At 41.5% G+C, this 72,089-nt stretch overlaps 2 protein-coding genes across 9 annotated transcripts in view; both read right to left on the bottom strand.

Annotated features, from left to right (window-relative positions):
* Positions 1-21,577: 21,577 nt before the first annotated feature.
* vps33a (VPS33A core subunit of CORVET and HOPS complexes) lies at positions 21,578-52,388 on the bottom strand. Of its 2 annotated transcripts, XM_063034552.1 has the most exons (14): positions 52,265-52,336; positions 49,185-49,250; positions 44,612-44,700; positions 43,978-44,105; positions 40,690-40,879; positions 39,283-39,399; positions 38,216-38,390; positions 34,406-34,599; positions 30,557-30,683; positions 29,431-29,498; positions 27,973-28,110; positions 25,710-25,847; positions 23,235-23,403; positions 21,578-22,419 (listed from the first exon to the last, which is right to left on the bottom strand). In XM_063034552.1, exons 3-14 carry the CDS (start codon positions 44,651-44,653, stop codon positions 22,226-22,228), a joined length of 1,680 nt encoding a protein of 559 aa, XP_062890622.1. In that variant the 5' UTR covers positions 44,654-44,700; positions 49,185-49,250; positions 52,265-52,336; the 3' UTR covers positions 21,578-22,225. The 2 variants fall into 2 exon arrangements, with proteins under 2 accessions (XP_062890622.1, XP_062890621.1); XM_063034551.1 differs by lacking the exon at positions 44,612-44,700 and having other exon boundaries at positions 52,265-52,388.
* Positions 52,389-68,570: 16,182 nt separating this feature from the next.
* Positions 68,571-72,089, bottom strand: part of clip1a (CAP-GLY domain containing linker protein 1a) — a 153,988-nt gene continuing 150,469 nt past the window's right edge. For 5 of the 7 annotated variants that reach the window (XM_063034136.1, XM_063034133.1, XM_063034135.1 and 2 more), the window contains 2 exons: positions 69,966-70,093; positions 68,571-69,364 (listed from right to left, as the gene is read on the bottom strand). In XM_063034136.1, the coding sequence (XP_062890206.1) occupies positions 69,136-69,364; positions 69,966-70,093 (357 nt within the window). In that variant the 3' untranslated portion in view covers positions 68,571-69,135. The remainder of the gene's footprint in view (positions 69,365-69,965; positions 70,094-72,089) is intronic. The other 2 variants (XM_063034137.1, XM_063034139.1) reach the window with 1 other exon arrangement.

Here is a 72,089-nt window from a genome sequence, read left to right as displayed (position 1 = left end):
GCGTTTGAGCTGTGCTTGATCACACAGTCATGGGTACAGAGAGAGTAGAGTAGCAGGCTAAGCACGATTCCTCACGGTGTGCCTGTGTTGATTGTCAATGAGGAGATGTTCTTTACGATCCACACTGACTGTGGTCTCCCGATGAGGTAGTTGGGATCCGGTTACAGAGGAAGATACAGAGGCCTGGGCTTTGAAACTTGCTGATTAGTACTGAGGAGGTAACGGTGTGCAGCGGTGAATTGTAATCGATAAACTACAACCCGTAGTAGGTATGTTGTTGTCTGAGTGGCCCAAGGCCAAGTAGAGAGCCAGTGAGAATGCACCCTAATGTGGTAGACAAATTGCAGGGGGTGCTGGTCCCTGCTCAGGCAGGAGTTAATTCCAGCCATGACCAACCTCTCAAAGCTCTTCATCACAGTAGGCGTGAGTGCTATGAAGCGACAGTCATCGAGGAAGTTGGCTCTGTTCTTCTTCGGCAGGAATAGGTCTAATGCAAAAGGTTGTGGAAGTTGGATTTGTGCTGCACAGAGATTGGAAGATGAAAGGTGATCAGTCTGGTGATCTTGGGCTTCCAGAAAGTTTTTTGAAAAGGTGCCACAGAACAGACTTCTCAGCAAAATTGAGGCACCTGGCATAAATGAGGTTTCGATAGCATGGCAGAGAATTGGCAAAGGACCGCAAGGGACCACTACTATTAATTTAAGACCTTTGCTGTCTTCTGTTCCGTGTTGATGGCCCAGAGTAGGGAACGCAAGTCATCATTTTTAAAATGAAAACAGAAAACGGTAGAAACACTGGGGAGTTCTTTGTTAAACCAACAACGTACTAATGCAGGGTTTCGACCCGAAACGTTGACAACTCCTTTCCCCCCCCCCCCGCCCCCAAAGGCTGCTCAGCACATTGAATCAACAGGTTGTTTGTTTGTTGTTTCAGATTCCAGCTTCTGTCTCCTGTGTTGAACTGTTGTCTGTGTCGCCAGGCTAGTGTGCCAAGAACAGGAACCTCGTGCGCCACGATTGGAACAATCTCACAGAGCCTGAGCCAATGAATACATTGTTCAGCAGGGAGACTCTGACTCTATCATCTCCATAACGTAACTCCATACGTAACATAATGTCCCACGCCCTACCGACCGACAAATACAAACCTCCTCTTACCAGTCAGATCTCTGTACAATGGATGTTAACCTTCGCAGTGCTGCTTCCTAACACTAATCCAATTGCTTAAATAGGGACAGACATAGAGAAGGAATGAGGCTAAACACAACGTCAGGGTTGTAGACTTGATTGTGAAATTTGTGAACCGGAATCTGTATGCACTTGTTAAAGCTTTGACACTCTTGGTACATTAATTTAAACCTAACAAGTAGACAACTGCTCAAGCAAAAAACACTGGGAAATTATGCTTAAAATGTATGAAAGCAAAACAATTTTATAAGTAATTTCTGCAATGATTTGCCATTTGCTATTTAAAATATCCCTGATTAAATCATTAAAAATTAATTTTAAATATGATTTAGGATTTATTTCCATGGTAAGACACCATTGTTAATCAATGGATAAGCATTCAAAATGAGCTGGTGATGTTGGTGAATTGTACTTGATTACAAAATATCCTGTCATAATCCTGAACTCCCACATTATCTTTAACATTGTTATTTCTGCTGGGTCTGTAGGATATAAACAAGAAGCTATTGTTATATTTTTAGCATCAGAGACTGTGTTTTGATGAAGGATATGATAAGAACAATGTTCGGTTATTTGAATTGATACAATGAATAAATATATTGTTTTGTCTTGAAATTCATCTTGCCTTTAATCTCCTCCTGCACATACTCTCAGTTATAAATAAGCGTGGATAAATGTGAGATTCAGAGCTTTGGGGGCAGGCAGAGAGGGAGCAGACGATTTTGAATAAAGTTTTGCTTTGCGTTTTTAGATGTGAACAGCTACTTTTGTTTATGCAAGGTTCAGAATACTTCCTCAGGGCCCCGACAGAACTGTTGTCAGCGTCCGGTAACGAAGGGCGGCATTTACACTGACTGGGGCGGCGTGGCGGCGTGGCGGCGAATGAGCAGATGCAGCAGAGTGGACCAGGATCTTCTTGAGTTGGACAAAGAGGGCACGGCCACTTCCCGCCACTGGTCTTTTGTTTAAAATGACTGAGAGACAGTGATGGTTGAAAGTGGCTCCAACTCAGCAGTTCTGCTCCTTTCACAATTAAAACATCGCAGCACTGTATCCAGATTTAAAAACTGGAGGAGGGATGGGCATAGATACAGTATTTCAAAATGTAAGTTGAACAGTGTCCTCCATCAAGATTTGAATAAATGATCGGGCACGCTATTTATAATAAAGAAGCATTTAGAAATTTAAAGAAAGTCGGAAAATAAACACAAAAGTTAATTAATGTTGCTTTAATTAATGTTGTTTAGAAGCATGCTGCTCTTTATATTCTAACTTCCTCCCTTAACCAGTGGGGACTCTGACTGATTATGTGCTAAATGATACTAGTGTAATGTTCTCTGGAAACACCAGTGAGTAACCCGGACATTTCAAGAGAATGAATCCCTTGATGAACCAGACACGAACGGGCTTGTTCAAGTCTGTGCTTCACAACTAATAAGGCTGCGAATATTCAACACAATATTTTAATTAATAATTAACACAGAAGTCTTGTTAACAGAGACACAACACAAAATCACAGTGAGAGAACAGATGGAAATATAAGATTAGCATGATCAATGTGTAGAATTTAATGTACTTATCAGAAGTTGAGTAGTTGGCTGCACCAAATTTAGGGACATCAACTAAAAACAAACACGAGAAGATCTGTAGATGCAGGAAATCCAAAGCAATGCATTCAAAACGCTGGAGGAACTCAGCAGGCCAGGCAGCATCTATGGAAAAGAGTACAGTCGACGTTTCGGGCTCAGACCCTTCCTTGGGACTGGAAGGAAAGCTTTACCTAGGGTTTGGAGATGGTGTCCTGGAAATTCTGGCGTGTTTTCTGTGATATGGTTTCACTAAGCAGATCTGACATGTCTCCTCCCATGTCGTTCCTTCTCTGTGTCTGGCAATTTGGAGATAGGACTGGCAATGCCAGGTTCCCCTTGAACCCCCCGGCAGTCCTGCTCAGCCTGCTGACACAGAGACCTATAGTCACTTGATTTCTGAAAGATGACCATTGTCTTCTCCATCAGCTCAGCACAAATTTCCTTTCGATTTGTCCGTGGCTGTATGTCTGTGCAAGAAATAATCTATTTACTATTTACTACATTTATTTTTTGATCCAATGTAACAATGATTAACTTTAACGTTGCTGCAGCCTTTTTCCCCGCACTCTCACATTGTCTCTCCTATTTCCTCTTACTCCCACTGTGAACTTTCTAAAATCTGTCTGGCATGTCAAAGCATCTGTTTCCCTGCTCTGCTCTTTTATTCATCTACTTCAGTCATTCATGAAACTCCATTTTTAAATGTCCTACTTTTTCCTGTTCATGACATGCTGAAATATCTCCACCATCATTCAATTACAACACCTGATTCTGGTATACCTGGGTCAAATCTCTTCTCATCCCACTGCACCTGGTCCTCCTCCAAGTGATAAACTTTACTTCAGTGCACTCTACATTATTTCTCGTAACTTATCCTAAACTTTATGTTATTACAATTAATTCTTCTTAGATATTTCTCCTGGGCCTGGTTTATTTCCCAGAAACAGGCCCAGCATTATTATTGGACCGGGGAAGTACCAAGAACGCTGAACACAATTCAGAAAAGGAACTAGTGCTTTTACACTTCAGAATCTTTTGCTTGTCTATGTCCTTTATGCTATAGTTAGCCCAGTCAATATTTGGAAAGCTGAGGTCCCTCAAAATCCCCATTTTATACTTTGTACTTTATTGTTACCAAACAATTGATACTAGAACGTACAATTATCACAGCGATATTTGATTCTGCACTTCCTGCTCCCTGGAGTACCAATCAATAGTAAATATTAAAAATTTAAATTATAAGTCATAAATAGAAAATGGAAAGTAAGAGTGCAAAAAAAACCGAGAGGCAGGTCTGGATATTTGGAGGGTACGACCCAGATCCGGGTCAGGATCTGTTCAGCAGTCTTATCACAGTTGGGAAGAAGCTGTTTCCAAATCTGGCCCTACGAGTCTTCAAGTTCCTGAGCCTTCTTCCGGAGGGAAAAGGGACGAAAAGTGTGTTGGCTGGGTGGGTCGTGTCCTTGATTATCTTGGCAGCACTGCTCCGACAGCGCACTCATATTATATTTCATATTCTATGGTATTGGCTATTTCTCCCATTGAGCTTGAACCTGCTCACAGACAGTTCCATCAATCCCACTGACACCTCTATTGTCTCTCATACATCCATCCTGATGCTCCTACCTACAATTTATAGTAACCAATTAACATATCAATCTGCACCTCTTTGAGAAGTGGTGGGGAAAGGAGCACCCAGGGAAACACACACAGTTGTGCAAACTCTACCAACTTTTTTATTCCGTGGAGCCTTACCATTAACTGAGGGGTCAGTCAACCCCAGGCTGGGAACCCCTGCTTTACAAAGGCAGCACTGGAGGCCAAGAACAAACCCAGGTCACTGGAGCCATGAGCCATCAGCACTACCTGTCGAGCTATCATGAGCCCCTCTGCTCTACGTGCTTTTTACACCTCCCCACTGTCCCTGCAATTTTGTTTCTTCCCACTAGTTGCTGACTCATAGGATAGCCTCACCAGTGTAGTGACACTTCCGTTGATAATAGGGAAATCTGTTGTATGTTGAACATCAGTCAGAAATTTTGCTGTTTGCCTAAAAGAGCTGTGGAAACTTTCCACAGATAACTGATAAATTGGACAAGAAACCAGGCTGGTATTTCAATTTTAGCTGACTTCTATAACTGACTGTTTATAAATAATAATTTTTTAATTTCTGCTGCTCATCAGCCAGTGAGAAGGAAGTAAACAATGATGGATTTAGGTTTAGTTAGATGGAGGCTGTCAAAATTCTAATAATCTTAGTTTGAATTAACGTAACAAAAAGCAGAATAATAGAAATATGTGTAGTTCTGTTCGCCACCTAACAGGAAGGGCATGGTTAAGCTGGAGAGGGTGCAGGAAAGAGTCACCAGGATGCCGCCTGATTGAAGGGCTGGAGTTATAAGGAAAGACTGGATCAGCTGATCTGTTTTGTGTGGAGTAAAGAAAGCCAAGAGGGGACATGACGGAGGTATATTCGTAAAACACTGAAAGGCATCGATAGGGTAGACAGTCTCTGTTTCCCAAGGTGGGATGTCTAAAATAGAGGCTATAGGTTTTAGGTGCTGGGAAGGAGGTTTAAATAGGATCTAAGGGATTTTTTTCCCACATGGTTGGAGGTGTTGTGGATTGTGTGGAGGGCTGTCAGAGGTTACAGCGGGACATTGATAGGATGCAAAACTGGGCTGAGAAGTGGCAGATGGAGTTCAACCCAGATAAGTGTGAGGTGGTTCATTTTGGTAGGTCAAATATGATGGCAAAATATAGTATTAATGATAAGACTCTTGGCACTGTGGAGGATCAAAGGGATCTTGGGGTCGAAGTCCATAGGACACTCAAAGCTGCTACGCAGGTTGACTCTGTGGTTAAGAAAGCATACGTTGTGTTGGCCTTCGTCAATCATGGGATTGAGTTTAGGAGTCGAGAGGTAATGTTGCAGCTATATAGGACCCTGGTCAGACCCCACTTGGAGTACTGTGCTCAGTTCTGGTCGCCTCACTATAGGAAGGATGTGGAAACCATAGAAAGGATGCAGAGGAGGTTTACAAGGATGTTGTCTGGATTGGGGAGCATGCCTTATGAGAATAGGTTGAGTGAAATTGGCCTTTTCTCCTTAGACTTATGGAGGATGAGAGGTGACCTGATAGAGGTGTATAAGATGATGAGAGGCATTGATCATGTGGATAGTCAGAGGTTTTTTCCCAGGGTTGAAATGGCTAACATGAGAGGGCACAGTTTTAAGGTGCTTAGAAGTACTGTAGGTACAGAGGAGATGTCAGGGGTAAGATTTTTATGCAGAGAGTGATGAGTGCATGGAATGGGCTGCTGGTGATGGTGTTGTGGGGCAGATACAATGGGGTCTTTTAAGAGACTCCTGGATAGGTACATGGAGCTCAGAAAAATAGAGGGCTATGGGTAACCCTAGGTAATTTCTAAGGTAAGGACATGTTCGGCACAGCTTTGTGGACCGAAAGGCCTGTAATGTGCTGTAGGTTTTCTATGTTTCTATGGTGATTGGTATCTGAGATGAGCTACCAGAGAATATAGTGAGTCAGGAACAGTAGCAACTGTTAACAAGCTTCTGGACAGGTGGTTGAATGAGCAGGGCATAGAGGAATATGGAATGAAGGCGGGCAAGTCAGATTAGTAAAGATAGTGTGGAAGAAGGGTCTGCAAAAGAGGTGATGAACTCAGTAGCTAGCGTTTTTCTACTTGAACTTTTCTAACCCAATGTCCTAAGTTGAGACCCGCAGAGAATAGACAGTCTTTCACAATCAGGATGCAGCACAGAGTGCAGATAGCCGAAATGAGGAACACACACTTGTATAATTTAGTCACTTGTCAGTTCCATGATTAAAAGTATCTTGTGCTACAAATGTACTTACTTGTTCCTGGTTATGTACATCTGCTTGTGCAACAGATCCACTTGCATGCCAATAGTCACGTATATTTGCTTGTTCGTCAGTATAAGTATATGCCAAAACTGCTCAGTAAATTTCAGAGCTTTGCAAATTTCTGTCAGCTCCCTGTGATATCATGCTGAATAAAATTATCACTGCTTGAAGTCTGGTCTCTAGAGTCATTCTTCTTTGACAGGTAGGCATGATAGTCAGAATGGACACAGTGGGCCTGTGACTGTGTTGTATAGCTCTATGACTTTAAAAGAAGAGCTTTGCTAAGGAAAACTAAATGATAACCAACTAATATTACCTCAAAAATAGCCTTGTATTTACTGGAGAAGAAATAGTTTCACAAAAAGCATCATTTCCATTGGGAAAATTCCAAAGTACTTTTCAAGAAGGTTGGAACCATTAAGCAGCAGACAACCTAGGGAGGGTAAAAAAAAAGTGGAACTTGAAGAAATGAACTAAGGCCATCAGAATAGAAGAAATGAACTAAGGCCATCAGAATAAAAGTGAAATGCCTTGCCCCAGAATCCAAAGACTGAATTGGGTGCCACTGCAGGTGGGGCATAACACGCCAAAGTGTATGAGGAGTTACAGCAGGAGGAATGGAGGGAATGCAGAGGCAAAGAGTACGGCAATTCCTAGATAGGCACATGAATGAGAAAAAAATTGAGGGCTATGTGGGAGGAAAGGGTTAGGTTGATCTTAGAGTGGGTTAGAGGGTTGGCACAACATCATGGTCTGAAGGGCCTGTATTGTGCTGTACTGTTCTATGTTTGAATTTCAGTTTGGGGGTAGGTTCTTAAAACATAGTTGACTATCTTCAACTCAGTGTCACCAGGAATTATTGAGGTCAATGAACTGATTGATGATATTCATGTAGGGTAACCAACAAATCACAACGTTCTGGATACACTGGAGTTTAATGCAGACAGAACGTTGGAAAACAGTGGATTTTGATGTAACAAAGACATTTGATTATGTTTTTAGTTCTTCTCTGTGGTATTGGTATTTTCCCCTTAATCTTTCACTTGCATAATCAAAAAGCTTTCTACACAGAGCTATTTTTTTCAGTGTGTTCACAACTCCAAGGTGGGCCCAAAATATCAGAAGATTAATGGAAAGGAATAAGCAATTACCTCAGGTTTGTTAATAATTAGTAAGATTACTCTACATTTTCACATCAAATATGCAACGTAGTTTCAAGTTGTTACAGATATTTATTGTCGATTGTTCTTTAATTGAGCATTACAGCATTGAAGCCATTCGAAGGCTATCTGAATTATTCAGAACTTCCTGAACAAAGACAAACAGATATTGTTTTGTTCTGACTTTTAGGGTCAAACCATTAACAATCTTCTGCCAATACTTAAAAGGTTCTATAGATCTTTATGCTGAATTGCTGTTTTCTGTAAGAGGTTTAATATCTTTGTCAATTACCTTGCTCAATAGATGCTGATGTCAAACATTCAGTGCACATTAGCTGAGAATCACAAACCAGGTTTCGCTTTAATACCCCTCATTTCCAAAGGTGTTTAGCCAAAATCATGAGAGGACTTATAATCACTTGGTTCAAGTTCTCTCCCTTGTGGCCCAGATATTCTGCAATACCCAGAAGATCCAGGGTTTGCACTTGACATGTTCCTATATATCTTGGCCTTAAAACATAAGATATATCCACCTGTTAGGCAATTGCAACGTCTGCAGCATCTACAGAAGAAATTCCTTCCTACAGAAATTCTCCGAAGTGCTTGGAGAGGGGCTTTCCTCTGAGCCAGAGGAATTCATCAATAGGTTGCAACACAGTGAAACAGCCTGAAGAATGACATCAATGAGGCTAAAACTGAATTCTTTGAACTCTGACCTCGGTTTTCAGTCAGAATCACCGGCGTGTGATGTGAGATTTGTTAATTTAGCAGCAGCAGTTCAATGCAATACATAATCTAGCAGAGAGAGAGAGAAAAAAAAGTAAAATAAAACATAATAAATAAACAAGTAAATCAATTATGTATATTGAATAGATTATTTAAAAATGTGCAAAAACAGAAATACTGTATATTAAAAAAGTGAGGCAGTGTCCAAAACTTCAGTCCATTTAGGAATTGGATGGCAGAGGGGGAAAAGCCGTTCCTGAATCACTGAGTGTGTGCCTTCAGGCTTCTGTATCTCCTACCTGATGGTAAACTTGTTCCCGATGTTGGGGGATCCAGAACCAGAGGCCACAGTTTAAGAATAAGGGGTAGATGATTTAGAGCGGAGTTGAGGAAAAACTTTTTCACACAGAGGGTTGTGGTTCTGTGGAATGCTCTGCCTCAGAAGGCAGTGGAGGCCAATTCTCTGGATTCTTTCAAGAAAGAGTTAGATAGAGCTCTTAAAGATAGCGGAGTGAAGAGATATGGGGAGAAGGCAGGAAAAGGGTACTGATTGTGGATGATCAGCCATGATCACAGTGAATGGTGGTGCTGGCTCAAAGGGCTGAATGGCCTACTCCTGCACCTATTGCCTATTGTCTATTGTAACAGTGAGAAAAGTGCATGCCCAGCGTGCTGGAGGTCTTTAATAATGGACGCTACCTTTCTGAGACACCGCTTCCTAAGGATGATCTGGGTACTTTGTAGGCTAGCGCCCAAGATGGAGCTGACTAGATTCACAACCTTCTGCAGTTTCTTTCGGTCCTGTGCAGTAAAACCACCCCCCCCCCATACCAGACTGTGATGCAGCCTGTCAGAATGCTCTCCATGGTACAACTATAGAATTTTTTGAGCATATTTGTTGACATACCAAATCTCTTCAAACTCCTAATAAAGTATAGCTACTGTCTTGCCTTCTTTATAACTACATCAATATGTTGGGACCAGGTTAGATCCTCAGAGACCTTGACACCCAGGAACTTGAAACTGCTCACTCTCTCCACTTCTGATCCTTCTATGAGGATTGGTATGTGTTCCTTTGTCTTACCCTTCCTGAAGTCCACAATCAGCTCTTTTGTTTTACTGACGTTGAGTGCCAGCTTGTTGCTGTGGCACCACTTCACTAGTTGGCATATCTCACTCCATACCCCCTCTCGTCACCACCTGAGTTTCTACCAACAATGGTTGTATCGTCAGCAAATTTATAGATGGTATTTGAGTTATGTCTAGCCACACAGTCATGGGCATATAGAGAGTAGAGCTGAGGTGTACCAGTGTACCAGTGTTGATTGTCAGCGAGGAGGAGATGTTATCACTAATCCACACAGATTGTAGTCTTTCAGTTAGGAAGTCAAGGATCCAATTGCAGAGGGAGTTACAGAGGCCCAGGTTCCACAACTTCTCAATCAAGATTATGGGAATGATGGTATTAAATTCTGAGCTATGGCCAATGAACAGCATCCTGACGTAGGTGTTCATGTTGTCCAGGTGGTCTAAAGCCGTGTGGAGAGCCATTGAGATTGCATCTGCCATTGACCTATTGTGGCAATAGGCAAATGGCAAAGGGTCCAGGTCCTTGCTGAGCCCGGAGTTCAGTCTAGTCACGACCAACCTCTGAAAGCATTTAATCACTGTAGATGTGAATGCTACTGGGCGATAGTCATTAAGGCAGCTCACATTATTATATTATCAAGTGTCTGCATCTTTATCTTACATTACTTAAATGTCACTTGAAGCAGTGCAGAGAAGCTGTACACATTTTAAAACACAACCCCAGAGCAAGAGAAAGATAAGATGCATACAGGGAGTCTAACTAAGCAAAGATCTACTTGCAAACAATGGAGATACCTGAAAATAACAGTAGCTAAAGTGAATGTGAGCTTATCAAAAGCCACTAACCTTGAAATATGACCTTGTTTATTTTGATGTTTTTTTACAAAATAAAAGACAAATCTATCACATGCAAAGTAAAATGTCCCTAATTATTGCAAATAAAATATATTGCAGAATAAGGTACCAGGTTAAAAAGGTGGCTCATGTTTTCTTAAAAATGAACTATTGTGTAAAATCATTATACAGCTTCCAAAAATACACCCTGCATTTACTTTGTAAAAACTGTTTACCATTAAAAACATTTTCTTCTCTACATTATATGTTAGTGTCTGATTGCATTGCACAGTAGAGAGTTGATAAGCAGAAGTAGTGACAGAGGTGGGAATAAGCCCCAAGAGCAGTGTCAACATTGTTTTAGGATCATCAAAGGATGTGAAGAATTACGTTCAGCCTTGGGTAGTGGATAGTGAACGTGGGGGGAAAGAGACAAAAATGGGAACATTATTTCGGCGCTGTCTGTAAGCAGTTTGTAGCTTCTCCCGGTGACTGCGTGGGTGCTTCGGTTTCCTCCCACGTCCCGAAGACGTGCAGGTTCGGGAGGCACACAAAATGCTGGGGAAACTCAACAGTCGACGTTTCGGGCCGAGACACTTCATCAGGACTGGGATCTTGACCCGAAACGACCGTTTATTCATTTCCACAGACATGCCTGACCTGATGAGTTCCTTCAGAATTTTGTGCGCGTTGCTCTGGATTTTCCGCATCTGCAGAATCGGGTTAGGGGTAGTTAATTCGTCACATGGATTCCGTTAGGCCGGAAGGGCCTGTTACCGTGCTGTATCTCTAAATTAAGTAAATAAATAAATAGATGCTTCGCCTCTCATCCAGTGCTAGATCAGACAAGCAATCTGACAACTGAGTGAGAGCAGAAGCTTTAATAAGGACGGCGATGAGGTGCAAACGGCTGTCGTGAATGTGCAAGTGAAAGTTGACGCAATGTTTTCAGATCATGTGCACCACATTGATTAAAAAGAAAGCAGGATGGGATCCAAGACGGGTCGTACTTGTGGGAAGGGCACCAGCGTAATGGTGCAGGAGGGAGACATGTTGCTGGCGGGCAGTTCTCTGGCTGTGGTTAGGTAGACAAGAACTATGGATCCCCATAAAGCGAGAGAACGCCTGCTTCTCCCCTCATAATCGTTAGCGCGGGACCCTAACATTTGTACTTTCCTATTTTTCGTTAAAATTGCAGCCTACTGTACGATTCGCTGGATTTCATATCGAAAATCCACGATCAAGTTCCTGTCTTCTGCCACGAAAATATTACCGTTTAGGAGAAAATGGTAGTAATTAATCCCAGAATTCCGACGGCAGTGATTATAATTAATTGATCTTTAAAGTTTAATCAGGATATACGAATGTTGAGAGAATTGTTAAAATATAGCAAACGAATTTTCAATAATTATCGTGGAATTTGTTATTTTAAGTAATTAGACTCTTACAGTACAGCTGTCGCTTGTGCGTTAAACTTGTTTCCAGAATCCACTTTATTCATTAACTTTCCTTGATGTTTTGGGCTTTGGCCTATACTTGTTGTTTATACTTGAGAATTTAATGTTCATATTTCCCATGTTAAAATGTGTAGCTTGGACACTGAATCCAGCTGCCTTCTTTTTCTTAATGTGCACTTATCTTTACAAGTAAATGTCATCTCGGAAAGCCGTGTGTTTACTTTGGCGATTTTTTTTATTGTTACATATTTCACGTGAATATGGTTACAATACTGGATACAGTAGCAAAAATGAAGATCAACTTGAATAAATATGCCATGTGGATAATTACATACACGCACAATTTTATTCCTGGCTGTATTACGTGAGCCGGGGACACTGCAAACACATCTTCTATTTCATGGGCATTATACGAAGTTTATCATTTGTTACAAAGCTTTGCATACATCTCATTCCAAACACTGCTTCTCTCTTATGGACGACATGCAGGTTACTTAACCACAAGCAGGTAAGTTGTCCATCCAGCTACCACCAGCGCTCCCAGTAAAACCGTGTAACTGAAGAGGATGAAAGTGAGAAGCTCTTTCAGCACTCGCAGGTAGTGGACAGCGAACGGCTCTACCCGCCGCCTTCTGCCAGCCATGGCTGGACGTAGATCTCGAGATGTGGGTTACTGGAGGTAAAGAGGGTCCAGTATTCGTTTCTCCCACCTTCAGTCGGCCACCCCGCTGTACGGAAACAACCCAAAGCATAATGCGAGGTGAAATAACCTGTCCATTGCATATTATATGTTACGACAGAAGGAAACAGCAGCTGATCTCATTTAAAACAAAACCTCAAATCTCTAGGTTTTTTTAAAAAAGTAGAAAATCACATGGTACTTTAAGGAGATCGCCCCAGTCATTTTCAAACTGACTTTAGCTTAATGGCACTGAAACGGCATCCGATTCCTTCTTTCGCAGATGTATATTAAGATTGTTTCTAAATGGTGCGGGATGTTTTACCATAATCATTTGATACCGTGGAGGTTACCTTCACGTTAGCTTTCAACTCGGGTCCGTGTTTCAGTCTCGGGCTTTACAAATAAAGAGCAAAGCGGCCGAACCAGGGCTAGAAATTGAGGGGAGCAGCGGTCTAATTTAAATCGGCTTTGGTCAATGCATTTGGAAGATACACTGTAGTTTCTTGGATGGGACACGGAGACGATATCGATACACATTACCGTCTTGCAATTCACAAACGATCATGAGAAATTGAAATCGAGGTAAAATGAGAATTCTATTACCATTTAGAAAGACGGCTTTCAAATAAAACACCTTACTTTTTTTTTAAAAAAAGCATTCCCTGTGAGTGATTGTAACAATTGTAATTTTCTGGAGGAATAAAGGTTAACATCTGTTAGCTGTTTAACAGCGTATTTTTTACTAACTACCAGGTGTTGGTTTAAAAAAAGGGTTTGGTTAAGTTAAGTTTCCCGTCAATATCATGGCGCCAAACCACTCGATTTACTTCGTTTCAGCTGTAATTTGTCCCCGACGTTGCCGAGTTTTGATAAGGTTGAAATGGCTACGATAGTTTGGCCTATAGATAACTTTTCTCCCTCGCCTGCCACGTTACCCTTCTCCGGTGCGAACCAGACTCCCGGTTACTGAGTAATTTATTCAGGCCCTGGTTGTTGCCTATGAATTTTTTAATGAATTAAATGAAGTCCACGTGAATGCACGGATTTATCATTTTCTGCTACACCTTCTAAATCACTGCCAAGTAAATGAAGAACTTTATAAATCGTCGTGTAAACAAATGCTTGAAAGTCCTTACCTTTCTCAGCGCTTCCTGAGGAAGTTGTGTTACTTTACCCCCAAACGGAAAGGTCAAACTAAGCGCAGTATCGTCTGTTCAATGTAACAGATAAGTGTATCCGGCTCCGAAAACTAATAGTTGCCAGTCAAATGACGAGGCCTCGCACTCGCGGTCTTGTTGTGCAAAGCTGCGGGAATAGGTGTGGCCGAGGCTTCGAAGTAACTGCACGGAACAAAGATTGCATTCTGTCTGAAAACCACGAAATACAGCCAGAATAGGTCGCGTAAATCACCACTCTCGAATTATTCTCCAGTGCAGGTGTCGATTTATCAGAAAGATCCGCCCCCCCCCGCTCAAGTCAATTCAAAAAAAAGGGGAGGGGAAAATAAAACAGAAAACTCCCGCAACATCTCAGGTGAAATGGGAAATTGTGCCCAGAGACGAAGACAAAGTTGGAAGTGATTGTTGTTGTGGTGACAAAAGAGATTAGTGTTACATTGAACTAAATCATTTATTTGTAGCGTGCAAAGGGCGCAGAGCTCCCCACAGACACCCGCCCGTCCAGGACATGACACTGATTCCAAGTGCAAAGTGGACACCAGGATCAAACGAGTTTAGTTAGTAAAACCAAGCGATGGCACGTTTTGCTTTACAGCATGAACAGAATGTAGTAGTCTCTCAAATGATATTTTTCGCAATTGCTTACACTAAATTCCCAAATCGGCACACGTCGTTCTATTTTACTGTAGAACACATTACTGATTTACTCTCAAACAGCGATATCGTTTGAATACCGGATTCACTATTAACCAAGGCAATTAACGTCTTTTCATTGATGGCCAATTACCGGTCTACGTGGTACGGAAGCTCTCGGTTATGTGTGTACAAGAGAGAACTTGAGAGCAAAGAAAAAAAAATCAAGCCAACACAGTAGTCAGGCACGAATTGCGATTTCCTCAATCCTGGATCAAACTGCTCTGGCAACAGGCACATTATCCCCCACCAAGCAGGAGCAAATGGGCCTCTAATCCAATCAGGATTTCCTGCTAGCAAATCATTGCCTCGTCCTCTGCTGTCTTCAGAGCAAACAGGCCATTAACGAGCTGATCAGCAAAGCTATTAGCAGTAATTGCTACTCTGGAGACAAAGTCCACTCGAGGCTCACTGCTCTCTTGCTGTTTAGTAAAAACAAATCATTCTTTCTTTTATGGGATAAAAAGGCAGAAAGAAAGTGCGCTTTACGGAATTGTCCCAGGTAACGGAACAGATTAATTACCACTGAAATCACCCAAATTTTGCGCCGTTCCACCAGATTTCACCGAGGGCTTGCCATAGTTTAATGTCTTTCATCCCGCTTACTTCAGAATTGCAGCAGTTCTGAGTGAGATTACCTATTTGTATTACAGACACCGACCCCCATTGTTCCCCCGTCATCTTCAAAGTACATTTATTATCAAAATATGTATTCAGTATACAACCCTTAATATAGAAGAGTAAATCTGCTCTATTATTTATGTTTGTGTGGGGGTGGGGTGGTGAAATGGGCGACTTGTTCGCTTTGGCATCTTCCCAACATATGAGACAATTTCTCCGATATCTCATATCATTTAGCGTCTAAATGCAATTTGAACTCTTAGCAATGTTCATGTAAGATAATGAGTATATAATGGATAATATTTATGGTACAAAACATGGTCCTGTCACCAACAGTTCCCTTATTTCTCTGGCTCCATTACCCTTCCTTCCCCCTCCCTCCCTCTTTATAGTCTTTTGTCATATAATAATGGGGATGAAGGAACACATAAAATGAAACTCCGTTCCTTTTATAGTCTATTGTCGTTTCTGATCACATTCCATCTTCTTCAGACCTTTGCCTGCTGCACCTATCACCTTCCAGCTTCTCACATCATTCCCACTTCCCCATCTCACCTGGACTCACTCCTCACCCACCAGCTCATGCCCCTTTTACTCTGGCGTCTGCCCTCTTTGTTTCCAGTCCTGATAAAGGGTCTCAGCCAGAGATTTCCACTGTTCATTTCACGTCATAGGTGCTGCCTGACCTGCTGAGAACCTCCAGCATTTTGAACGTGTTGCTCCAAATTTCCAACATGTGCAACCTCTCTTGTGTCACCATTTCCTCAAATATTCAAAGTACATCTATTATCAAAGAATGTATAAATTATACAACCTTAAGATTCGTCTGCTTACAGGCAGCCGCAAAGCAAGAAACCCAAAGAACCCAATTAAAAAAAGAAAACCTATAACGACTGTGCTGAGAAAGAGTGAAAAAGAACTCACACACACACACACACACACACATTGTGCAAACAATAAAAGTAAACAACAACATTCCGAACCAGATTGAGTCCTTAGATCCGCTCCCTGGAGAAGCTGTAGTAGTCCCAAGCCTCGATCTCAGTTCATCATAATAGTGGGGCAAAACTCACAGAGGTGGGCAGGATTGAACATCATGGGAAAGCATGCGAAATCAGCTTGACCCTCACCTCCAGTCCCCACACTCGGGCTATTCAGTCTATCTGGACCAGCATTTAAATTGTCTCAGTAATGGATTCCAGCATTTTCTCCAACCATTGTGAATGAGCCATTTGACTTGTAGTTCTCTCTCTTTCCTTGAATTAGATCCACTGTGATTGTTCCCTTCTGCTTACATATCCTCTCCATCACCAACAATGCAACATTAACAACAACAGTCTCAACTCATATGCTGTTAAAATCTTCACCCAACTCAATTATTTTAAGTCTCCATTATTGCAGAGATCCTTGGGACTGCAGTCCATCTTACACCTACTAAGTGTGCACCCAACCAAAACTTCATTGCCCGTATCCAAATTTATTTATACAGTATCTATGTGTCGAATCTCTCTAGGCTGTCTGATCTCTGCACTCCTCCTGTACATCTCAAACCTTAATCCCCCCACCACTGGAAATTAATTTTTTACCCCAAGCTCCAAATTCTCTTCCCAGAAGTTTATCTCTTCCAAGACAATCCCTCTCTGTCCAAGCTTTTGGTTGTCTTTCTGATTTCCAGAAGTCAGTCATTGGTAGATTTTGTTTCATAATCATTCCTGTGGAATTTTTTTAAGGATATTTTATATTGTACATTTAAATGCAACTATTACAAGATGTAACTATTATAATTGTTGATACAAAGTCATGGAGCAATAGGGCATATATAGAGGCGTCTAGGGCCAATGGGACTATGCTAACCAGAGTGCCAACCTAGATAATTCCAGTTTCCTGTGTTTGACCCATGTCCTGCAAGCCCCATCCCTCCCTATACCTGTCCAGGTGCTTCTCAAATGAAACCACTGTACCTGATTCAAAATCTCCTTCTGGCAGCTCATTCCATATACTCGCCACCCTCTGTGTGAAGAAGTTGCCCCTTGGATCTTTTAGATCTTCCCCCTCTCACCTTAAATTTAGCTTTGGTCTCGTCTACCCTGAGGAAATGACTGTTACTATCCTCCTTATCTATGCCTATCAGTTTTGAATATTTCCATAAGATCACCTCTTCTGGATTCCACAACCTAACTTTCCAGCCTATCACGTGAGATTTTGTCAAAGGACTAGCTGCAAGTCCAAATAGACAACACCCTATCCTTGTCTACCCTTTTTTGGTTACCTCTTCAAAAAATAACTTAAACATACATAAGACCATGCAGACTTCTTATAATCAGACCTTGCCTATACAGATACTGGTAGATCCCTCAGAATTCCCTCCAGTAAATTCCCCACTACTGAAGTCAGCTGGCCAGCCTGCAATTCCCTGCCTTTACCTGTGTCCTTTTGTTAAAAACAGAACAATATTAGTCACCTCTCAGTCTTTGTGAACTTCACCAGTTGTGAGTGGTGAAGTAAATATCTCTGCAAGGGTCTCCTCAACTACCTCTCCAGCCTCCCACAAAGTGTAAGGAAGCCCTGAGGATTTATTAGTGTACTGTAAGACTGTAAACAGCTCCTCCTTGCAAACATGAATGTCCTCTTAAGCATCTCCACTAGCTTCCTTGTCTTTTTGAGCAAACATGATTTTCTCCTCAGTAAACACAGGAGAAATATTCATTAAAAATCCTACCCATCTCCTGTGGCTCAAGGTATAGGCAGCCCTGCTGATCTCAAAAGGGCACCTCCTCTCTCCTTAGCAACCCTTTTACTCCAGAGGTAGCCAAAGAACCTCCTGAGCTTTTCTTTGAATTTATCTGCCAGATCCAGCTCTTACTTTCCCTTTGCCTCCAATTTCCTTTCTAATAGTATTCTTAATCATCTCGTGGTCTCAATTACATACTTTGTGGTGCAATAAAATCCCCAAATGCAGCCAACTTTAGTGTTGCAGTGTTAAACAACAATTTTAAAGCAGGGGATAAAATAATCAGGGGCATCAGCAGAGATACTAACTAAGCATGATTTTTAAATGGTGTTGCATATTAGTTTATTATTTGAAGAAATGGTACAAGTTATCTAGGAAATTCTATGAAAAGGTAAACCATACCACAAATGAATATTATTATTCTTATTGCTGACAAGCCAGAACATCTCAAGAAAGTGGAGATTCTGGACTAGACTGGAATCAGTGGGGGATGCTTGACAGCTGTGGTAGGGTTTGAATGCCATAACCTCCTACAAAGCTAAACCTTGTGACATAGGGGACAGCAGAGTTTCACTTCCAGATGAGCTCAATGCCTTCTATGCTCACTCTGATCACCAGAACGGGGGTGCATGATGGTTCCTCCCTGTGTCTCCCGATGAACCTTTGGTCTCAGTATCTGAAGATGATGTGCGAGAGAGAGTGAAGGCAGGGAAAGCATCTCGTTGTGGAGGGAGTACTTGGCCAAGTACTGAAGACCTGTGCCGACCAACTGGCTGGTGTATTCACAGATATCTGCAACCTCTCACTTCGGCAGTGTGTGGAACCCATCTGCTTCAAGCAGGTTTCAATCGTACCGGTGCCCAAGAGAAGCATGGTAATCTGTCTAAATGACTATCACCCAGTGGCACTTACATCCACAGTGATGAAGTGTTTTGAGAGGCTGGTGTTGAAACTGTCTGACTAGTGACTTGGATCCACTTCAGTTTGCCTACCGAATCAACAGGTCTACAACAGATGCCATCTCGTTGGCTGCTCACACCACCCTGGAGCATCTGGACAGCAAAGATGCACACATCGGCATGCTCTTTATCAATTACAGTTCAGCATTCAATACCATCATCCTCTCAAAATTAATCCGTAAACTGCAAGACCTGGGTGGGCCTCAATACCCCTTTGTGCAATTGGATCCTGGATTTCCTCACTTGTAGACCCCAGTCAGTTCGGATTAGCAAAAATGTGAAAACATCTCCTCCACAATCTCCATCAGCACAGGAGCACTGCAGGGATGTGTGCTTAGCCCCCTGCTCTACTCGCTTTACACCTGTGACTGTGTGGCCAGGTACAGCTCTGACACCGTATACAAGTTTGCTGACGACACCACTGTTGTGGGCTGTATCAAAGGTGGTGATGAATCAGCATATAGGAGGGAGATTGAAAACTTGGCTGAGTGGTGTAATAACAACAACCTCTCACTCAATAAGACCAAGAAACTGCTTGTAGACTTCAGGAGACAGGAACCAAAGGTCCATGAGACAGTAATCATTGGAGGATCAGGGATGGAGAGAGTCAGTAACTTTAAATTCCTGGGTGTCACTGTCTCAGAGGACCTGTCCTGGACCCATCACATAAGTATTATTTCGAAGAAAGCACGACAGTGCCTCTACTTCCTCAGGGGTCTGCAGTGGTTCAGCACGTCACTGAAAACCTTGGCAAACTTCTGTGGACGTGTGGTGGAAAGTGTACTGACTGGCTGCATTACAGTCTGCTATGAGAACACTAATCCCTTTGAGCAGAAAATCCTACAAGGTAGTGGATTTGGTCCAGTACATCACAGGTAAAACCCCTCCCAACCATTGAAACGTTGCTGTAGAAAAGCAGCATCCATCATCAAAGATCCTCACCACCCAAGGCCATGCTCTTTTCTCGCTGCTGCCATCAGGTAGAAGGTACAGGAGCCTCAGGACTTGCACCACCAGGTTCAAGAACAGTTACTACCCCTCAACCATCAGGCTCTGGAACACTCATTTGAGGATTCTGACATTGTTACTTCCTGATCGTTATTTATTGCTATTTATTTGCAGCAGCATTTGCACAGTTAACAGTTCCTGATGTTTACAGATACTGTTCTATAGATTTGCTAAGTATGCCTGCAGAAGAAGAATCTCAGGGCTGTATAATCTCTGATAAGTTTTACTTTGAACATTGCAGGCTTGTCTGTTTTAATTCTGTTGTTGGTAAATCATCTCCTATTAAGCACTTACAATGTTTTTTAGGAATAGGTGATAGTTGACATAACCCTTCATGATTGTGGCTTGATTAGCTTGGATTAATCTACAACTGTTTCTTACTATAATGGAGCAAGTTAGGAGGTTAAATATTAAAATCCAACCATGACATTGCAAGACTGTGTTAATAAATATGGTTAGTTAAAATGAAAATTTTAACTGAAATGCCAGAGATGGGATTCTCCTGGGTAACTAAGGTTGGTCGATTGATAATGCATCATTCCAGACTGGTTACTATTTTCAGGAAGAGCACGAAGCTTTGAAATACGAGATACCCAGGGATTGAAGATCAGAGTTACAGGCTTAGGCTGGAGATTTACAAATATTAAAATGTAAAACATGGCAAAAACAGCAACCTAAGACGGTAATGGTCATGTTCACTATTGAGGGACACCAGGATGGTAGCATGTAGGATATTCTACTGAACTTCATTGATAATGCTGCATGTACAGTATGTGAACGTGTAACTGAATGGGATAGGATTAACCTATTCACTTCCACTGCAGTAATGACTAAAAAACATTTATTACTGCCCTAGGGCCTTGACCACGGGTGGCCAACCGTTTACATTCCATGCGTCAATTTTTTCAGGCATGAGTTCAGATGTGACTTTTTTCACACACACGAGTTCTATATTAACATATTTTTACAAGAATTGAATGGGGGTAAAAGAGTTGTATGGCACACCTGAACTCGAGTGAAAAAATTGACGCATGGAATGTAAAAGGTTGGCCACCCCTGGCCTAGACAGTGCTGGCAAGGCCAGTAGCTGCTGCCCACCACCTTTTGCCCTGGAGCACCTGTCTTCTTCAATGGCTGTAGGCCTTCTGCCAAAGGAACTTCCGGAGAGCTGGTTGGGCAGATTTTGACCCAGTTATGAAGGAGGATTGGTGACATTTTCAAATCAGGAAACATGAGAGGTCGTGTTCCACTGTGCTTACTGCTCTGGTCCTGCTTGCTGGTAGAGGGCAGAGTAATCCAGGCAGTGGGTTGTGCAGATGGTGCACACTGCAACTACTGGGTGCATTGGCTGCAGTTCCAGTGTTACCTTCTCATGTCCTAAAACACACTCATGAACTCTGATTTGAAACTGAGCACATGGTATTACAGGAAAGATACCAGCATGGATGAGAGATTGGCTGATCAGCAGAAGGCAAAGAATAGGAATAAAGGGGGCTGTTTCTGATTGGCTACCGGTGACTAGTGGTACTCTGCAGGGTTATTTTCACATTATATTCATGATCTGGGTGACAAAATTAATTTTGTCACCAGGGATATGGGTCAAACACAGGAAACTTGGATTATCTAGGTCGGCACTGTGATGAGCATGCAACTGGCCCAAGATACCTCTGTAGTATGTATTTTTAAATACTTAAGGAGTTTAACTACGGGGATAGGAAGCTTCTGAACTCTTGCTTGGAGGAAGCACAAAAGGAGGCAAGATTAAATCTCAACCAGAATAAAATGAAAACTTTAAAGCTTTTTACAAGAAAACACTGTCACAAATTCATATTGGGCATATGTGGGAACTATGCACATTTCCTCCACACCTTTGCAAATAGCACTTCTGTTACCAAGTACTCAGTGCAACAGCAGAAGAAAGTAGTTTTGTGACATTGTGGAGATTTATATGCAAGGACAAAATACAAATAGTTATTTAACATACTGTATATAGGATATTATGCAAAATTCCTTACAATGTTAAAATACAACACATTACCCAGGCTGAAGAGTTACAGAAGCAAATCATGAGTACATGTACATCTCTAATGATACCATGCATCGTATGAGCATTAGTGCTTCGAATTTCTACCGGCAGCAGGAACCTACACCAAGAAGTAGGTTAATGGCAATTTTTATACCATTTTCCAAGAGCCAGCTCCTTATGGTATATTGCAGTCAACACAAAATCCCACATCCAACTAGCTAAGCACTCACAAGAAGTGATGCAGACTATAAGAAACCTGCTGCACGACTGACTTTGCTCATTTCCGTCCTCTCGGTTGAAATAAATCACATTCCCAAATGCAACTGGGATCAATCACCATTTCATCGGGACCAAACAAGTTTATCCGGATTAAAAGTGTCCGTGGCATTGTCCTTTCAGAATAGAGATGCCTTCAATTTGTCCGTCATAGATGTAATCCAGGTGGTTCCATTTATCAACTTTGTGGTGGCGATAACGTATTCTGTCCCTCCTTCTTCCATCTGGGACAAGAATCTAAGTGCAGCAATTTCAGCGTACGTCACACCTCCTAGAAAGAACACCAAAGTGACTCTGTTCTCTCCCTGCTGGCCTACAGAGCAAGAGAGAAAAAGACAGATTTTAAGTTCCGAGCCAACTAAATGGCTTTTTGTCTACTTCTGCAATTTCAGATAATTTTCAATATCTCTTCCCACCATCCAAAAATGTACTTGAAACAGCATAGGATAATTTCAATGGGAATAAGTGGCATGTGGCAAAATATGTTAGTGAATTTCTTCCTTTTATTACATACTTTAAGACGACAGCAAACACTGCTGCAATGAATTTGTTTGGTTCCTACAACAATATTTGACACAGGAAGTGAAATGGAAGCACGAGAAATGACTCCGCTGTTCTAGAAGACTGCTTTCTGCACAAAAACAAATGAACAACTTTGGTGCAAGGAGATTTCTGTTCCTTTTGAAATTAGTTGTATTAATTTTTTTAAAACTTGTTAATTGCAGTGCAAGAAATTAAACTGCTAAATGGCCTGGTTTTTCTTTACCATTGATGCCATTTTTTGTTTTTAATTTAGAGATATAGCATGGTAATGGGCCCTGCCAGCCCAATGAACCCATGCTGTCCAGCTATAGCCATCTAAGCAATTAACCTACCAACCCACAGGTCTTTGGAACGTGGAGGAAACTGGAGCACCTGGAGGAAACCCATGCGGTCATGTGCCGGGGGGGGCGGGGGGAGTGTACAAACTGCAGGAATTGAACCCAGGTCACTGGCACTGTAAAGCAGTAGGCTAACCCTATGGTACCGTACGGTGTAGTCGAAAAGCAAAAAACATCCACACAAGATGGTTAACCACAGTTTTGTTAATCTAGTTCTATGATGAAGAAGCCTTTCTCAAATGCTTACGTTTTTTATGTAATCCAGAAGGCAATTGTTGTCGCTCTTCAAAATGAGGTCCTGGCAACATTTTTAATACCTCCTCTATGCTACGCCAGCCTGGACGAGCCAGCACCTGCGTTAATCGAACACTCAGAGGAGCATAACCACTGTACACATACGAGATATCATTGGGATTCTGTAATTAGGGAAAAATAAAAATCTATTAATTACTTATTGAAGCAATCAAAATCAGTTTTGAAAATACACTTGATACTCCACTGGTTGAGAACTTGGACCCGATGCAACTATTTTGGTAAATTAAATGATGCTAATCAAATCTGAACTAGTGTTTGCTCAGTTAGCCAATAGTGGGAAGTGAGAGACCAAAGCAACACACAAAACGCAGGAGGAACTCAGCAGGCCAGGCAGCATCTATGGGGAAAAGTACAGTTGACGTTTTGGGCCGAGACCCTTCAAATCAGGACCGGAGGGGAAAAAAAAGTTAGAGTAAGAAGGTGGGGGGTGGGAGAGGAGGAGAGGAAGAAACACAAGGCAAGAGGTGAAACTGTGGGGGGGGGGCGGTGAAGTAAAGAGCCGGGAAGTTGACTGGTGAAAGGGATACGGGGCTAGAGAAGGGGGTGGGGAAATCTGACAGGAGAGGACAGAAGCCCCACCCCCCTCCCTCATCAATCCCATTCCTCTTCTCACCTCATCTCCTTACCTGCCCATCACCTCCCTCTAGTGCTCCTCCCCCCTTTTCTTTCTTACATGGCCTCCTGTAGATTCCCCTTTCTCTAGCCCTGTACCTCTTGCCAATCAACTTCTTCGCTCTTTACTTCACCCCTGCCAGTTTCATCCATCTCCTTGTGTTTCCTCCTCCTCTACCCCACCTTCTTACTGACTCATGTTTTTTCCTCCATAAAGGGTCTCAGCCCAAAACGTCAACTGTACCCTTTTCCATAGGAGTGAGACAGTCACCTGGATTTCCAGCATCTGCAGATGTTCTCTTGTTAGTGAGAGACCTAAAGTGATGTTCCACTCCACTGGGTTACAGCTACTGCATTCCCATACCAACAGCATCCATCATTTCTACAGAGAACAGTAGACTGGTTTCTAATCTCTGCACACCTCCAATTCTGATCTATTGATCACACCCATGTTTAAGGATTCAAAGCACGTTATCAAAGAATGTACAAATTGTACACCTTGAGATTTGTCTGCTTACAGGCAGCTACAATGCAAGAAACCCAAATAACCCAATTTTTAAAAAGACAGACCAAAAACCACTGCACAAAGAGAAAAAAAAAACAAATTATGCAAATAATAGAAGTAAGCCAACAGCATTCTGAACCAGATCCACTCCCAGAGCAGCCGGGCTAAGCCCAGGACTTGGTTCCAGCTCAGAGCAGTGGGGAAAATATGCTGAGCAGCCAGATCAGTTCACAGACTCGGTGCCACGGTGAAAGGAATGAAGAGTGAGCAAAATCAGTCCGACTTTTGCCCCTGTTCCCGACACTCGGACTTCCAGACTATCTGTGCCAGTGTTTAAATTGTCCAAGCACCAGGTAGTGCCTCTATCTAGAACCCAGATCCTAACACCACGATACATTTTGGTCGCCTAGCCCGGAACCATTCTCCTTAACTGGCCTTAAGCTACTTCACCCCCAAGGGATATGATTGAAGACATCAAAATAAAATTACAGTCACTATAGACCATCAATTATAGTCAAAAGCTTGCACATCTTCCTTCTCTAGATACCCTGGATACCTACCTCTTAAACCTTGCTATACGCTCTAGATCAATGCCTTTGTTTCTGTATCTACCTCAAGCATGACCAGCATTAAATGTGACTAGGCTACCTGTTAACACATGGCAACTTTATACCAGTCACCTCCAGGCAAATACCAACAACCTTCATTTACATTTTAACAAGTCTAATTGGTGAACAAACAAAAGACATCTAATGCAGAGAGAGACATAATAGAAAACAATGTTACAATTCGCCTCTTCCATCTGATCTACTGCTAGAAATTTTTAATTGAAAATCTATGCATTCTACATCTTCAAATGAATGAGGGGTTATACAGATCTCTTTATTAACACCAAAACAAGTAACCACTGAATGCTTCAGTTGGGATACCAAGCAGATTAGTGAGACATTTTCTTGGTGAAAAATAACAATCCTTTCATTGTTGCAATGACTGAATTCCTAAAGAATGTTCTACTGTTGTGTGTCAAGCCTCAGTTGAAAGTGTGTCTTTTCCCCAGATCTTCAGGGATGTACTTCTAACTGAACGGAATTAACCATCTGATTTTGAGACCTGGAAGGATTCACCAAAACCATTTTAGAATGTGAAAATTAAAAATCTGTAACATTTTTACTTTGTGTTAAAATGAAGTTATTTTTTAATTCTGAAAATATTTCCCACAAAAATGTCAATGTTCATGGTTTTAAACCTATTAAAATGACATCAGAAATTAAGATCTTTGAACCAACGAACCTGTTCGTTGATATCATCCATCCAAAGGCGCAGAGTTTTCCTTATTGTTGGATAATTATTTCTTGTGCTTGTCTGAGGTTTTAATAATCCAGCCTTCTCTAGATTATTCAGAGTTAAAATGTGTTCGTAACCATAAGTCTGAAATATATCAGTTATGAAAAATAAACCCTTGTTTAAATCCAGTCCTGTACAAGCCCCTTAAAATACAAGTTCAGATCTTAACATCTATCTGTCAGTCGTTTAATGGCAGCAGAGTCCCCCTGCAAAGGTTGTGCCACAAATGTGCTCTGGCTCACAATCCTACACCATTTGCTCCATTACAAAAAATTACTTCTAAGTACAACACCAACCAGAAGAAATATCCACCATCATCTTAAAAGGCAAACCAGTCTTCCAAACATTATTGAAAGGAAAATTGAAGCAAAATATCAATTGATTAGCCCACCTGAAAACATTTTCTTCAGGGTGCAATAAAACATTTTCTTGAGGAGATTTTGTGATCAGCTTGTAAACACAAGATCATTACACAGCCTAGATAGATAGAATACAGGAGTTGGGAAATCATGGTGCAACTGTTGTTGGTGAGGCCACACTTGGGAGCTGTGTACAGAGTTCTGGTTGCCCAGCTATAGGAAGGATGCACTTAGTGTGCAGAAATGATCCCAGAGATCTTTTAACAGGACTGACAGGCTTGAATTAAGGAAAGACAGGGACCTCTCTCTAACCCGTCCTCCCCCAGAGTGCAGGAGGCAGAGAAGTGAGCTTATGGAGTTACACAGAATCATGAGGCGGTAGATAAGGAAGATGCCCACTGCCCTTTTCCCCCTAGGATAGAGTCTAAGAGAATGGGACATACACTTAAGCCGAGAGTGGAAAGGACACAAGAAGAACTTTTTCTCCCTACACAGAGGGTGGTAGTAAATGAAACAAGCTGACAGAGGAAGCTGTACAGGTGGGCAGAATTAAGATGTGCAAGACATTTTGACAGGCTCATGAACAGAAGAGGTTTGGAAGGATATGGGGCAAATGCAGGCCAACGGAACTGGCTTGGACAGACTACCTGGACAGCATGGAAACGTTGAGCCAAAGTGACCTGTTTCCATGTTATACATCTCCCTCTGATACACAAGCACAGGCCATAAACCAGGGCTGAACCAGCACCATAAAATGACGAATGTCATTCTCAACTTGAAACTCAGAAGGGTGCTGGGAAAAGTTTCTGAAAAACCAGTGCACTATCCTTTGTTGCCTCCTGTACTGCAAATCTCCCTCAATGCTGGCAAGCAAGAGTTCGTGCAAAGGAAAGGGAGCATCCTGTCATCAATCAGGAGGAAGTACAGGTACGGCGAGGGTTGGTATTACAGATTTCAATTGATCCCAGTAACCTTCACCACATTGTCTTTCACATAAACTGTAAACTCACGATCACCTCTAAATATTGGCACAAAAAGGGTGTTAAAGGGAAACTGAAGCAAATTGTGAAAAAAAATGGTTCAGTTGAAATCTGCTTGTGACACAAAAATGATGTACTTGTACTCTGCACTAGAAAAGGACCAATGTGGCTTAGGAAAGCAGTCCCACTTCAAATTTACACTCTTGCTTCTATGCTTTAGCTTCACCAAGCCGATATCTCTTCAGATTCATCAGATATCGTTAAGTCTTCACTCAGAGTTGGCCCCTGGATCAATGTCAATAGTAAGGCAAAGGATATGCTGAGAGGTGCTTGAAGAATGGGAGATCTTTCCAAATTAAAATGCATGGGTTAACTAATGCTGTAGCTTGGCATAAAAGTTAAATTTATCAAATTTAGTAACTTAAAGATAGTGGTGAATCTGTGGCATTCAGGCAGCTGTGGAGGCCAAGACATTAGATATACTTAAGGCGGAGGTTGATAGATTTTTGATTAGTCAGAACACCAAGGGATATGGGGAAAAAGGCAACAGATTGGGGCTGAGAGGGAATTTGGATCAGCCCTGATGAATTGGCAGAGTGGACTTGATGGGCCAAATAGCGTAATTCTGCTCCCATTTCTTATGGTCTTATACCGTACAATTTTTATCCAAACTATGGCAATTCAAAACCTACATTTTGACAACCTGAACTTTCAACTCTAATAAATTAATTCAACATGAGTCTTAATGTGCCTTAAAAGGAAACAGCAATTCATTTAAGTTATTGTAAGTGTCTTTCTGAATGTTATTCTGTACGTTTTTCAAATAAACTGCTGATAACTTGTAGAAAGAAATGTATTAATTTGTCTAACCTGCAAAATTTCTCTCTTGTAGTGGTCTAGTACCTTTGGCTTCAGGCCATTGTTGCACACAGACTGCATACAAACAAGTCGCAGAACCTTTGTCAACTTTTCCTTTTGTGCAATAGTTTCTTCAATATAGTTGTTAACCTGCAGGTAGAGGCAGCAAATTGAACTCTAGGATGTTCCATTTAAAGAAAGTCACTATTAGATACAGGTCGACCTTCACTCATCCGGCACCACTGGGACCTGAGGAGTGCTGGATTAGTGAAAATACTGAATTACAGAAGGATCACATTAAGCATAATCAGTGCCGGATTATCGAAGGAACTGGATTACAGGTAGTCGGATTAGTGAAGGTCGACTGTACCAGTCTGTAAAACAAAATTCATTTCAGAACTGAAGAGCCGCACATTATCCTACAGTCACAGTCCAAATTATACAAACCAACACACACAAAATGTGCGAGGAACTCAGCAGGTCAGGCAGCGTCTATGGAAATAAATAAACAGTCGACATTTCAGGCTGAGACCCTTCATCAGGACTGAAAAGGAAGGTGGGGAAGAGGAGGGCAACCTCAAAGGTGATGGGTGAAGCCAGCTGTGTAGCGGGGGGGGGAAGAAGAGAAGATGAAGAAGCTGGGAGGCAGCAAGTGGAAAACCAAAGGGTTGGACAAGGATGAATCTGACAGAGGAGAGTGGACTACGGGAGAAAGGGAACAAAGAAGGGGCATGTAATTGACTGGTGAGAAGAGGCAAGAGGTCAGAGGGGGGAAAATGACGAGGGAAGCAGGGAGGGGGGAGAAGAGTGAGGGAGAAAATTACTAGAAGTTGGAGAACGCAAATATTCATGCCATCAGATTGGAGGCTACCTCAATGGAAATTGAGATGTTGCTCCTCAAACCTGAGAGTAGCCTCATGGCAAAAGAGGCGGCCATAGACCGACATGTCAGAATGGGAATGGGGATAGGACTGGAAATGGTTGGTCACAAGGGAATACTTTCTGCAGATGGAGCTCAGGCTCTTAACAAAGCGGTCCCCCAATTTACATCAGGTCACACTAATGTGGAGGCCGCATCTGGAGCGCCAGATACAGTAGACAACCCCAATACAATCACAGGGGAAGTGTTGTGTCATCTGGGACGACTGTTTGGGGAGGTCAACACTTGGCCCATCACCGTGTGCAACTCAGAATGCCCTTTGTACAATTCCATTATCAGTATTCCAGAACATCATTCATTTTAAACTCTTCATACTTAAAAAACTGTAAATGTTGGGAATCTAAAATAGAAACAGAAAATAGCATAGCAGAGCAGGCAGCATCTGTGGGAAGAGAAACTCAACAGATGTTTCAGCTCAAAGATACTGCCTGTTTTGAGTGTTTGACAATTTTCTATTTGTATTAACCAGGTTACACAGTTACTTTAAAGTTATGGTTTTAAGACATTTATAAAGGACATACTGTTACTACCTTATCCGTGTCAATCCCAGACATGAATTCTTGTTCCACGGTCAGATTGTCAAAAAAGGTGTCAGATGCTAAAAGAAAAACAGGCATTAGAGGTTTTCTTTTCAATAAGACCAATTTAAAAATTTTGATAACTTGATCAGAACTGAAAAATCAAAATCATTCATGAGATGTATTTCTGCCATTAGGGCTACATGTACTGATTATCAGTAATTGCCCTTAGTAGCAAGGAAGCAAACTGCCAAATCAGGGAGTACTAACAGTTTTGACAGAGCATTTCAAAGAGCCAACTATGCTGCTATTGGTGTGGAGTAACATAGGCAATAGAATGGAGACAACTGTCAGTCAGGTAGTTTCCTATAACCCAACCCCGACTTTAATTCCATGACCGTTATTACTGATACACTTGGCAGCCACTTCATTATTAGGTACATCTGTCTACCTGCACGGTAATGCAAATATCTAATCAGCCAATCATGTGGCAGCAACTCAATGTATAAAAGCACGCAGGCATGGTCAAGAGATTCAGTTGTTCAGAGCAAACATCAGAATGGGAAAGTAATGTGATTCAAGTGACTTTGACCGTGGAATGGTTGTTGGTGCCAGGCAGGGTGGTTTGAGTATTTCAGAAACTGCTGATCTCCTGTGATTTCCACGTGCAATGATCTATGGATTACAGAAAAAGGTAAGAATAACAAAAAACTTCCAGTGAACGGCAGTTCTGTGGGTGAAAACACACCTTGTTAATGAGAGGAGGGCAGAAGAGAGTGGCCAGACTGGTTTAATCTGACAGAAAGATGCCAGTAACCACACATTACAACAGTGATGTGCAGAAGAGCATCTCTAAATGCACAACACGTCAAGCCTTGAAGTGGATGGGCTACAGCAGCAGACGACCTCCCTGGGTTCAACTCCTGTATTTAAAGTGTCCACTGAGTGTATAATCCATAAATTCTAGCACTGAAAATTTCCTGGTAAGATTGGAGCCCAGATCAATAGTTCTGATTGCTAGATTACTAAATATAACAAATGAATATTGTACCTCTAATCTGCATGATTTTGCTCTAAAACTTACTCTATTCAGACTGAGAATGGGAGAAGTACATCATCCCATTTGTGAAAAGTTTACCTGTAATATCTTTGATGAGTTCAGCAATAGATGTATGATTAGCAAGAGAGGTTCTTGCTGCCTGCATGTGTGGAAGTTGCGAGACAAATTGTTTGATTTCACCCACCGTCTTTGCGTTATGCCTTCCCTGCAAGAAGCAGTTTTTGTTATAATAGCACGTTTAAATCAACTATTTCAAATAAAACTATTTTAAATATTCAAGAACATATGGGTTAATTTAATAATGTACTGCATACAGCAGATAACCTGAAATCCTTGCTCTTTGCAGACATCCACAAAATAAAAAAAACCCAAAAGACGGAATGACAGAACACATTAAGACCCCAAAGCCCCCTCCCACACACTTGACCCAGCAAAAGCATCAACTCCCACCACACAAGCAATAGCAAAGCCCTCCCCCCAAAAGAGACCATGATCTTATAATTCTCCTCACACTAAAATGTCATTCACAATAAATATACATTCAGACTTCTCCTAAAGTGACAAGCAGTGTACAGGACCTGTCTACAGGAACCCCAACAAGAGCTCCTCCGCCCACCCTCTTTCAACAATATGCGCAGAAGTGAAATTCATGTGGCCAGAAAATAGTACCACAGAATTCCAGAATGGAATTACATCCCACCAAGAGATCCTGTTCTAGGATTAAAGGCTTTTGTCAAACGTGAACTCAACTTTAGCACCCAATGGCTGTAGTTTCCAATGAACAGATAGGTTATGCAAATTTATACATTTCATATTAATTACATCCTAATTTGGCAAATTTCTAGTATTTTCAACAAATTAATTGAGTCAATTTGGAGGACATTTATCTAAAACAGGAGTTCCCATCTTGGGGAACCACTGACCCCTTGGTTAATGGTAGGGGCCCATGGCATTTAAAAAAAAAAATTAATTTCCAAACTAAAATTCCTTGTTGTATGAGCACCTTGACATATTTAACAAAACACATCAAGCATAACTTTACTACAACTGAGCAGTCAGGAGTGAAGGATTGTAGAAGGAAGATAAAATGAAGACAAAGGTTCTTCACTTCAAGTAATACACATGTAGCAGGGTGTTTTCCTGTTAGAATACTGCAGCCACTGGGCATGTCCGAACACGAGAAGTGCTAATGAACCTTCGGAATTGTGGATGCCAAACTCCCAATGTTAGAAATACAATTTTTCTTCACTTCCTAATACCACCGTCATGTTATAATGGTGCACAATGGAAAATATGTAAGTGATACTTAATATATCTCCTATTTATTGGCAAATGAGACAATTTGAACGCTGATAGAAATCATGGAGAAGTACGTTTCAACTACAAGACATGCAGTCAAGCAGGCAGCAAGGTTGCATGGTGGTTAGCACAACACTTTATAGCAGCAGAAATTAAGGTTCACTCCCCGTCACTGGAAGGAGTTTTGTACGTAGTCCCCATGACCATGTGGGTTTCCTCCCACATTTCAAAGACTTACAGATTAGGGTTAGTGCATTGTGGACGTGCCATGTTGGTGCCAGAAGTATGGTGATACTTGTTTGGATGCCCCCAGCACTTTCTCGGAGTGTGCTGGTCATTGACATAAATGTTATACGACTCGTTTCCATGGATGCCGCTGACCTGCTGAGTTCCTCCAGCATATTGTGGGTGTGTGGGAGTGTGGGGGGGTGGGGGGGGTGGCTTTGGATTTGCAGCATCTGCAGGCTTTTTCTTGTTTGTTGTATTTCGTTGCATGTTGTTTCAATGTACAGGTGACAAAAAGCTAATCTTTATATTGTCTCTTCCCTTGCACACAAGGAAATAAAATCTCTTCCTTCACAATCAAACAAAATTCTTGAACCACAACTGGAATTATAGTTAAATTACTGGAAAATACAGCACAAGTAGTGTCCACAGAAGCTACTGTTAGAAACTTTTCTTTCACACGACCAATACACTTTACCTACTACATGTATCAGGAATAATTAGTACAGGTTGAGTGCTCCTTATCCAAAACCCTCTGAAGTCCGAGAGTATTTTGAGTGCTGACAGGACATCGTACACGACCACAAGGCTCAGTGAAGGCTCCCAGGTGAATCACAGGTCTCTGCACACCACACAGTTCTGAGAGGTAACCCCACATGTATTGAAAAGTTAACAAAAATAGAAAAACACTGCATAAAGCAAACAATGAAGATCTCGATCGTGTATTGAAAGAGTGGATTCAGTGTCGAGGTGAACATATACCGCTTAAAGGTATGCTGGTCATAAACAAAGCAAAGATCTATCACCGTGAACTGAAAATTGAAGGTAATTGTGAATATTTAATAGGCTGATCGCAGAAATATAAAAGGCACAACATAAAATTTTTAAAGATTTGTGGTGATAATGCACCTGTTGATCACAAAGCAGCAGAGAAAACCTACCAATTCCCATGGTTATCTTGACTATAGCTCTTCTCACCCAGACTCCTGTAAAAAAAAAATACTAGTCCCCTTTTTCAGTTCCTTCATCTCTGCTGCATCTATTCCCAAGACGTGACTTTCCTTTCCAGAACATCAAAGATAATCTTCTTCAAAGAATAATGTTTCCATTCCTCCACTATTGATGCTGCCCTTACCCGGATCTCCTCCATTTCCTGAACATCCTGCACTCACCCCATCTTTCCGTCACCTTTAACAGTGATAGAGTACCTCTTGTCCTTACTTGCCACCCCAGGAGCCTCCACACACAATTAACCACAACTTCCAACATCTCCAAATGGATCCTAACACCATATATTTCTTCCCCCCACCCCCACCACTCTCTCCACTTTCCACAGGGATTGCTCTGTCTGTGATCCCCCTGTCCATTCAACCCTCCCCACTATTCTCCCTCCAGGCATTTATCCCTGCAAGCGGCCCAAGTGCTACACCTGCCCCTACACCTCCTCCCTCACCCCCATTCAGGACCCCAAACAGACCTTCCAGGTGAGGCAACATTTCACCTGCGAATCTGCTGGGGTTGTCTATTGTGACCAGTGCTCCAGATGCTGCCTCCTTTACACTATTGAGACCTGTCACAAGTTGGGACCGCTTCGTTGAGCACCTCCGTTCCATCTGCTGAAAGCGGACCTTCCAAGTGGCCACATGTTTTAATTCCAATTCCCATTCTTATTTTGACATGCCAGTCCATGGCCTCCTCTTGTGTCAAGATGAGGCCACCCTCAGAGTGGAGGAGCAACACCTCATAGTCCATTTGGGTAGCCTCCAACCTGATGGTACAAATATCAACTTCTCCTTCCAGTTTAAAAAAAAAATCCCCCCCCACCCCCACCTTCTATTCCCCTCTCTGGCCTCTTCTCACCTGCCCATCACATCACCCTAGGTCCTCTCCTCTTTCTCCTATGGTCCACTTTCCTCTCCCATCAGATTCCTTCCTCTCCAGCCCTTTACCTTTCCTACCCACCCGCTTCCTTCCCCTCCCCCCACCTTTTTATTCTGGCATCTTCCCCCTTCCTTTGCAGACCTGAAGAAGGGTCTCGGCCTGAAACGTCGACTGTTTACTCATTTCTATACACGCTGCCTGACCTGCTGAGTTCCTCCAGCAGTTTGTGTGTACTGCTTTATAATATTTCATTGATTAGTTTACCAAGATCGCTGATGAAAATCAAACGCGTGAAACTGCATCAGTATACACATGATGAAGTGCAAGACCAAGACTGCTTAACTGTAGCACATAAATTCAGAGTCAGAAATGATAGTGGTGTCAAGCTATCTTATTCTATATTCCAAAATCTGAGAACATCTGAGATTTGGAAAAGCCTCCAGCCCCATTCATTTCAGATAAAGGGTACTCAACCTGTACGACTATGGGGCTGTAAATACCTGGTAATACCAGATGCATTACCTCAAATGCAGCAGAGATGATCTTTGCCTTTTTGCTAAGGACTGAGCCAACTGCATTGAAATTTTTATCTCTAATTTCTGCATACAACTCCTCTGCAGAATTTAACTGTAGTTTTTTCGGTTTAGTAGGAAGATCTTGACCACTTTCATTTTGCTTTCTTGGTGTAAATTTCTCAGGAGGTAGCTTTACAAATGCTGGGGGGAAAAAAAACAAGAAAAATACAAATTTAAGCTGCAAGCCCCATCAAGCACATTTCTCAATGATTTTTTTGTGCTTTCAATTACTTTGTGTGAAGTGATAAGTGAAAAGGAGGGAAAATAAGATATTCAATTAATTTATCTAAGTACATACCACCATTTAAAGCTTTACCAGTCTTAGAAGATAACAGAAAAACAATACAATTTAACCCGATAGTATTTTTGTGCATTATGAAATTTTAAAAAGTAGCACCTCAAAGGCTGACAGAGCTATATCTAAAATAAGCATTTTATATCATTGACATTTAGACACATGACTGAAAAAAATTGTTACCCCTACCCATCTACACAAATTTTTAATAATTTATATGGAAAATTAAGGAAAGTTTTATTAAGTGGAAGAGAATTAAAATTGGTAAATTGATAAATTGTCACACATACTGAGGAAGAAAAAAAATCATCTTGCATACCATTTCTATAGATTAATTCAAACTGTGTATTGAGATAGTACAATGGAAAACAATAACAGAGTGCAGAATATTGTCACAGTTTAGGGGAAGAAGAATGAAGGTCGACAACAAGGTGCAAGGTCATGAGTTAGAATATGAAGATAAGCGTCCATCTTGTATTAGGGGGCCTTTCAATGGTCATATTACAGCAGCACAGAAGCTGCCCTTGAGCTTCATGCTTTCAGACCTTTTCTATTTTCTGGTCTTATACTTAAAGCAGAAATAGATATGTTCTTGATTGGCCAGGACATCAAAGGGTATAGGGTGAAAACAGGGGAGTGGGGATGACTGGAAGAATTGGATCAGCCCATGATTGAATGGCAGAGCAGACTCAATGGGCTGAATGGCCTACTTCTGCTTCTATATCTTAGGGTCTTATGCCTGATAGGTGGAGGAAGGACAGAGTGTGTCTAGGATGTACCAAGGTAGCGAGAAGTGTAGACAGGAGTCCGTGGAGGGGAGGTTGGTTTCTATGAAGTCCACAACCTTGTGGTTTCCTGCAGTCCTAGGCAGAGGAATTTCCATGCTAAGCTGTGATGCATCTGGGTAGGATGCTTTTTGAAGGGTGTCAAAAATTGGGACATGCCAGATTTCTTAGTGTATAATAACCAATCTGAATTGCCAATACCTTCTTCTGATATACAAGGCAAACAACATTGGAGGCAATTATAATTGAAAATAGACTTAAACTTACTTCCACATCACACAGCAATGGGCTATTTCTAGAAAATCTCAAATCTGATCAAAGTGGCACTTATAAATTGGGTTTCTTCTTGCGTTACTAAAGACTGGATACTTTCAAATAATCATTCTAACAAAATACTGCAAAGAATTTCAGCTCTGATTAGTTAAGGAAGCATTACTTTCATTCATATCTCTAATATCTTGTTCAATTTAGAAAGGCTCTATTACAATTCTCAAAAAATATTACATGCACACCCTCAATTTTGAAATCAAAATTAACAAATTCAATTAGGGAGATTAAAGTATTAATTTCCCATGCGTATTTTTGTTACAAATGTGAATTTTGTTTCAGCCAAAAGCATGGCAACTTTAATAAAATGTTTAGAGTTCTCTAGAATATTGTCAAGATTGAATATCGAGTACACTTTTGGAAGGCGTAGTGAAGTTAAGATGGCGCTAAACAGCAACTCCTTTGCTTACATCTTCAGAAGCAACTCCATTTCCATTTTTAATATCTTTAAATATTAAGGTGGGGGGAGTGTTGCTTGCTGCTGCTTACGTGCGGGAAGGAGGGGAGCTGGTGGGGGGGACTTGGTAGGGTTCTTGCGTTTAACTGTTGTTCATTTATTGGGGCGCTCCTCTGTTTTTGTGGATGTTTGCGAAGAAAGAGGATTTCAGGATGTATGTAGTATACATTTCTCTGACAGTAAATTAGACCTTTGAATAGCAGTAGAAGGCTGAAGAAATTCCACTTTACTGCGAGTCACAACTCTCTTGGTAGGAAAGACTGCTGCACTAAACAGGCCGACACAGATGGAAATACTGAGAGTGAAGCCAGCCTCCACATGGAACGTTAAACCAGTTTGGTCTGTTTCCTCTCTCAAGTGGATAGAGCCAATGGTAAAAATTTCAAAGAAACCTTACTGTTGCTTTGGAAATAAACAAAGATTGTGTACCAACCAACTTTACAACCAAATGCACCCATGAGGATTTAAGCACAATTCAATCAAAGTAAGACCATAAGAGCAAGATATAGCAGCACAATTAGGCCATTTGTCCCATTGCTTCTGCTCCATTGTGTCTCATCCATTTCCCTCTCAGCCCCAGTCTCCTGCCTTCCCTCTGTATCCCTTCATGCTCTGACCAATCAAGAGTCCATCAACCTTTGCCTTAAATATGCGCAATGACTTGGCCTCCACAGCCTCCTGCGGCAAGGAACTCCACAGAGTCACCGCTCTGGCCAAGGAATTTCCTCCTCATCTCTGTTCCAAAAGGACACCCCTCCATCCTGAGGCTGTATCCTTTGATCCGAGACTCTCCCACCAAAGGAAACATCCTCTCCACATCCACTCTATCAAGGCCTTTCAACATTCGATAGATTAAAATAAGTAGCATTTCTGGCACATTTTGTTTTGATAATTTCAGAAAAGAATGTTACATTCTGGTTCTTTGAACTGGATAAAAATTGCAGAAATCTGCACAAGTTATTAATAAAACAAACTAAATTATACCTAACAATGCTAAATTACTGGAAATTCTCATCTGAGCTCTGGGATAGTTAACACTTGGATTTAATCTCACATAATTGAACGCAAGGTGATTTCCATGTCGTATTCAATGGAGTCAGAAAGCATATGAACAAACTGCAAACATGGACAATGGCTATGGGATGAGAAATCTGATGCCACATAATTAAAGTGCTTGCAAGATGATTAAAGAATCAACTCATTTTGGATCACCCAAAGTCCCTACTGTCCACAAATATTCAGCATTTTTTCCTCAAACTATCTGAATTGAAACTATTCCTAGCCAAGCACAAGGTCAAAAACATTCTTACTAGGTGGGAATTGAAGGGGAATTAAAAAACACAACTGATTCATGTTATCATAAAGTTCTGCAGGCATTAGCACAGTCTCCTAAAGAATGCATATCAGCAAGTATTTCATTTACTGGAGCGAGCAGTGCAGCTCAGACTAGCCCAAGCATCACTCATGAAAATTTCTGAACAATTATCACCATCAGGAATAGAAACATGACTTAATTTCCCTCCCCAATTCAGGGCACCAAGAGTCACGGTAACACTTTACACCCTGGGCGAGATGAGCTAACTCGGAACAAACGAGAACTGAGTGCGGGAGGCATCCCCAATCTGTTAGTACATGTCAGCACTTGTAACATCACAGGAGCATTTAGACAGGAGCCAGGAAATGAAGAGCAGGATGCAGACTTCTGAAATTCCAAAGTCGAGCTGAATTGTTTTCATGCTGGGAAAGTCAGCCTAATTGAAGACTGGATTAAATACACAGTAACACTTCACTCCAGGAATTTAGCGAGCCACAAAACTCAAATACTTTACATCTTAGTTGCAACTTTTTGCAGCAGGTAGTTTGCATTAGCAAATGCGAGATGTTAGAACTTACTGTTTTGAATTCCGTATATTTCATCAATCAGTCCTTCATATGACAGCTGTGTTGCCAGAGGCGTTAACAGATCCACATTACGATCAAGCAACAGAAGTTTATCAAATACAGGCAAAATCTGGTTTGCACTTCCAGCAAATTCACGTTTCATTCTTAGCATCATATTTGCCACAAGCTGTGGAGATAATAGTCAGGGTTAAAATTATCAACCAGAGGTTTTAAAAACAAACAAAAAAAAATTTCAGATTCACTTCTTAGAAGGACCACAGAAAGTTAGATAAGGCACCAACTGACAAAAAGAGTTTAGCGATAAATAGGAAGCTTAAGCTGGGAAGGACAAGGGGGTGAGAAGGGGAAATAAATGTCAGGATGATACACTTGCCACAGTGCCCTGTCAGGTGGCAATGCTTCTGAGAGACGATTACTTTTGATTCTATCATATATCTCTGTTCTACTGTGAATGGCTGCAAGGAAATACATAAATGACCTTGAAATTCATGTAAATAAATTTGCATTGAACTTTGTTAGAGTATTTTTTTTGTTACAAATTTTTATATTTGGGCAAGTCTAGAAAATAAAACAAAATGAACAAGACAACTCTTTGCAATGAAGTATGACTATGTTCTAGACAAACTGATACACTTTTGGACACAAGGGAAATGGTGCCAAGGTAATTGATCAGCCACAATTGTACAGATTGCCAGTCTCAGCACAAGGAGCTAAAAGGCCTACTCCCGATTCTGTGCTCCAAGCCTGCAGCTTACCTACTGGGACCAGTGCAAACAAAATTCACCTTCAGTACTTCCCATAACAAACAAGAATCAGGTTGTCTTTGCTTAGTGTGCAAGAATGAAATTCTTATTTTAAAAATACACTGCTTTACGAGCTCCTAATACAAACAAAATGCTGTCTGTCCAAAGAAAAACTGGCAGGTTCAGTGGTTCAAATGTGTATGCTCCAATTAAACTGCATTTATTACCTTTGTTTTGTTCATAAGAAGTGTCTTGAAAATCTTATTGACATTAAGCACAAAACTCACAAGCAAGGTGGTGGAAGAATGAACTTACCCGGGCACATTCACCTTTCCCAAATATTTGTGGAATAGTTCCGTATAAAGCCTGAAGAGTCATCAATCCTTTGGCCGCATGGAATAAGACAGTCTGATCATTCTCAAGATAGCATTCCTATTTGCAAATGTACAACACAATGTGTTAATTATTTGTGAAAGAAAATCCAAGCCACCTGGTTTCCTGACAAAAGTTCAAAACTTATTTAAACTTGTACAAGGGCAAAGATGGCCCCCACTAGCAAATGCAGGCATTATATGCACAGTAACTTACTAAAAATGTATATACATTCATGAAACAGATCCAAGGCAGTGTGATGTTATAAGTGTGTGCAAACGACCCATCTGCAGCCTTTGACTGAGTTGAACAGCCCACCCTCCTCAAATGCCTTGCTATTATCATCCTGCTGGAGAAGCCTACTCAAGACTCCATTTTCAGCTATTCAGTTATGACCAAAAATTTACCAGAGGTTTCTTTCTTTCCCACCCCCTGCCCCAGAGCCACTTAGTTTTCACAAGATTAACTGTAATTAATTTACCCTTCCCATTCCACAGTGGAGCAGAAATTTCCTCGAATTAAATATAGGAGAGACCAAGGCAGTTGCTGTCACAAACTTTTATAAAATAAACATTTTAAAATAATGGCTTTGTTACTAAATGTACAGGAATAATCAGAGTTTTGCAATTCTTCTACAATTACAATCCATGACTGGTCACGATGGCAAACAAAGAAGCCCTCTATTGGCCAGGGTCAACCGTGGATGTTGTGTCCCAGCTGTCTACGTCGTTGGCGCCATGCCGCCAGTCAATACTGCCCAGGCTTGCGTACGATATGGAAGGCAAGCCCATGTAGCAAGCTCCCCCTCTCCACGTTTCCCTCTCACACCGAAGTCCTTACCTGCCCATCACCTCCCTCTGGTGCTCCTCCACCTTCCCTCTCTTCCATGGTCTTCTGTCCTCTCCTATCAGACTCCCTCTTCTCCAGCCCTTTGTCACTTTCACCAATCAGCTTCCCAGCTCTTTAGCTCACCCCTCCTAATTTCACCAATCACCTACTGCCTTGTACTTCTTCCTCCCCTCCCCCCACCTTCTTACTCTGACTTCTTCCCCCTTCCTTCCCAGTCCTGATGAAGGGTCTTGGCCTGAAACATCGGCTGTTTATTCCAATGCATAGATGCCACCTGACCTGCTAAGCTTCTCCAGCATATTGTGTGTATTACTCCAGATTTCCAGCATCTGGAATATTGCATGTGTGTGGTGAAGATTTCAACTTAAAAAAAACAAGTCATGACAAAAATGAACACAGCTAATACAGCTGAAAGCTTTCAGGATACTGTTTGGAAAATGTGCCTAATTAATCCAGGACAGTAAAATGAAAGTTTTGTTTTGAATAGAAATAAGTAGTTACCCTAAATGCATTTTCAGCTTCCATGGACAGCAGATCATTATCAAATGGAATCAAATCCAGATTATACTCCTCGATGTGGATGATGCTGATCAGTGTCCCTTGTTCCTTAAGTCGCTGCTCACAAAGGAGACTTCGACGTGGCAGAAACAGGATATGGAAGTCTCTGGGATGACCATGACGCCTGTTTTCGCTACAAGAAAATGAAATAGTGTAAACCCATAACCAAGAGAAAATCTGCAGATGCTTTTAATCCAAGCAACACATACGCACACAAAAATGCTGGAGGGACTCAGCAGGCCAGGCAGCATCTATGGAAAAGAGTATAGTCGACACTGGGTTTTGCCCTAAAACGTCGACTGTACTTTTTCTCTCCCCCATAGATGCTGTCTGGCCTGCTGAGTTCCTCCAGCATTTTGTGTGTGTTAGCATAAATCCATGACAGCTGGACGTATATTACTAGGGTACATGCAAATGCACAAAATACTGTTTCTTGGAAGTTTTGTTACATGTGGAGAGTTGTGTAAAAACAAACAAAAACCAGCCTTCTTGTCACCACCTTCACACCCAAACTCCATGTATAACAATGGATTAGCCACTGTAAGCAATTCCATCGCCATTACAAATACTTGAAGCTCACAAGAATATTTGAGCTCTGCTGATGACTGACTCTGTGACTCAGCCTGAGGTGAATAACAAGCTGTGACGGATAGCATTGCACCTACCTACACAGAAGACAGATGTACCAGCAACCTTTAGGGATGAGGAAGATGAAAAATCAACTGCAGGTAATGTTTATGGGAAATATACAATGCAGGCAAGAAGTCTAATTTAACCAGGAAGTGGGTACCCTTACACAATTAAATGCAAGGACTGTACCCACAAGCATTACACCTTGGAGCTCAAGAACTTTTGCAATAAAGGAGTTGGGGGGTGGGGGAGATGGGGCAATGAAATCCCTTCCTCTAATTACAGAGAGGGGCACTTCACCAGTCAGCTGGAAGCTGGCTGTCCCTCAGGAACACAAGAGATTCTGCAGATGCTGGAAATCCAGACGAACACACACTGCTGGAGGAACTCAAAGTCAGACAGCATCTATGGAAAGCAATAGAGTGTATGTTCCAGGCTGAGGCACTTCACCAAGGCTAGAAGGGGTCTCAACCCAAAAATTCGACTCTTTATTCAGCTTGAGCTGCTGAGTTCCTCCAGCACTTTGTGTGCGTGTTACTCTTCAGGAAGTTGTGCCTGCAATACACAAAGGAAGGTGGGAATCAACAAGGAAGCTCTGGTAGCTCTCTGGTCTGCCACAAACTCTCTCCAGCTGACACGGAAAACCTGTCACAATCATATTTGGTTGTACAGCCAATTAGAACAAATGCAGAATCAGATTTATTGTTATTGACTTAAATTGTTCAATGGAGGGACGGTAAGGTAGCGTTCATCGACTGTTCAGAAATCTGACGGCAGAAGGAAAACAGTTGTTCCTGAAATGTTGAGTTTGGGTCTTCCGGATCCTGTGCCTCCTCCCTGCTGGTGGTAATGAGAAGCCGGCATGCCCTGGATAGTGAGGGTCCTTAATGAGGGATGCCGCCTTCCTTCGAAGATGTCATCGATGGCTGGGAGGATTGTACCTGTGATGGATCTGGTTGAATCTACAGCCCTTCAAAACCCCTTTCGATCCTGTGCATTAGTGTCTCCATACAAGACCAGGATGCAACCAATCAGAATGCTCTTCAGTGTACACTGGTAAAAAGTTGGTAAGAATCGTTGGTAACGTGCGAAATATCCTCATTAACTAGTGAAGAAAGCTGCTGGTGCGCTTTTATCGCGATAGAATTGATATGATGGGTCTACAATATATCCTCTGAGATGCTGATGCCCAGGAACTTCACAATGCTCACCCTTTTCACCAATGACCTCTCAACGAGGACTGCTGTGTGTTCCCTAAACTTTCCATTCCCGAAGTCCACAATCAATTCCTTGGTTTCATTGACACCGAGTGTAAGGTGGTTGTTGTGACACCACTTGACCAGCTGATCTATCTCGCTCCTGTACGCCTCCTCATCACCATCTGAGATTACGCCAACAATAGTTTCAGTGAATTTATAGATGGTGTTTGAGTTTCTCTAACCACAGTCATGAGGCTAGAGCAGTGGGCTAAGCGCGTATCCTTGAGGCACAGCTGTGTTCACTGTCAGCAAGGAGATGTCATCTCCAATCTGTACCGACTGCGATTTCTCAATGCGAAAGTCAATATCCAGTTGCAAAGAGGTATCAAGTCCCAGGCTTTGAAGCTTGTTGATTAGTACTGAGAGGATGGGCACTGAATGCTGAGCTGCAATCACTAAGTAGACAACAAACACACACAAAATGCCGGAAGAACTCAGATCTGGCAGCATCTATGGAAATGAATAAACAGTCTGCATTTTGGGCTGAGACCCTTCTTCAGGACTGAAAAGGGGAAAAGACACCAGAATTAAAATGTGGGGAGGGGAAAGAGGATAGATAGAAGGCGATAGGTAAAGTCAGGTGGATAGGAAACAAAGAATTGGAAGGGAAGGCATCTAATAGGAGAGGGAAGTGGACCATAGGAGAAAGGGAAGGAGGAAGAGACCCAAGGGGAGGTGAGAAGAGACCAGAGTTGGGGAATAGAAGAGGGGAGGGGGAAAGAGTGATTTTTTTTAATTTTAAAAACCAGAAGGAGAAATGGATTTTCATGCCATTAGGTCAGAGATTACCTAGGGTGTTGCTCCTCTACCCTAAAGGTGGCCTCAGTTGGGAATATTGCTGTTGTCTGGGTGGTCCAAAGCCCAGTGAGTGCAGGACAGTATCAATTTTATAATTACAATGTTATTTTTCGTGCACTTTTCACAGCATGGTAGGAACCCATTTGGCCCATCAGAACCCTGCCAGCTCCCAACAGAGCACCTACATCAGTCCTAACCCCTTTGTTTTATTTCTCCAATAATGGTTCATCTTGTGCATTCCCACTTCTGCTTCTCCTGACACTCATCTATAGGATCTGGTAAATTGCAGAGCTCAATTAATTTACAAGCACATTCTCGGGACGTGGAAGGAAATTGGAGCGCCCAGCAGAAACCCTACACAAGACCAGAGTACAAACTCCACACAGAGAGCACCCAAGATCAGGATCAAACTCTGGCACCAATTCTTGCCCTTTAGAGCAACCACATGGAGTGATATGGAAAAAATATTATATGTAATATATAAATAAAAAGATGTTTTGTGTAAAATAAACTGTCAATCTTGTTTAAAATTAAATGTACTTACCACCGCACATTATCAGCAATGATATCCATCAATTCCAACTTGGGCCTCACAAAGAAAATGATGTTTTTCACATCAGCTTCAGGCAAACTTCCTTCCTTCAGGGTAAACATCTTATCAACTTCATGCTCCTGTAGGATTGTAAGACAACATCACATGAATGTATTATGGTCATCCAGGAAAATCTATCAATACTTTTGATAAGCAGTTTTTGAAATTATTTGAAAATATTTTGATCAACCATTGAATTTAAACACCTAATTACAAATATTTACCAACACATGTGACAAAATATTAAATACACATAATCACTAATTACTTTCCATGAAGATCTCTCCCCACCCACCAATCAACTCCTTACCAAACTACCTGCTGCCTTGACATTTCCCTGCAGGTTTGCTTGAATGCACAAATCTGGAACTTGCAGGCAGTGATGTGCTTCAAGAGTACTGAGACTCTAAATATACGAATGATTTTTTAGATAACCTAGACTTCCCTGAGATTTCACAGGATATGTCTTCTATGTTAGATACTCCCATTACTACTGATGAGATTAAGAATGTTATTTCCTCTATGAATTTGGGGAAAGCTGCTGGCCCTGATGGGTTTACCATAGAATTTTATAAATGTTTTGCACCTTCATTAATCCCTTGGCTCTGTAGGGTTTTCGAGGCTTCATTAAAACTTGGTAAACTTCCCGAATCTTTCAATAGAGCGTCAATCTCTCTAATATTAAAGAAAGATAAAGATCCTGCTCAATGTGCATCTTATAGACCAATATCTTTATTAAATGTTGATTCTAAAGTTTTTTCTAAATTATTAGCAAACAGATTAGAAAAAGTACTTCCTTTTATTATTTCGGAAGACCAAACGGGTTTTATTAAAGGTCGTTACTCTTTTTATAACATTCGCACACTGTTAAATATTGTTTATACCCCCTCACAAAATGTTCCTGAGTGTGTTATCTCTTTAGATGCTGAGAAAGCTTTTGATAGAGTAGAATGGCCTTACTTATTTAAGGTGCTTGAAATGTTTAATTTTAGCTCGAAATTTATATCCTGGATCAAACTGTTATATCATTCTCCTGTGGCCTCAGTCCGTACTAACTCTCTAAGCTCACCTTTTTTCCCTCTTTTTCGAGGCACTCGACAAGGTTGTCCTCTTAGTCCTTTATTATTTGATATTGCATTAGAACCTCTTGCAATTGCCATTCGAGAATCTCCAAATATTACTGGGATAACTCGGGGCTTAAAGTCCCATAAAATATCACTCTATGCTGATAACTTACTTTTATATATTTCTAATCCTCAAAAATCCACCCCTGCTGTTTTAGAGTTATTAGCACAATTTAGTCTCTTTTCAGGTTATAAATTAAATCTTAGTAAGAGTGAACTTTTCCTGATTATTAAACAACTTCCCTTATATCATAACTTTCCATTTAAATTAATAATTATTTCTCACATCTTGGGATTAAAATTACTTGTAAATACAAAGATTTATTTAAGATTAACTTTTTACCCTTAATTGACCATATTACTCAACTTTCATCTAAATGGTTTCCTTTATATTTAACTTTGATTGGTCGTATTAATGCAGTTAAGATGTTTTTTTTGCCAAAATTTCTATATATATTTCAGGCATTACCAATCTTTGTTCCAAAATCGTTTTTTGATAAAGTTGACTCAAAAATTTCTTCATTTATTTGGCAAAATAAAAACCCGAGACTGGGTAAAATACATTTACAGAAAGCTAAGAGAGATGGAGGTTTAGCATTACCCAACTTTAGATTTTATTATTGGGCAATTAATATTCGACATATGAAATTTTGGTTACTTGACCAGGATATACTATCCATTCCTAAATGGGTAGCATTGGAATTACAATCTGTTCAGGGCTATACACTTGGCTCTATTTTAGGTTCCTCTCTTCCTTTTGATTTGAAACGCCTCAAACAGGTATCTAACCCGATAGTTAAATATACCTTACGTATTTGGTTTCAATTCAGAAAATTTTTTGATCTTAACCAATTTGGGCTAGCGATTCCTATTTTAGGTAACATATTTTTTCCTCCCTCTTTTATGGATCGTGCTTTTCAAATTTGGAAGATTAAGGGTATTTCACGGTTTTTGGATTTATTTTTAGATGGTTCCCTTATGTCTTTTGAACAATTATCTAATAAATATAATTTATCAAGAATACATTTTTTAGATATCTACAAGTTAGAAATTTCCTAAGTACTATACTTTCTTCTTTTCCAATGCTTCCTCCTACATACATTTTAGATACTATAATTAACCTTAATCCATGTCAGAAAGGTGCATCGGCTATGATTTATAATATTATTATGAAACTTAGGAAAGCTCCATTTGATAAGATTAGGGTAGATTGGGAACAGGAATTGGGGTCTATCATTTCCGTGGATGACTGGGGGCAGATTTTACAATTAGTCAATACTTCCTCTATTTGTGCTAAACATTCCCTAATTCAATTTAAAGTTGTTCATAGAGCACATATGTCCAAAGATAAATTAGCTCGCTTTTATTTTCATATTAATCCTTTTTGTGATAGATGTCCAGGGCAGATAGCCTCTTTAACTCATATGTTTTGGTCTTGTCCTACTCTGGAAACTTTTTGGAGAGACATTTTTAATATTATCTCTAAGGTATTGAATATAGATATCTCTCCTCACCCTATTACTGCTATTTTTGGACTACCTAAAATTTCCAGTAATCTTTCTCCTTCAGCCCGTAGAATGATTGCATTTCTTACTTTAATGGCGAAAAGATGTATCTTACAACATTGAAAAGAGCTTAATGCTCCAACTACCTTTTTTTGGTTTTCTCAGACGATATTATGCTTGAATTTGGAGAAAATTAGAAGCAATCTTTATGATTCCTCACTTAAATTTGAACAGACCTGGAGATCTTTTATTCAATATTTTCATTTAATGTAATTTTTTTCCTCCTCTTTTTTTGCTCCATATTTATATACCCTTCTTGTTTTTTTTTACTGTTTTTAATGGAGGTCGGGATTGAGGACGTGATTTTAAGTTTTTTAACTCTGCTTGGTTCCAAGTTAGCCCATTGCTTTGCTTTGCTTTTAGTTTAGTTGCACGGTGGGTTTTTTTGGGTTTTTTTTTTCCTTTTCTCTATTGGTATACATACATTATATATATATATATATATATATATATATATATATATAAAAAATTAGTATACTATTATGTTACCTTAGTATGTTATGTTTAAATTACATTGTTTATCATTTTTTTTGTATTAATATCTCCTGTAATTTTATTATATTCTAACAGTGTATTAGTGCCTTTATGGCTTACCTTTTTGTATACTTATTCAATAAAAAGATTTAAAAAGAAAAGAAAGAAAGAGTACTGAACGCAAGAGTTTAACAAGGGAACAAGTTGGGTTAGTTTGCAAGAAGAAGCATATGAAAGATCTTGCGCCTGGTCTGGGATGGCACAACGAGAGCTTCTCGTTAAATTTAATGGAAGGGCTGACTGCAAGATATTCACACAACTGGTACTTAAGACACCTTAAAACTTTTAGATGTCTATAAAAGCTGCAGGCAAGTTTGAGGGTCTAACGTAACCTGATTTTATATATTGTTCATGGTTTCAGTGCCCCTTATGATGGCTTTCACTTTACCCTGGCCCGACACAATGACACACAAAGCCTCACTACAAATGAATTCCAGTGTTTTTTATAATTCATGTTGGGACTATAACTAGACGCAGGCATGCTCTCCTTTAACAGAAAATGCCTAACAAATTGTTGCTGAATTTAAAAAAAAAAACTTGTTTATAATGTTTTACAGATCTTCAAATTCTACTTTAGTATTAAGTTCAGGCAATTGACTGCGGCTCTGCATTCAACACCATCATCCCCTCAAAGCTAATCAATAAGCTCAAAGTGCTGGGCCTTAATGCTTCCTTGTGCAACTGAATCCTCAATTTCCTCACTTGCGGACCCCAGTCAGTTCGGATTGGTAACTTCTCCTCCATGATCTCCATCAGCACAGGTGCACCACAAGGCTGTGCACTCAGCTCCCCACCCCACACCACTCCACTCACTTTACACTAAAGTCTAAGCACAGGTCTAATGCTATATTTAAGGTTCGCTGAAGACACCACCATCGTAGGCCAAATGAAAGTTGGTGATGAATCAGCATATAGGAGGGAGGTTGAAAATCTGGCTGAGTGGTGCCAGAACACCATCCTTTCACGCAATGTCAGGAAGACCAAGGAGCTTATTATTGACTACAGGAGGTCCATGAGGGGATAGAGGTGGAGAGTGCTGGCAGCTTCAAATTCCTTGGCGTTAACATTTCAGAGGACCTGTTCTGGGCCCAGCACACAAGTGCCATTACGAAGAAAGCACAGCCATGCCTCTACTTCCTTAGAAGTCTGAACTCATTTGACATGTCATTGAAAACTTTGACAAACTTCTTTAGATACACGGTGGAGAGTCTACTAACTGGTGGCATTACGGCCTGATATGGAAACACCAGTGCCCTTGAACCGAATAAACTACAAAAAGCTGTGGATACAGCCCAATTCATCACAGGTAAAGCCCTTGCCACCACTGAGTACATTGACAAGGAGCACGGTTACAGGAAAGCAGCATCCCTCATCAATGACTTTCACCGTGCTCTCTTCTCGCTGCTGCCATCAGGGAGCTGGTACACGAGCCTCAGGACTCGCACCACCAGGTTCAGGAACAGTTATTACCCCTCAATCATCAGGCTGTTGAACCAGAGGGGATAATTTCATTCACCCCTACACTGAACTGATTCCACAGTCTATGGACTCACTTTTAAGGACTCCATAACTTAAATTCTCGGTATTTTCCCCCTCTTTTTATTTGTACTGTTTGCTGTCTTTTGCCTGTCTTTGTTGTGAGTGGTTTTTCATCGTTCTATTGTGATTCTTTGTAGTTACTGTGAATGCCTGCAAGAAAGTGAATCTCAGGGTAATACAACATGGCACATACACTTAATAAATTTATGTTGAACTTTTGAAGAACACCACCCTACATGCACAAAGAATGGTATTTTTGATTAATGGAGTAGAAATGTCTAAATTTCTTCAACTATCTCATAAATAACTTCAGTACCGAGAGCATTAGAACTAACATTTCCTACAACGTGGAAACAGTGATTGCTTTAGTGTCAAGGCTGAAGATATCATTATTTACCTTTAGCAGGGAATACTGGGCAATTAATCCAAATGGTCCAGTAAGGTACTCATCCCAAACAATCGCCTGTGCAACAAAACCAGACAGTTATTGTGTCATAATACAGTGGCATGTCTTTTCAGTGTATGTTTGTGGAAGAAAAAACTACTAACAGTAAGTCAGCCAACAGCAATTCAGAATACACAAATGAAATTTCAAACAAAAAGTTATAAGCAAAGTACACAACCTCAACTTGCCTTTGAAATGAGATGACATGACCACAGCCAGTACTTTCTAACCACCCCTAAAGTAATTTTAAAACTCCTTCAAAGATCAGTGACATTGGTGTGAACAGACTGATAGGTTTCAAACCAGTACAGTTCCTTACCCAGTAGGTTTAATATCAGATAGAGCTGAAGAACATTTACAAAGTACACTACCAAAAAGCAAGATAAAAGAATGCTTTTGTACATTTCCAACTGCAAACAAATTCAGCTTGCATATTATCTTATGCTCATGTAGAGAATTCAAAAAGGACTATTGTTTCTTTTAAATACAGCCAAGGATAGATAAAAGCATCAATGAAAAATTGATACCCAGATTAAGGCAACCATTTATGCGTAACTGATGTTATACAAACTCTGGCAAAACTAATCTTAATAAGTGTATTCAAACAGTCTTAATATTAAGAGGAAGGCATCTCACATTTACACTGCATTTGTAACACAATAAAAGACCACGAGACGTAGGAGCAGAATTAGGCCATTTGGCCCATCGAGTCTGTTCCACCATTCAATCATGGCCGATCTTTTTTTTAAACTCCTCCTCAACCCCAGTTCCCAGCCTTCTCCCCGTAACCTTTGATGCCACATCCAATGAAGAACCTATCAATCTCTGCCTTAAAAACACCCAATGGCCTGGCCTCCATAGCTGCACATGGCAACAGACTCCACAAATTCATCACCCTCTGGCTAAAGAAGGTTCTCTGCATCTGTTTTGAATGAACGCCCCTCTATCCCGAGGCTGTGCCCTCTTGTCCTCGATACTCCCACCATGGGAAGCATCCTTTCCACATCTACTCTGTCTAGGCCTTTCAACATTCGAAAGGTTTCAATGAAACCCCCCTCCCCCATCCTTCTAAATTCCAGTGAGAACAGACCCAGAGCCATCAAAAGTACCTCATATGATAACGCTTTCATTCCTGGAATCAGCCTTGTGAACCTCCTCGGGACCCTCTCCAATGCCAGCACATCATTTCTAAGATGAGGGGCCCAAAACTGTTCACAATACTCAAGGTGAGGCCTCACCAGTGCCTTATAAAGCCTCAGCAACATATCCTTGCTCTTGTATTCTAGACCTGTTGAAACGAATGCTAACATGACATTTACCTTCCTCACCACCGACTCAACCTGCAAGTTAACCTTCAGGGTGTTCTGCACAAGGACTCCCAAGTCCCTTTGCATCTCAGATTTTTGCATTTTCTCTTGTCTAGAAAATAGTCCACACATTTATTTCTACTACTAAAGTGCATGATCATGCATTTTCCAACATTGTATTTCATTTGCCACTTTCCTGCCCATTCTCCTAATCTAAGTTCTTCTGCATCCTCCCTGTTTCCTCAACACTACCTGCCCTTTCACCCATCTGCAAACTTGGCAACAAAACCATCTATTTCATCATCTAAATCATTTATATACAGCATAAAGAGCAGTCCCAACACTGACCTCAGTGGAACACCACTAGTCACTGGCAGCCAACCAGAAAAATTCCCACTCGCTGCCTTCTTCCAATCAGCCAATGCTCTAATCATCTTGGTAACTTTCCTGTAATAGCACGGGCTCTTAACTTGGTAAGCAGCCTCACGTGTGGCACCTTGTCAAAGGCCTTCTGAAAATCCAATATACAACATCCCCTGCATCTAAAAGATTCCCAAGTGCTTAGATCCCAAGAATACATTCATGCTATGGCCCAGTTCTTCCTTTCTTTTAGCACAGTAATGTGACCTTCCCGCAATTTGGTTAGTGACTTGGTGAACATCTCATTGAGAGTCATCCTGGATTTCTAGATGCTTCTTACTCTACATTCTCTATCTAATTCATTTTGACCTCATACACAATAATGGAATTGCAAGGGAAGCCTTTATTAACCATTATACAACTTTTCCCCTTGTCAATTTCTCAAATTTTCCTCACATCAGGAGCTTGCAATAAATTTTACGGTTCAAAAACAGGGCGTATCTGCTTTTAACACTAAAATCAACACACAGTTCATAACCCTGCCAGATACAGGTCCTCCATAACCATCTTTCTTTGTACCACAGATGCTCTTGATCAGCTGATTATTACCAGCAGTTTCAGACTTTTATTTTGTTTCTTCACCTCTCATCACTAAAATCACTCCTGTCTCCAAACTTATAAGCATCATTTGCCCTCCCCTCCACTTGTAAAACTTTGTAACAAATTTTGTAGCAATTCACAGATTCAGAACAATAAGTGTTGTCATATTTATACATTCTAACTTTGCAATGTCTTTTGGAGAAAAGGGAACAAGTGTGTTATTGTAAGGTCAAAATTAGCAGTTTTGCCAAATGACATATTAGTCTGAAACATATAAATGCCAAGGATTAATTAAACTGCATACTGACATAACAAATACCACAAAAAACACATCTCTTATTCTTTGCAGGGATGGAGGGGGTGTCAGTTTCTTATTCCAATATCACCAAAACATAACTAACTGCAGGTGCATTTATCAGATAACACATTCATACTGTAAACACTATCCTAATGCAAGTGGGGGTGGGAACTAAACCCGATTACATTCACGATCTCTGAAGTCTGCCACCCTTCTTCCCACACCTCCCACACCAGCCCCACTTCCCTCTCGCCTATCCCTCCAACACCATCCCCCTCCCTCTCACCACTCGCATTTCTGCTAAAGTTGCCCTCTCCCTCTCAGCCCCAAGATTAATGCTAATGCCCGCCCGATCCTCCCTCCAGCCCGGCACAGCCCTATTTACTACGGACTATAACCCCTCCTCTCCCTCTTCCGCCTCTCGGGAAGCACCGCTCCACCAAACCGCTCTGGGTAGCATCGCGGACCTTGCTGCCTTCACACTTGTCCAGGAATTCGCGCAGCTCCTTGCGGGCTGCCTCTCGCAGGTTGTTAAGAACCACCCTGCCGTAGCTCAGGTGGGTAGCCATCTTTAACGCGGTCACATGACGCGGAGGGCGCCAGCCCACGTGACACCGGCAACTGGCCATTAGGGGACGCTGCAGAGCCGCTCGGAGCCGGAGCTGAACGTGGTTGTCTTTATACTGGAAGCAATTGGTGCACACACTGAAGGCATTATTATAGAACATGCTTTCTGAGTAACATAATCAATGAAAAAATGTTAACAAAATGAACGGACCGAGGCCAGTTTAGAACTAAATTGCAGGAATGCTTCTGAAGACTCATTAGCACAAAAATACAGTCCAACAGAATCACATTATTAACACATAGAAAACAAGTTCCATACTTAAGAGGGATTATGAAAGAATTCACCTTGAAGTTTGAGAGGGAGGAGCTATAATAAGATGTGCCAGTATTACAGGGGACTAAGGGGACTTGCAGAGGCGTGAGAGAGGAGCTGGCCAAAGTTGATTGAAATGGGACACTTGCAGGGATGATGGCACAGTAGCAACAGCTGGAGCTTCTGGGGGAAATTCGGAAGGTTTAGGATGGATACATCCCAAAGAACAAAAAAAGTATTCTAAAGGGAGGATGAGGTGATCATGGCTGACAAGGGAAGTCAAAAACAGCATAAAAGCAAAAGAGAGGGCATAGAATATAGCAAAAAATGGTGGGAAGTTAGAGGATTGGGAAGCTTTTAAAAACCAATAGAAGACAATTAAAAGGCAATAAGGAGAGGAAAGATGAAATATGAAAGTAAGCTAACCAAAAATATAAAAGAGTGAAAGAGAGGATATTGGACCGCTGGAAAACGACCCTGGGGTGATTATAATGGGGGACAAAGAAATGCCAGACGAACTGAAGAAGTATTTTGTATCAGTCTTCACTTTGGAAGACACCAGCAGTATGCCAGAAATTCAAAAGTGTCAGGGGACAGAAATGAGTGTAGTTGCTATTACTAAGGAGAAGGTGCTTGGGAAACTGAAAGGTTTGAAGGTAGATAAGTCACATGGACCAGATGGACTACACACCAGGTTGTTGAAGAGACTGTGGAGGCATGAGTAGTAATCTTTCAAGAATCACTAGATTCTGAAACAGTTCCAGAGGACAGGAAAATTCCAAATGTCACACCACTTTTTAAGAAGGGAGGAAGGCAAAAGACAGGAAATTATAGGCCACTCCCCACTGCTCTTCCTCCTGGTACTTATCCTTAGAAGCTAAACAAGTGCTACACCTCCTCTCTCACTATCATTCGGGGCCCAAACAGCCCTTCCAGCTGATGCAGCTCTTCACTGTGGTCTGTTGGGGTCATCTACGGTATCCGGTGCTCCTGGTGTGGCCTCCTGTATATTGGTGAGACCCGATGTAGATTGGGAGACCGCTTCGCCAAGCACCTACACTTCGTCTGCCAGAAGAAGCAGGATCTCCCAGTGGCCACCCATTTTAATTCCACTTCCCGTTCCCATTCTGAGATATCTATCCATGGCCTCCTCCACTGTTGTGATGAGGTCACACTCAGGTTGGAGGAACAACACCTTATATTCCGTCTGGGTAGCCTCCAACCTGATGGCATGAAACATAGAAACATAGAAACATAGAAAATAGGTGCAGGAGTAGGCCATTTGGCCCTTCAAGCCTGCACCACCATTCAGTATGATCATGGCTGATCATCCAACTCCGAACCCTGCACCAGCCTTCCCTCCATACCCCCTGATCCCTTTAGCCACTAGGGCCATATCTAACTCCCTCTTAAATATAGCCAATGAACTGGCCTCAACTGTTTCCTGTGGCAGAGAATTCCACAGATTCACCACTCTCTGTGTGAAGAAGTTTTTCCTAATCTCGGTCCTAAAAGGCTTCCCCTTTATCCTCAAACTGTGACCCCTCGTTCTGGACTTCCCCAACATCGGGAACAATCTTCCTGCATCTAGCCTGTCCAATCCCTTTAGGATTTTATATGTTTCAATCAGATCCCCCCTCAATCTTCTAAATTCTAATGAGTATAAGCCTAGTTCATCCAGTCTTTCTTCATATGAAAGTCCTGCCATCCCAGGAATCAATCTGGTGAACCTTCTTTGTACTCCCTCTATGGCAAGGATGTCTTTCCTCAGATTAGGGGACCAAAACTGTACACAATACTCCAGGTGTGGTCTCACCAAGGCCTTGTACAACTGCAGTAGTACCTCCCTGCTCCTGTACTCAATTCCTCTTGCTATAAATGCCAGCATACCATTCGCCTTTTTCACCGCCTGCTGTACCTGCATGCCCACTTTCAATGACTGGTGTATAATGACACCCAGGTCTCGTTGCACCTCCCCTTTTCCTAATTGGCCACCATTCAGATAATAACCTGTTTTCCTGTTTTTGCCACCAAAGTGGATAACTTCACATTTATCCACATTAAATTGCATCTGCCATGAATTTGCCCACTCACCTAACCTATCCAAGTCACCCTGCATCCTCTTAGCATCCTCCTCACAGCTAACACTGCCGCCCAGCTTCGTGTCATCCGCAAACTTGGAGATGCTGCATTTAATTCCCTCATCCAAGTCATTAATATATATTGTAAACAACTGGGGTCCCAGCACTGAGCCTTGCGGTACCCCACTAGTCACTGCCTCCCATTCTGAAAAGGTCCCGTTTATTCCCACTCTTTGCTTCCTGTCTGCTAACTAATTCTCTATCCACATCAATACCTTACCCCCAATACTGTGTGCTTTAAGTTTGCACACTAATCTCCTGTGTGGTACCTTGTCAAAAGCCTTTTGAAAATCCAAATATACCACATCCACTGGTTCTCCCCTATCCACTCTACTAGTTACATCCTCAAGAAATTCTATGAGATTCGTCAGACATGATTTTCCTTTCACAAATCCATGCTGACTTGGTCCGATGATTTCACCGCTTTCCCAATGTGCTGTTATCACATCCTTGATAACTGACTCTAGCAGTTTCCCCACCACTGATGTTAGGCTAACCGGTCTATAATTCCCCGGTTTCTCTCTCCCTCCTTTTTTAAAAAGTGGGGTTACATTAGCCACCCTCCAATCCTCAGGAACTAGTCCAGAATCTAAAGAGTTTTGAAAAATTATCACTAATGCATCCACTATTTCTTGGGCTACTTCCTTAAGCACTCTGGGATGCAGACCATCTGGCCCTGGGGATTTATCTGCCTTTAATCCCTTCAATTTACCTAACACCACTTCCCTACTAACATGTATTTCCCTCAGTTCCTCAATCTCACTGGACCCTCTGTCCCCTACTATTTCCGGAAGATTATTTATGTCCTCCTTAGTGAAGACAGAACCAAAGTAATTATTCAATTGGTCTGCCATGTCCTTGCTCCCCATAATCAATTCACCTGTTTCTGTCTGTAGGGGACCTACATTTGTCTTAACCAATCTTTTTCTTTTCACATATCTATAAAAGCTTTTACAGTCAGTTTTTATGTTCTCTGCCAGTTTTCTCTCATAATCTTTTCTCCCCTTCCTAATTAAGCCCTTTGCCCTCCTCTGCTGAACTCTGAATTTCTCCCAGTCCTCGGGTGAGCCACTTTTTCTGGCTAATTTGTATGCTTCTTCTTTGGAATTGATACTATCCCTAATTTCTCTTGTCAGCCACGGGTGCACTACCTTCCTTGATTTATTCTTTTGCCAAACTGGGATGAACAATTGTTGTAGTTCATCCATGCGATCTTTAAATGCTTGCCATTGCATATCCACCGTCAACCCTTTAAGTGTCATTTGCCAGTCTATCTTAGCTAATTCACGTCTCATACCTTCAAAGTTACCCTTCTTTAAGTTCAGAACCTTTGTTTCTGGATTAACTATGTCACTCTCCATCTTAGTGAAGAATTCCACCATATTATGGTCACTCTTACCCAAGGGGCCTCTCACGACAAGATTGCTAATTAACCCTTCCTCATTGCTCAATACCCAGTCTAGAATAGCCTGCTCTCTAGTTGGTTCCTCGACATGTTGGTTCAAAACACCATCCCGCATACATTCCAAGAAATCCTCTTCCTCAGCACCCTTACCAATTTGGTTCACCCAATCTACATGTAGATTGAAATCACCCATTGAACATCGATTTCTCAAACTTCCAGTACTGCCCGGCCTTCACCATTCCCCATCCCCTTTTCCCCATCTCTCTCATATTCAGACCCTCCCCTACTCACTTGCTCACTACCTCGTTCATAGAACATAGAAATCTACAGCACATTACCGGCCCTTCGGCCCACAATGTTGTGCCGACCACGTAACCTACTCTAGAAATTGCCTAGAATTTCCCTACCGCATAGCCCTCTATTTTTCTAAGCTCCATGTACCTATCTAAGAGTTTCTTAAAAGACCCTATTGTACCTACCTCTACCACCATCGCTGGCAGTGCATTCCACCCATCCACCACTCTCTGTGTGAAAAACTTACCCCTGACATTCCCATTGTACCTACTTCCAAGCACCTTTAAACTATGTCCTCTCGTGTTAGCCACATCAGCCCTGGGAACAAGCTTCTGGCTATCCACATGATCAATGCCTCTCATCATCTTATACACCTCTATCAGGTCACCTCTCATCCTCCGTTGCTCCAAGGAGAAAAGGCCAAGTTCACTCAACCTATGCTCTTAAGGCGTGCTCTCCAATCCAGGCAACATCCTTGTAAATCTCACCTTATGGTCCCTCTCTCACCTTACTTCCTTGCCCGCCCATTGCCTCCCTCTGGTGCTCCTCCCCATTTTCTTTCTTCCATGGCCTTCTGTCCTCTTCTATCAGATTCCCCCTTCTCCAGCCCTTTATCTCTTTCACCGATCAACTTCCCAACTCTTTACTTCACCCCTTCCCCTTCAGGTTTCAGCTGTCACCTTGTGTTTCTCCCTCCCTCCCCCTCCCCCCTACCTTTTAAACCTACTCCTCAGCTTTTTTTCTCCAGTCCTGCCGAAAGGTCTCGGCCCGAAACGTTGACTGTTTACTCTTTTCCACAGATGTTGCCTGGCTTGCTGATTTCCTCCAGCATTTTGTGTGTTGTTTGGATTTCCAGCATCGCAGATTTTCTCTTCTTTGAAGTTATAGGCTAGTGACCCTGACTTCAATGGGTGGGAAGATGTTGGATTCATCATTAAGGAGGAGGTTTTGGGGTACTTGGGGGCACATGATAAGTAGGCTAAAATCAGCATAGAAAATGAGGGGGAGGGCCTTTCATTGAAACCTATTGAATATCGAAAGGCTGATATTGAGTGGATGTGGAGAGGATGTTTCCTATCGTGGGAGAGTCTAGGACAAGGGGGCACAGCCCCAGAATACAAGAACGTCGCTTTAGAACAGAGATGAGGAAGATTTTTTTTAAGGCAGACGGTGGTGAATCTGTGGTATTTGTTGCCACAGACCAAGTCATTGAGGAGGTCAAGTCGTTGGGTAGATCTAAAGCCGAGGATGATTGATAAGTTCTTGATTAGTAAAGCCAACAAAGCCAGGAGAACAGGGTTGAGAGGGATAGTAAGTCAGCCGTGATGGAATGGTGGAGCAGACGATGGACTGAATGGCCAGTTTTGCTCCTGTGTCTTATATCTTATATTTTCCCTTTAAAGCCACAGTGAAGTACAGGTAAGGTATCTACACAAGCACTAGATGATCAATAACTATAAATTTAGTCCACACTATTGTTCAGGCTTATGTTGTGGATGGGAGGCAGAATAGACTCCAGATGATGGAAAATCCAGCAAAAAATATGAGCTACTGGGGGACGCCAACAGGTCAGACTGTATCCACGGAGGGAAACGGACAGCTGCCACTTCATGTCAGTGTCCTAAAAAGAGGAGATGGCCCATGTGAAAAGGATCAACTGACGAAGACGCAGTTCAGGAGCATGTTGGAACATCATCCATTCACTTGGAGAAGTTCTCTTCCTCCTCCTCCTCAGGCAGTCAAGATTCCACTCCGGGTCTGTGCATTGGGGAGGAGGCTGATTAACTCGGTACAGGTCATGCAGATTCTACCACAGAAAGGGGCAAGTGAAGTTTCATAAGCTCCTTTCCTGTGCACCATAGTTCCCATTCTATTCCCGAGGAGGAGTTAGATTGCATAGCAGGAGAGAGGTTTCAAAAGAAGAGTACGAGAGTGGGTGGGACATTCTGCATGCCACAGTTCCTGGGGAGACATTGGATTTTACAAAATCGGGCACTTGGCAGGGGCAATAAAAAGAAGCTAGATTTAAGCAGAGCAGCCATTGTGGCTATTGTGCGAGTGGACCAGTGTTAAAGTGGGAGATCAGACTCCTAGGGGCTTTAGTGAGGAGAAGTGGAGGTTGTAGGTAGATTTTTTTTTATCTTTAAAAACTTCTTTCTTTATTGTTGCATGTTTAGAGCAATGGGGGTACCAAGCAGGATAGTGGATTGCTCCTCTTGTGATAGACATTCAGTGTCCCTGATGACTATACCTACAAGAGATGCATCCAGATGCAGCTTATTTCAGGCAGTATTAGGGAATTGGAATGAGAACTGGATGTACTCCGGATCATTTGGGAAGTTGAGGGGTTGATCAACAGGACAAACAGAGAGGTAGTTACACCCAAGGTGTAGGACCCAGATAACTGGGTGACCGTGAGGAGGGGGAAAGGGGATAGGCAGCCAGAGCAGAGTACCCCTGTGGCCATTCCCCCTCAACAACAGGTATACCGTTTTGGATAGTATTGGGAAGGATGGCACAGCAGAGGAATGTCACAGTGGTCAAGTCTCAAGCGCTCAGTCTGGCTCAGTGACTCAGAAGGGAAGCGGGTGGGGAAGAGAAGAGGCGAGCTCCAGGGCATTCATTGGTTTGGGGACCAGATGGGTTGTTCTGTGGATGAGAAGGAGATTCCAGGATGGTATGTTGCCTTCAAGGTGCCAGTGTCAGGGACTTCTCGGATCGAGTCCACAACATCCTTAAATGAGAGGGTGAACAGCTAGAGATTGTGGTGCACGTCAGTGGTATGATGGTTGACAAGGTCCTGCAAAGGGAGTTCAGGGAGTTGGGTGCTAAGTTAAAGGATAAGAATTCCAGGTTGTGATCTCGGGAGTACTACCCATCTCATGTGCTAGTGAGGCCAGAAATAGGAAGCCCATACAGTTTAACACATGGCTAAGGAGATGCTGCAGGAGGGAGAGAGCTTCAGATTTTAGATCATTGGGCTGTCTTCCAGGGAAGGTGGGACCCGTACAGAAGAGATGGTTTTCAGCTGAGCTGGAGGGGGGCCAATATCCTTATGGGAAAGGGAGGGGGGAGTAGGGTTAAACTACAGTTGCAGGGGGTTGGGGAAACAGAGCGCCTGAGTTGTAGTGGGGAAAGCTGTTGTTAAGCCTACATACAAAGTCAGAAATCGAAAGGTTGATCATGGTAGGACTAATGTTCTGAGGTGCGTATATTTCAGTGCAAGGAATATTGTAGGAAAGGCAGATGAGCTTAGGGCATGGATCAGCATGTGGAATTTTGACATTGTAGCCATTAGTGAGACTTGGTTGCAGGAGGGTGGGACTGGCAGCTGAATATTCTGGTTTTCTGTTGTTTTAGACATGATAGAGTGGGAAGGATTAAAAGACATTTCTAGTCAGGGAAAATGTCACGGCAGATCTCAGTCAGGACAGACCGGAGAGCTTGTCTACTGAGGGTGTATGGGTGGAACAGAAGAATAAGAAAGGGGCAACCATGTTAATAGGATTATACTATAGACAACCCAACTCGAGATTTAGAGGAGCAAATTTATAGAAAGACCACAGAGTGTTGCAAGAAACATAAGATTGTGATAGCAAGTGATTTTAACTTTCCACATATTGACTGGGACTCCTAATTTGCAAAAGGGCTGGATGGGGCAGAGTTTGTCAAATGTGTTCAGAAAGGTTTTCTTAATCAATACGTAGAGGTCCCAACTAGAGAGAGTGTGATACTAGATCACCTATTAGGGAATGAGATGGGGCAGGTGGCAGAAATTTTTTATAGGGAACACTTTGCTTCTAATGATCATAATGCCATTAGTTTCAAGATAATTGTGGAGAAGGATAGGGTTGAGATTCTAAGTTGGAGAAAGGCCAACGTTGATGGTATCAAAAAGCATCTGTAAAGTTGGATTAAGACTGGCAAATGTGCACTTGGTAAGTGATAGGCCTTCAAAAGTGAAATTTTGAGATTCAGAGTTCGTGTGTTCCTGTCAGAATAAAAAGCAAGGATGACAGGTTCAGGGAACCTTGGTTTCAAGAGATATTGAAGTTCTGATTAAGAAGAGGAAGGAGGGGTGTAGGTCGAAAGGAGCATATGTGGTACTTGAAGAGTATAAGAAATGCAAGAAAACTATTAAGATGGAAATCAGGAAGGCTAAAAGGAGGCATGAGGTTGCCCCAGCAGACAGGGCGAAGGAGATTCCTCAGGGCTTCTACAGATATATTAAGAACAAAAGGATAGCAAGGGACACAACTGGTACACTGGTAGTTCAGAGGGGTTATCTATGCATGGAGCTGAAAGAGATGGGGGAGATCTTAAATGGAATCTTATATCTGTTTACTTGGACGATGGGCACAAGAGTCTATTGAAATGAGGCAAATCAGCAGTGAAGTTATGGACCCTATATAGATTACAGAGGAGGAGTTGTTTGCTTGAGGAAAAACAGGGTGGATAAATACCTAGGGTCTGACAAGCTGTTCCCTTGGAACCTGTCAGAAGCTAGTGCAGAAGTTGCAGGGATATTAGCAGAGGCAATATCTACATTAGGCTGCTGTTTATTGATTACAGCTCAGTGTTCAACACATCATTCCCTCAGTACTAATCAACAAATTCCAAAACCTGGGCCTTTGTACTTTCCTCTGCAACTGGACGCTTGCCTTCCTCATTGAGAGACCACAGTCTGGGTGGATCAGATATAGCATCTCCTCATCACTGACAAGCAACACTGGTATGCCTCAGGATGCGTGCTTAGCCCACTGCTCTACGCTCTCTATGCCCACCGCTGTGTGGCTAGGCACAGCTCAAACACCAAATATGAATTTGCCGATGACACAACAGTTGTTGGCAGAATTGCATGTAGTGATGAAAAGGTGTACAGGAGTTGGTCAAGAGTCAGAATCAGGTTTAACATCACCGGCATATATCATGAAATTTGTTAACTTAGTGGCAGCAGTACAATAATAATATAGAAAAAAAAGTAAATCAATTACAGTAAGTATACATATGCATTTAAATAGTTAAATTAAAATGTGTACAGAAACAGAAATAATAGAAAAAGTGAGGTAGTATTCATAGGTTCAATGTCCATTTAGGAATTGGATGGCAGAGGGGAAGAAGCTGTTCCTGAACTGCTGACTGTGTGTCTTTAGGCTTTTGTACCTCCTTCCTGATGGTAACAACGAGAAGAGGGCATGTCCTTGGTGGTGGGGGGTCCTTAATGATGGATGCCACCTTTCTGAGGCACTGCTCCTTGAAGATGTCTTGGACACTACTGAGGCTAGAACCCAAGATGGAGCTGACTAATTTTACAACTTTCTGCACCTTCTTTTGATCCTGTGTTGTAGCCCTCACCCCCCACCAGAGAGTGATGCAACCTGTCAGAATGATCTCCAGAGTACATCTGTAGGTGTTTTCGAGTGTTTTAGGTGACATACCTACTCTCCTCAAACTCCTAATAAAATATAGCTGCTGTCTTGCCTTATTTGTAGCTCCACCAATATGTTGCGACCAGATTATGACCTCAGAGATATTGACTCCCTGAAACGTGAAATTGCTCACTCTCTCCACTTCTGATCCTCTATGAGAATTTGTTTATGTTCCCTCATCCCACCCTTTCTGAAGTCCGCAATCAGCTCTTCAGTCTTACTGATGCTGTGTGCAAGGTTGTTGTTGTGACACCACTCCACTAGCTGGCATGTCTCGCTCCTGTACACCCTCTCATCTTCATCCCATATTCTGCCAACAATGGTTGTATCATCAGAAAATTTATAGATGACACTTGCGCTATGCCTAGCCACACAGTCATGGGTATAGAGAGAGTAGAGCAATGGGTTAAGCACACACCCCTGAGGTGCACCAGTGTTGATCATCAGCGAGGAGGAGATGTTATTACCAATCCGCACAGACTGTGGGGTCGAAACAACCACCTTGCACTCAACGTCAGTATGACCAAAGAATTGATAGTGGACTTCAGGAAGGGGAAATTGAGGGAACACAAGCCAGTCCTCATCAGCAGATCACCAGTGGAAAGGGTGAGCAGTTTCACGTCCTGGGCATGGAGTAGATGAGCTGAAGTACGTGTTTCTGTACTGTAGAGTTCTGTGACTCTAAGCTGGTGCAAGCACAGTTTGAGAAGTAGTGTATTCCCTCCACTGTTTACACTGGTCTCCTGTGTACTCTACCTAACATGTGAGTTTCTCAATGCTGTCTCAAAGGCTCCTTCTTCATTTCAAATGGCCATGGCCCATGGTTTTCTCCCTAGGTCGAAAGGGGAAATTTCAATGAGGTTTTGAGGGTTTCCTTGAATTGTTTCCTCTGTATGCCTTACTATAATAAAGTGACTGTTTGGAAGTCTGGTATCGGGCATGTGAATGTTTTAAGGTTGACCACTGGAGCTGAAGTTGGGCCCCTTACCAAGTCAGAGAATTTTACAGACATTATTGTTAATACATATTAGGTGCTTTAAAGTCCCTGCACAGGTGGCCCATGTCTCAGACACGTACAAGATGTCAGATACTACTGAGGCCTGGTAGACCCTAAGCTTTGAGTCGGGCTTAATCTTTGAATATGCTTTTCCTTGGATGCCAACTAGCGTTGTTGGAAAATTTCACTGAGCAATGGCTTCTGATAAGAAATAGTTTTACCTTGAAACACTGTATTCAGAGGGTGAAATTTTACAGTGGTGGGCAGTTGATTTGCAGCCTTTGTTTCATGGATGTTAACTGTAAGGCCCATTCTTTCAAGTGCTTCAGTAAAGGAGTCAGAGGCGACTTGGAGCTCAGACTCCAGACCTGCATATGGAAATGTTATCTGCACACTACAGCTCAGTGACTGAGATTGCACTTTGCTTCTGGTGCAGCGGAGAGTAGACTGAACAATTCCCCATTTGCTGAGTAGCCTGATGGAAGTGCAATGTGACATTGAAGCGAGGAAGCTGGATAATATTGCAGCCTTGCATTGAGAATGGGTCTGTTTAAGACCCTGGCTTGTATGCTGTGGTACAGCAGACGTGAGAAGATTGCTGTGGGCAGCTACTGTATGTTTGAGAAGGATGCTTCAATGTCCCTCCTGACTGATGGAATCAAAGGCTTATCATGTGGTAAAAAGCAGCCATGTGTTGTGGTTTCTATTGCTCCCCGTATGAAGTATTTCTCATAGAGTTGGTACTGTGAAGAACATTTTCATTATACCTTTGCAATGGCTCTTTGACCATTGGGAGGAGGCAACTGGGGAGAAGCCCAGTGATATTACTTCCTTTAGCAGAGGACACGGTGGTCCCACAAAGCTATTGCAATCACATTGGTTTCCATCCTTGATGATAGTTATGGTCATGGCATGTTCTTACTCCTAGGTGGACATGTGGATATTGGGAAAGTGGAGGTGTGTTGCCCTTAAGGCATTTATTTGACTTTGTTGGGTCCGCGTTTTAAATGATTTGTTTGTGACTATTTTCTAGTTAAAGTTAAAGGTTGATAATTAAGATACAGTATAACAAAGGTAAATTCATTGTCTTTGGTATATCACGGCATGTGATGACATCACCTCCGGTTTCGCCGCGTCTTATGTGTAACCTCTAGTGCGGGGAGATGTAAAGGTGGGTGCCATGCGTGCAGTATGATCGTGAAGAGCTCCATGTCTACCCATAAAGAAACATTATAGAAGCATCGTCTTTTCACCATACGATGTTAATGTGGAAGAGTGAACAGTAAATGGTTAACCTTACTACGACTCTGTCTTCATTGGCTCCGGTTTAACTTGGTGTTTAGTCAGAGTTTCAACACACTGCACGAGAACACTACAAGAGGGTTATGGGCTGGGTAGGAGGGAAGTGTTAAATTGATCTTGGAGTAGATTTATATCGATGGGCACCTCATGGGCTGAAGGGCCAGTCCTGAGTTGTACTCTTCTATATTCTATTTTCCTCTATAAGAAGCAGCAAGGATTCCTCTACACCAGGGGTTCCCAACCTGGGGTCCACAGACTCCTTGTTAATGGTAGGGGTCCATGGCATAAAAAAAGTTGGGAACCCCTGCCCTGCTCTACACTGAACTTTAGAAATTCAACAAGGATGGCACTTGCTCACAGGCCTTGTTATTTTTCAATTGGCATACAGCCTTTTTAAACTCACTGGACTGGGTTGGCAGCACAGTTGGATAATTTGATAGGGAGTAGAGTCCTGTTAAGAACCCAGTCACAGTTGAGAAGTTTTTTTTTGAGATGCTCCAGGGGGCACAGCAGTCTCTCCTTGATAAGCTCTCCACACTTCACAGACGGTGGATATTTAGACTACAGATGTGCTGACAATTCAGCACAATTCACGTTTATCATTTGCTGGACCTACAGCATATTTGCCATCCATAACGCGGATCCAACATTAAGAAAGCACAGCACCTTTCAGGACAAGATTTCTATTTGGCTGCACTGGTACTTTGGTATTTTTGAGCCAAAGTAGTTGTAAAAAGACTGCAAGATTCAAGTGCAAACTGATTCCAGTATCATTTAATTTTCTGCAATAACTATAGCCTTAAAAGAAACATGTGCTTGTTGGCTTTGCCTATGAAACAGCTCACATCTCTAGAATGAATGCATTACCTTTGAGTGTTTATGCCAAATGCTTTATTTACAGCTCTAAAGAGTTTGCTGTCTTTGGTGTAGGATGATATTTAAAAGCTATTGAGTTTTGTTTTAAAGTTTGACAATATAGCTTTTGAATATTAAATAACAAGCAAGACAGATTCAGCAATTTAAGGTTACTCATAAACAGTGGATTGAGACCAATTAAAATAGTTATAATCAGAATCAGGTTTAACATCACATGGATGTATCATGACATTTGTTGTTTTGCAGCAGAACTTTGCAATACATAGTAATAAAATTATAAATCATAATAAGTATATACAAAATTAAATTAAACTAGTGCAACAAGAGGGAATAATACTGAGTAGGTTTCATAGGTTCATTGTCCATTCAGAAATCTGAAGGCAGAAGGGAAGAAATTGTTCCTGAAGTGTTGAGCGTGTCTCTTCAGGCTCCTGTACCTCCTCCTTGATGTCAACAATGAGAAGTGTATGTCCTGATTGATGAGGGTCCTTAATGATGGATGCCACCTTTTAGAGGGATTGCCTTTTGAAGTTGTCGTGGATGCTGGGAAGGTTAGTGCCATGATGGAGCTGGCTGAGTTTACAACTTTCTGCAGCTTTTCCAGATCCTGTTCAGTGACCCCTCCATACCAGATGGTGATGTAACCAGTTAGAATGCTCTCCAAGTTAAACATGTAGAGACTTGTGAGTGTCGTTGGTGACATACCAATTCTCCTCAAACTCCTAATGACATATAGCTGCTGTTGTGTCTTCTTTGTAACTACATCAACATGTTGGACCCAGGATAATCCTCAGAGATGTTGACACCCAGGAACTTGAAACAGCTCACCCTTTCCACAGCTGATCCCTCAAAGTGGACCAGTTGGTATATATTAAAAAAAAAGACAAATGTTCATCTGAATTAACTTGTTCAGGATATTAGGTGTTAAGATCCCAACTAGCTATGCTAAATCACAGATCAATTTTGAGAATTTGCAACTCCCCATTTGTGATTAATATTATAGACTTAGAACACAGATGATGGGATGTTTGTGGTCTGTTTAGAAATGTACAACAGATAAACTATTTGTTCTGAATATTGACGAGAAATTGGGGATTAAAAAAAAACAAATTTAATGTCTCCAGAGGAGATGGATATTTGTGAATTTAAACAACACTTCAAACATTACTTCTTTAGTTGAATATAGGTATAATTAACAAGGACACATCCTTAATTCCACTTAAGAACATCTACCTCCTTAGGAAGGAGATAGCAAGCCAAGTCATGACAACAAACATTCCCTCAATGTTAGCAAAACCAAAAAGCTGGTCATTGACTATAGGGCAGTGGGGGGGGGGGGTGGTGTCAATGAACATGTTCCTATTTACATCAACAGCACTGAGCACAGGAGGGCTGAGAGCTCCAAGTTCCCAGGAGTGAACAGCACCAATTAACTTGTCCTAGTCCAACCATGTAGATGCCAAGATCAAGAAAGTGTACTAGTGCCTCTGCTTCTTGACCCTCACCTCATATTCCCGTTTTAGATGGCACTGCTGAAGGCGAACACCAACTTACTGGCAGTTCCCAAAACGAGAAATAGAACTAAATACTTTATTAATAACATTTTGTCCATAATAAAAAACAATCATGGTAAACAATGACCGCAAACAATGAAGAGGCAGAGGTGAGGCTGAATCAAGGGTCAGGGCCCATCCACCGAAACTGAGAGTGAGGTTTGATTGACCCAAGCGCCGGGCCAATTAGGAAAGGTCAGGTATGGGCCAAAACATGGTGTTGGGTCCAGGCCCGGAGTGCATTGGGTCTGGGCTTAGACAGAGGACGATTTAAACACCAGGCCAGATTGATCGAAAAGGCAGGGTGTCAGAACCAGAGGCGAGATTCGGGCTGGTTTTGCTCGTTACTTCACGATGTTTACTCCGCTCTGCGCTGAACTGAGGCCGCGGCTGTGGGCCTGCTCCGGGCTTTGTGTCTGAGGACTCGGTTGCATTCTAAATGCTGTTTGCTTACTTTTATTGTTTGCACAACTCCCCCCCCCCCATCTTTGCACATTGGGTGTTGTCTTTTTTTAAATGGGTTCTTTTGGGTTTCCTGTTTTGCAGCTCCCTGTAAGGAGACAAATCTTAAGGTTGTATAATGTATACATGCTTTGATAATAAATGTATTTTGAACCAATTTTTTAAAATAAACAGTGGCACCATGGAAGGCATCCTATTCAGATACATACACAAGAGAAAATTTGCAGATGCTGGAAATCTAAGCAACACACACAAAATGCTGGAGGCAAAAGAGGTACAGCTGATGTTTCAGGCCAAGACTCTTTGGCAGGCAAAGGTGGACTGTACTTTTTTATTCCCCCCCCCCACTCCCCACGGATGCTGCCTGGCCTGCTGAGTTCCTTCAGCATCTTGTGTGTGCTGCTATTCAGATGCATCACAGCTTGGTATGTCAGCTGCCCTGACTGAGACTGTCAGGGACCGCTGAGTTGTGGATGCAGCTCAGCACATCACAGAAACCAGCCTTCCTTCCATGGACTTCATACTTCGTCAGTAAAGCAGCTTGTACAGTATAACCTAGAGCCCACCCACTCAAACATCCTCACTTCACCCCCTCCAATCAGGCCAAAGGTTCAAAAGCCAGAAAGCACGTACCACCAGCTCAAAGACAGTTTGTATCCCATTGTTTTAAGGCTGTTGGACAATCCACTGGTACAATAAAATGGACTCAGATTCACAATCTACCTCACGATGGCCATGTACCTTATTTTCTTCCTGCATTGCACCTCTTCTGTAATATTCTGCATTCCGTTATTGTCTTAACTCGTACCACCCTGATGTTCTGATGTGATGAAATGATTTCTGTAGATGGAATGCAAAGTTTTTCCGCTGTGCCTTGGTAATGTGATAATGGCAAACCAATTTCCCAGTTTTTGAATGCTGCGTTTCTTGAGGAACAATGCGGTTGAATATGAAATTCCAGGATACGAACCGGGAGTAAATGGTGATAATATAGAGCACGTGGAGCAAATGAGGACACCAACACAGTCACAGGGTCAATGGGCAGACTTCACAAGAACAGCACCCGAGGTCGGGATTGAACCTGGGTCTCTGACAATGTGAGACAGTGATTCTACCAGCTGTGCTGCACGTATGGACAGAACCTTTTATAGGTGGAACACACAGGAGCGGTGAGCCTGCATACTTAGGGTGCTTTGCCTGGATGGTGTCAAGCTCAAGTAGCATTAGCTGGCACTGACTTCAGGTTTACCAGATCCCTTTATATCAGATTCGGTCAAGAGCAGTTAGTTTTTAAGCTCTTTGGTTTATTTCTGGATGAATGCTGTTACGACATCTGCAGCCACGAGGTTCTGGAGAAAGCCATACCAACTATATAGAAGTCAGCAATAAAATTCTTATAGATGGTGACAAATATAATAGTAAGAAAATATGGAATTAAACAAACTGCATTGTATATAGGCAATCAAAACATCAAAGGTAATAATTTATTAAAGTTGACACAGTACACACAGTGTTTGGGTTAATACTGTCTTTACATATAACCTTCTCCCTGCGACAATTTATAACACTATACATTCATTTCAATACTCAAATTTAGAAAGGAAAGAAAAATATTCAACATATCCATATGTTGATTTCTGAGTAAATTACTTTGGCCAAAAATAAATCAAAGATATATACAAGTTCATAAGCCTAACTCTCCAGACATATTTTACATTCAGTAAGAAATCAATATAATGTTCACACTCTTTATACAAACTCTGACGGTCAGGAGCAGAAAATTTCAAATGCTACAGTTTTGTACACTGAATCATAATTCAAGTTAGTCGTTCTGTAGAAGCTAAAGTTAGTTTATAGTGGTAAAGTAACAGATGGTGTTAGAATGATGTGCAGTGCAGGATAACGAAAGGCGAAAGATGGTATTTAAGCAGAAATGAAAAATAAAAACTGGAACTCTACACAAACAAAATATACACTATATCTAGGGTGGAGTGGTGTATTAGAAGGTTTCATCATCATTGCAGTTGTTCGTCCAATGCCCAAATACCTCACAGATGTCACAATAAGGGCGTTCGTCTTTTCTACTGCCATGGTAAGTAGAATGTGGAGGGAATTCAGACATCTGTGCTTGTTTGGGACAATCCTCAGTCTCATGGAGGTCAAAGCAATCGCATATGTCACAAAATAGACGCGGTGGTGGCTTCTTCTTTGTTTGTGTCCCATCCAAGCTGCAAGAAAATATTTTGCAGAGTAATCAAAGCAGTCCTTAATTCTTCAGAAAATCCATAAATAAGGTCTCCATGCCCCTTGCTTGAAGTTGGAAATGTCAAGTTGATGGCGAAAGTATGAAAGGCTGACTTGATCTTTTTGTTTTGACAAGTGTGTACTTATTTTCTCCCCACCTTCCTTGGTACTTTAAAGTTATGCTAATTATTATTTTAATAAACTCTCTGCACAATTGTACAATTAAGTTATATCATTTTAATTAGTCATTATAAATTGAGCACCTACCAAAGTGGAGGTGGATCTTCAACACACTGCATTTTCAGGCAGCTACCTTTACAAATAATTCATTGTGAAGCCTCTCAAATCTGCTTTTCTTTTATTTCCATACCCTTAGGTCTACCTTCCCGCTTCACAGACTATTCCAAAGAAAAGTACCTCTCACAAATATGTGCCATTCTTGAAGCATATGTCAGGTAATGGTATATCCAGCTATCCAGACCTCTTGACTCTCTATCTCTCAATAGCTTAATATCAGGGTCACCCAGTGAAATATGTATCATGCCCATTAAAGTTATAAGACATTTAATGAGTATTTGAACTTACGTGTCAAAGTTGTTTACATCATCAGCAACATTGCCATTAAGGGATGCCTCAGCTAGTTTTTCTAGCTGCACTTTCAGTTGTTCATTCTTTCTTTGCAAATCCACAATCACAGAGTTCAGGAAATCAATCTGGAAATGAAATAAATTAAAGCATGAATAAAAAGGAATATGCGCTTCCGATAATTATTATTGCCAGTACAGGAATGTGCAGGCTTAATTTAGAAAAGGGGACCCCAAAACTAAATGAGAAAAGTATTCAAGAATCAAGAATAGAAATATCCGAGAATACTAAACTTAATCATTTGGGGTTTGTCAGTTTATACTCTTTCTGACAATAAAGGTCAGACAGACTTCATAGACTTACAAAAAAGTATGAACACTAAAACATGCATCAAATATGATTAGTGTTTGCATTGCAGTACAGTACATGTTGTAAAAAAAGTAACAAAACTAATAATTTACAAAATAATTATTGGCCTTTAAAAAGGTTTGCAGGTGAACTTACAAGTTTGTTACAAACATATAGAAATTAAGAAATTAAGCAGAAGCAGGAACAGACCATTCAGGTCCTTGTGCCTGCTCCACCATTCAATAAGACAACTGCTAACCTTTTACCAGCCCATATACCTAGATTCCCTTAAATATCAGAAACATGATCAAGTTTTAAACATACATATTAATAGCACTTTTTTTTCCAGTTGAGAATTGAATCATGCAATTATTTCAACATGCAAACTTGATTAGATGCAGGTAAAATAATAATTAAGTCATAGCTGTTGTTTTCTTTACAACACTGTAGTACATTTATATTTTATGGAATGATGGATAGGAAGATCCATTTTATTGTGATTAATAAAGGCCAACAGGCAGGGTTTTCATGGGACAGTCCAACAAGATGCCTCTAGGAAATGTTTTTAAGCACAAAATTTCCACATTTGTGAAAATAATCTGAATGAAGGCATCTGTACTAATGCGTGTGTACAGTTACCTCATCTAAACACAAATATGCTTAAAATCATTTGTTGGTGTCTACTGGAATACATCTTTTGTGGCTTTAGATGGTGTTCATTTTGCTAGAAACCCTGTAAAACTGTACACTAACACATAGGCTCAACATTGGTGAGGCAGAAATAGTTTTTAAGCGTATTTACAACATATTAACAAGTTTATCATGACAGGAATCATAGGAAGCTTATTAATTGAGGTACTTTTATCACCTAAGGCAGAAAATCAAGATTACTGGTTCATTGCTCTTAAATTCAAAACCGTCTCAGTGCATATTATTCTAAAATTCTATGCACAAGGGATTAACTTTCATAATTTTAAAGCAAGTTATTCTCAGTGAAAATGAGTGATTTCATTTTTATTTCTCATTTTAAAAGCTTAAGACATACAGGCTGTTAGTTAGTAGTAGCCTCTGGGGTTTTATTGTACTGCGAGAAGGTTTCAGGATAACATTAGCACAGGTCTGAGACTGCAAAGGAGGAGAACCTATAGTTTCAAACATTCGGGGTGAGATTTAACTCATTAGTGACTTGCTAGTGAGTTCAAATTGAAGGAGCATTTTGGACAGTGGTGAAAAGAAGGAATAGCAGGCGTAGAAATTAAACTGATTTTTGTTACTCTCAAGTTTTTATTTTAAAATTGTATTCAAAACTTTATAATTAGTTCCTGGAAATAGATCTCTGCATCTTAAATCTGACCGTTGGCCTATGCGTTTAAGCTTATGAGTTTTGGATGAAACTGTTTTACTGCTGTAAGCAATTAAGGCTGAAACTGCGGTTGCTGAAAATCTAAAATAAAAATAGAAAATGCCAGAAACACTCAGTGTCTCCTTTGGAAAGAGAAAGTGCTAATGTTTCACTTCAAAGACAGAAGATTTTAAAGACTGCTTTTTTTCACCATTTTACTGTGTTAATGCTAATTAAGAATTTTCACTGTCATGATAAATGCATTTCATTCAAATTATTTTCAAAAGCACAATTTAAAATAAAAAGTTGCATTTATTTAGCACTTCTTGAACTGTGGGGTTTCCTGAAATCTCAGTCTAGAATCTTTAGCATAAAGTTTAACACTTCGTTGGTTCTCCGTATCCAGTGGTACCATTTTATCCAAGAGCAGAAGA

The sequence above is a fragment of the Mobula hypostoma genome, chromosome 27 (genome assembly GCF_963921235.1).
Source record: "Mobula hypostoma chromosome 27, sMobHyp1.1, whole genome shotgun sequence".
NCBI classification, from domain to species: Eukaryota; Metazoa; Chordata; class Chondrichthyes; order Myliobatiformes; family Myliobatidae; genus Mobula; species Mobula hypostoma.
Note: the sequence above shows the minus strand (reverse complement) of the source record. Positions and strands in the feature narration are given on the sequence as shown.

Excerpts from the sequence above, each read along its gene's own strand:
- vps33a (XM_063034551.1), bottom strand. The coding sequence starts at position 52,366 with ATGGCTACCCACCTGAGCTACGGCAGGGTGGTTCTTAACAACCTGCGA. Across the intron at positions 34,600-38,215 it reads AATATACGGAATTCAAAACA|CATTTGTAAAGCTACCTCCT; the intron begins GTAAGTTCTAAC and ends TTTTCCCCCCAG. Across the intron at positions 28,111-29,430 it reads CTGGGATTGACACGGATAAG|GTTAACAACTATATTGAAGA; the intron begins GTAGTAACAGTA and ends CTCTACCTGCAG.